Source organism: Amblyomma maculatum, chromosome 5 (assembly GCF_055883805.1).
Source record: "Amblyomma maculatum isolate TAMU_Amacu chromosome 5, ASM5588380v1, whole genome shotgun sequence".
In the NCBI taxonomy this organism is placed as follows: Eukaryota; Metazoa; Arthropoda; class Arachnida; order Ixodida; family Ixodidae; genus Amblyomma; species Amblyomma maculatum.
The window spans coordinates 36,897,238-36,968,371 of NC_139348.1; the positions used below are offsets into that span (position 1 = coordinate 36,897,238).

The following is a 71,134-nucleotide window of genomic DNA, read 5'->3' on the forward strand; positions in this document are numbered from 1 at the left end:
AGGATTTATTCAATATCAAAATGCGCATTATGAACGAGCAATACATGGTACATTGCCTGTCATGAAATGCTCTTGACACCGAGAGATTTTAGCAGCATTTACTGTCCACAGTAGTTCGGCTCACTTGAGGGAAGGAGCATGAGTGACATGGCTAGTCAGGTTTGCTCGCTGACCAATAAATAGCTCTAGCCGCTTGGTGGGTTCACTGAGAGGTAAATATATGCGCATCAACATGACGATACAAGCTTAATGGCAGAGCACTGCGTGTCGATCGTCGTGCGCACAATTTCATCTTCTTCATGGTTAGTTGTGGGCAGGCAGGTGTAGGCAGAAACACCGAATGTTATAACTAAAATTTTGACGTTTCAGAAGCAGAGCTGGAACATTGTTTACAGGAGAACCTAGCTCACAATGAGCCCTTGTTGACCAATTTGACTTCAGAGCAGTCAGTGTTTCCGACAACTCTCGACTCCAATAGGACCCAGCCTAACGGGAAGCCAACTTTTCCTTCTAGAGGGGCACATATAACAGACAATCTTCAGGACAAATGTCATCAGCGTCGTGTGTCGCAATTAAAATTAATTAGACACTTATCGGCTTGTCCACAGCGACAAGGTTATCCAGGTTAGCCTTAGTTAAATTCTTGTTGATCAAGAAACGGGGTAAGCGCTCATGAAAGGAGAACCTCCCGCCATGCCAGAGTCCCCTCATTTTGGCCTGCGTCATGTGAACAACGATTGCAGGGGCTACAAGTGATACCGGAATTATGTCAATAGAAGCTATGCAATAAACTGTGCTTTGCAGCGGGCGCCCTCTTTCGAAAGCGCGACACAAGTGTGAGGATTGGTTCCTTGCACTGTTTTTCGATTTCGTCAGCAAACTGCCAAGTGGTTCAAGGTGCTCGGGGTGTCTCTACAATGTGATGCGCACCGACCATGCAAAATGCATCCGCGGAGTTCCAGAGTCAAAAACTGAATTCCTTAATAAACAACCATCAAGGTTTATTCATTCGTAATGAGAAGGAAAAGGGGAATTTAGGTGGAGAGGCGCTGCCAAAATGGTCCATCGAGAAACAGGCTGGTGTTCAATACACATAGGCCCTGGTGCGCTCCTGAACGTATCCTGGCCTGCTGTGGTACACGGAGCTCCGGGATCCGGTCACCACTGGGGCGTGGTGGTAGTCGGTCTGCTGGTACGGAAGGCTGCAGTGGAGAGCAGGTTATCATAAGCAAGGCTGTGGAAGCTATGATCTCCTCAGAATGCACTAAGCAAAAAATGTTGCTCATTAACAGCAATTGAGAGAAATTCGTTATGTAGCAGGTGCAATCTTGGCGGTCGACAGTTGTTCAGACTTACTGCGCTGCGGATGCGATAATATTAAGTGCAGCGATGGTCAAAGTCAAATGCGCTTTTCCATTACACTATTTTGCGCGCATGATGGAGAAATAAATTACGGTGAGATTAATAACGAACAGCGGGTGACTTTTTTCTCGTTCTTTAGTAGGCACCTATACAGCGCCAGACCACGCACACAGTGATTACGTATGCACTCCAGCCTCAGTGCGGTACAGAGTCTGCTTACCCGGTGAGTGGGTCGTGGTGGACGACGGAGGACTTTGGGTGGACCACCTTGCTGTTCTCGATGGTGTATCCGTATTCGTGGTGGGGCACGTGCACCAGTTCCTTGTGCTCGGCCACCACGGGCGCCCTCACCACGGTCTGGTGCACCACTGGTGCGTGCAACACCGGTGCGTGCACCAGAGCGGAGGGGACGCCGTAGGTGAATACGGCGCCGCAGTGCGCGCCGGCAACCAGAAGGCAAGTTACGACAAGGCTCTGTAAGCGAAAGAATGCCGCAGTGCCTAATTAGTTTGTAGGATAAGCATACCAGATTAATGTCAAATTGCAACCACCCCTAGGAGTAGTGTATAAAAAGCGAAATGTTCCTCGACGTTTTCTTTTCAACATTCCTGGAACCTGTGATGCAATAAAAACCTGTATTGCAAATACTGGAAGGCCCAGCCTAAAAAGTATTTGTGGCAAATTGCGAGTGGAGCCACTTTACCTGACTTCGCTCGCTGTCGCTAGATGGCTTTGATGCAAAATGGGAATGCTCTTTGAATTTGTGTTTACAGGGAGTGTTTGTGGTTGGTGCATACTTGAGGTTTCGATTTCGAAGCGAGCGTTCACTGGGTGTTTTGCTGTCGTGTTGTACTTGATGGCAAATCGCGCACGGTGCTCAGCTCAATTTCGGAGCCAGAATACTTATTTCGCGATACCTGTATGAAAAATACAGCGTATATCTTGTCGTCTTATATATTATTTTTTTTGAACTGAATCATTAAAATGTAAACTCTCGTCAAAGCGGAAGGAAGGAACAGTGAATCCAATGATAAATCCCGTTGCTGTTCCTTGCAGTCCAGCAATTGACATCGTTCTAGGCTGCGAACACAGCACGTCACACCTATCTGTCGAACAAAGTTATCTCATCGTGATTAACTTCGTACCAGAACCAGAAGACTTAAGCGAGGTGAATATATCAGTTGCATTAACGTCAGAAATTGGGTCGGCTGGTGCGTTTTCGTTGTTAACGAGCACAAGAAGGCGACGTATCAGGACGCTTGTGTTGGGCGGTCTTTTTGTGCCGTATTTGTGTGTTCATTAACAATCACTACATGAGAGCCTTAATTCTCGAATCTTCCGAAGAATGCTTGACGTCATGCAAAAAGAAATAATGTATGTTGTTGCGGAACTTACGAGGGACTTCATGGCGCACTGAAGGTGAATTTGGCTGCTTCTGGTTGCGGTGATAGCTGAAGCGGAGTGTGTCTTCGGCTGGCGTCAAGCTATACTTTTATACCCGATGAGCCTCCCTCCTGCTTATCGTTTCTCCTTTCGCCGCTCTCGGCCTCGAATACGGCACCGAGGGTTGACACCAGTGGCGTAAACAACAAGCATTTAATATCCCTCGTTAAGCCCTTAAACAACGACTCCAGGGCGTGAGAGAATGCCACTGGCGTTCACTTTCCACGAACACTGTAGATATCGACAGGGTACTGTCCTTGCAAAACTTGTTGTTTTTCCTGGTTTACAATGCTTCGTTGCCTCCTCTGAGTTTTTTTTCCCCGTCGAAATGAGTGTTATGAACTCGGCGGTGGAAAACTCGTAAAGTGCCATAAAACATCAGAAAATCTGGGTTTAACCGAACAGAGCACGCTCAGTCTAGAGCACAGCGAAACTTGGTTGTCTTGGTCATCGGCCATCCGGTTTCAAGCAGCGGAGCCTGTGCCGACGGTAACTTATCTTTCCGCGTGCGCCGGAGATGTCTTTCAGTTATGGGGCGGTGCGCTCCCGTTGGCCTTACTGGAGAGGCCGTACCCGCTTATTACTATGCTTACGTATGGCGCAAAAAAAAAGGCAATCGCCTTTCTTCTGCGGGTTAGGTGGTCAGAGCAAAGAAAAATGTGATTAACCTAAGCCGTGGCCATAAAGAACGTATTCGCAGTCTCTTACGTCCTCAAAAAAACGTGATGGCAAACTGTTTTATTTTGTAAGCACTTTTACTGCCTCGGTAGATGGGAAGCTTCAGCGAATAGTTAAAGCTGCTGAAACAGTTGCAACCTTGCTTTACAAAGTTTTCTTTACCACCACGTTTAATCGCTAACTATGCGCCACTCTATGTGACACCTCGTGAACAACACTCATCGTACTGTTTGTCTTCTAGAGAGGCAGTCATGAAGCCTGCGAGCTTTCAAATGCTTAGATAAACAGGTAGAAGATGAAGCCATACTCTTTGCAACGGGTAGGCGCTATTAGATGTCTGGCACTATTTAGAGAGATAATAACAAAAAAATAAAACAGAAAAAAGGACGATAATGGCACCTGCCAGGGTTAGTTTCCACTTTGGGGTTGGCCGTCTGTTTGCAACCAATTTCCAGCCAATTGCGAGAGGAGATTGTGTAATATAGCCTAATGTCATGCCAACTTCGCGCTCACAACGCACTCGTGTTTTGAACAGACTTTGTACTTTCTGAAAGAACCCCAAAGAGAGAAAAAAGGAGTAAAGTGCATTTACATCTAAATAACGTAGGGCTCAGTCATTACACAGGTATAAATAGGCACGTGAAACAAACAAAACCGTATTGTACTGCACATTACAGTTTGCGGTAATTCGAACAACACCAAGTTTTAGGACAATAGGGGTGGTAGCTGGCATTCAAGCAATTTCATTTTCTCTTGACAGTTGCTGCGAACATCGCGCATTACATTTCACACCGAAGATGTAATGTACCCATGTATACATCCTCGCACAGAAATGACTGCGACGTAATCGATGGTTCCTTGTTTGGTTTCAGCTTTTGGTGCTACAGTGCTCCCATTCCCTCGCGGAAATACGATATTATATCGTCCTTTGCGTCCCGTTCAGTGATGTTTAGTCCCAGGTCATCGCGCACTACCACTCCATGCACTGAAGAACGGTAGTGCGGTATTCCGGAGCGGGCGTTGGAAGGGCGCCGACGCCGCTTGTCTACTTTTTGCCCGAGGTACTATCGATAAGTCGCTACACGCCGCAACAGAAACAGACTGGTTCTTCGCGCCCATACAGTTACGTGCTCAGCCTTTGCGATATTGGATCTCGTGAGGCCGCTGCACACCAATGTCTGGAGGTTGCGTGCTTCGGTCTCATCATGGGCTGACGGTTTTTGTATACGGCGTTAAGCGTCATCAACCGGGTTACTTTGCCGGCTCACCCTTTGGTGCATTACGAAAGTGCAAAAACAAGAAATCCTCCGTCCCCACGTGGACGTTGGTATGTTCGGTCACAAAGATGAGTGGAGAGTTGAACTGCTACTGACGCAATAGGTGGCGCATTTCTGGCAAATAATATGCGACCGATCTAAGGCAATAGGTGTGCGGTGAACTTCCCCTGAAAAAGGCATCATCCCTCTGTGGGTAACTAATAAGAAAGGGCAGATCGTGTTGAATGTTTTTCTTCCTTGCATCGTACTCCTCCGTATCGATTGTTTACGCACACGATTCATTATTTGCGTTTACCGCAGGATTGCCTCTTCATTATTAATTTAAACAGCGCAATCAAGAAGACAACGGACAAGATAAAAGGAAGCCACAGTACAAGCGCTGACTCACAACTATGCCTAAGCCTTTACTTCAGCCCAGATAAAAAAGAAAAAGAAAAACATGACGAAAACGAAACAATCACGTGAAACAACCCCTGGGTTCACCTGCTGCACAAAAAGTCAGGGGTTGTTCCATGTGATTGTTTCGTTTTCGTCATGTTTTTTTTTTTTTATCTGGGCCTTGGAGTAAAGGCTTAGGAATAGTTGCGAGTCAGCGCTTGTACTGTAGCTTCCTTTTATCTTGTCAGTTGTCTTCTTGATCGCGCTGTTTAAATTAATAATGAACGTGTACCAACTCACCCAACAGAGTATCTTGGTAAGGATTGCCTCTGTTCTGTATTCTAATGTTTAGCCCTGGGACAGCTGAGACGCGGACTGAAGAGTTTTGTCGATATTGTGCTTGTGGTCGTTTGTTCCTTTTTTTTTTCAGGCAAAAAGACTGTTGCTTTGACCGCCAAGGCTTACAGGTTACTTTACCTCATGTCGTACGTCGGCCACTGAAGAAACGGCCAGATTTAGAGAACTAGGCTGAGGCTGAGAAATCACGCAGATAATTACAACTCAACTAGCGTGGTTCAGAATTTTCAAAGCCCCTGTTGGACATTTGCATCGTCATTGAACTTAAACGTTTTTCTTTATGCGTCATTATCACTGTTCTGCGCTTCCCGTGTCTACGGCCAGATGTATTTTTATAGGAATAGCTCTGAAATAGGGCGTTAAGTATGCGTATGCTGAAAATGGCTAAAAGAAGTGGTGTGTGAAGCCGACAATTACATGAGTTGAACACTGCTGCGACGTTCATGATTGTACATAACAATTTAATTACCCCGACTGGCTCTACATGTCAAGTATTTTGAAATAACGCTACACTGGCGGCAGCATGAAGAGACCACAATGTTGGGGTTCTCCAAAGCGGTATGGGTTAATGCGCCTTAATTTTTGTTGTCATGGTCGGCTAACGCTCGTTTCGAGTGTCAGCATGCCAGCTTCATTAGACAAAGCATGCAAGGCTTTTGTTCTCAAAACTGCGTCCGGATCCTTCTTATGTAAAAAATAACCTCGTACAAGTTATGTCTGACAGAAAAAAGAACCAGCTTTGATCGGAGTAATGTCATGGATCAAACAGAAGCTGATTATGCGTAAAAAACAATCTTGATGGTTTTTGCGATATTATGAATGTATAATTTCTGTGTAAGCATCTCAGACAGAAAAAAAAGAAAAAAAAAAAAAAAGAGATCTATAAGCCTTGGCTAACACCATGTGTAGTTACTAAACCTTTGGTGATGGGCATGATTCTCAAGAAGTTCCTAAGATACGCGATTCTGATGTTTTAAAGCATACAAAATCATACGGAAGAAATTTACAGAAGACAGAGCTGCTGGAGATAAATGTTACTGTAATCTCCTTTTTGCGACATCTAAGACAGATGTAATACGGAAAAAGTTAAACATGATACCAAGTGTAAGCAACGAAACCAAAGTTATAAAAAATTTCATTAAAATGAGGAATATTCAGGTGGAATATGTCTAATGCCTTTATTGACGTTTTGCAGAGTTGAAGATAATCGACTGTGATGTGAAGGCTTTCGACTAGATGAACTGCACCATAGACGAGACTTAAATATTGGTTCTTGTAGCAGAGGCTGAAATAGTGTCCGCATGCCTCGCATTAAATAAGAGTATAAGTTGTGATAAAAACGACCCTAACATTAAACGTGTCAAATATGTCCTGGACATAATAGCACCCTGTCTATCTAACCTTTGTCTAGCGAATGGTGTGCTTCCGACGTAAACGCAAACTGCAAAAGTAGAAGTTGTCTACAAATGAAATGTGAGAATAACCAGTTAGAAAATTATCACAAGTTGTTAATATTACCTGTTTTCTCTAAAGACTTAGAGAAATGTATTTATTGCGGATGAAAAACGTGTACAATAAACATGATATAGTAACATTTTCACAATTTATATTTTGGAAACATCAGTCTTAGAACTTGCTCTTTAAGAAAAAAAAGAAAACAATTATTTCCAGAGCCACTTAGTGAAAAATATAAGCAGATTTTCGGAAAGAATTTGACTACATTGACCCATCTTTCTACTAAGGATGGTTCATGGGTATGGTTTCTAAAGAAAATCTTCGTTGTTTTGGAGTAGGCACTTCGCGAGTCCATTGCAGTATACAGAAGTGGATGGTCACCGCTCAACTGTCGAAGCTATTACACCTGAGGCACTGCAAGGCAGCATCTTGGGCCCATTCTTTTTCAACGTATAGTACATGCATGGCGTAAGAGAAGCAGACAAATAAATTAAAGTGGCAATATGTGCAGAAAAGGCCCTTCTTGGTTCGTGCACACGAACATGCTCACAAAAGCAAACACAACACTTACAAAACTTGAAAAGTGGACAAGGTTTTGCACTCTAACGTTTAACACTTTTAAATCTGAGGCCATTATTTCCCGTCCAAGGAAAAGATGCGTAAAATGACAATAATACTGTTAATAATTTTAAAATATATGCAGTGATGTTCCTTAAAGTAATAAGTGTGTATTTAGTGAGAAAATAAAGCAGACGAACACATAAATTACGTACTGTAAAAACAATACTTCGTTCATTGCACAAGTTACTTCTCATTCCAAAGAAACAGCCCATATAGAACAAGCAGCACCGATATCTGGCACATGCACTCGTGCACAAACGGTCCTTGACACTACATGCTTGCACCGTCTTCCAAACTAGCTGAAACATTGTCAAAGCCACAAGAAGATCAATGGACGCACAGAAGAGATGTGCGCCTCTTTTGTATCCATTGTACGTAATCCTGGCTAGGATTCATATCTTTATGTTTACCTTTTTATTTTGTTACGGAGTGTTGAATTTGCTTTAAATCTGGTTTCTTGATCATGTACTGTTCTGGTAATAGTGCTGAAGTCCTAATATTGCCCGTAATATTGCCCCACAGCTTGTGTACCCTTTGTGGAGAGGGAGAGCTCACAAGCGACAACCTCAGCTTTTTCTTTCTGCTTCCCTCATCCTTTTGATGAAAAAAAAAAAAGCAATTATATTCAGGCTTATACTAATAAAGGCAATGTTGCTAAAATGCATGAAGGCTGAATGTTTTACTTTCACGAAAAAGAATATTGCAGCTGCAGCTTCATCAAATGCTAAGCAATAAGATAAACACGTGAGCAAGGCATTGCATCCCTGCTGCGTAATCATCACCGAACTGTTCTCGAGCAAACAGTCACTAATTACAAGGAATGCATGTTATATAAATACGGCCTTGTGAACCGCCAAAGTTCCTTGCGAGTTGGCAAAACCGCAAGACGTAATAGTCACAAGAGTCACACCAAACACTGGCATGCCATCTTCCCGAGCAACAGACCTGTATTATTTTTGATTACATTTACATAGTCAGCCGTTGAATTTGTACGTAGACTAGTGTGGCGGGAGCAGAAGGGCGCCACATGCATGTGGTGAATACACAGAATAGGTGATGTGCGCGCTAGAGATTACATTTAGAGCTTTCCTGTGAAAATGAGATTTTTGAATTCTGCCTCATAAAGAAAAGGTAAAAAAGAAACTTCTTGAATGGCCTTCGCCGGTGAGTCAAACACGCGCTTGATGGTAATTCCCCCCGAGTAGAGTAGACTTGAAGTAAGAGCAATTTCTCATTCGCTCGCACCCAAGTTGGCATAGGGCGTCTGGATGAGATAAACATCACTCCCACCTAAATTTATTAATGATTTTGGCCTTGCCTTGTCATCGGCGAGACTTCCATGCTAACTTCTCATCTGAGTAGTGATTAATTTACCTGCAGACCCCTCTCCCTCACCTACTTTCTCGATGACTGTGTAGGTCTTCACGGGGTTACTGTGGAGCACCAGTCGTAGGTGTATCAGGCTTCCAGAATTGAATTTTGCGTTCCCGGCTTGCGCCCTGGGCACGTGTCAGTCGACTTGATTTTCTTTTTCTTCACATTCCGCCGCGTGGGTGCTACAACTGGATGATACCTATGTCAAAAGCTATATTTCTTCAAGCTGTTGTCAATGTAGATGTCTTCACTCTCCACTGGCATTTATTTTGTTGGTTGGTTGGTTGGTTTGTGGAGTTTAACGTCCCAAAGCGACTAAGGCTATGAGAGACGCCGTAGTGGAGGACTCCGGAAATTTCGACCACCTGGGGTTCTTTAACGTGCACTGACATCGCACAGCACACGGACGCCACTCCGTTTCGCCTCCATCGAAACGGAGCCACCGAGGTCGGGTTCGAACCCGGGTACTCCGGCACAGTAGTCGGGCGTCTTACCACTGCACCACCCCGGCGGGGTCATTTATTTTTATTTTGTATTCGCGGCGTTATGTTACCAGCTTTATAGCCCATCAAAACCACCTGGCATTACTTTGAATATGTTAATATCTTTAAAATATCTGGGCTGCCCCCCCCCCCCAATTCCGCGGCTAACGGCAAATATGTTTAAACTACAAAGTTTCTGGACTTTTCAAGAAAGCGGCATCATGCTTGAAGGTGCCACAGCGCGGGACAGCGCAGTCTACTCTGTTTCCTGCTTGGTTTATTAGGTTTTGGTTTGATTAATAGGGTTCAATATCTCAAGGAAACTTTCGATATAAGGACGTCGTTGAGAAGGGCTCCAGAAATTTCGACTGCTTGTGATTGTTTAACGTGCATTGACATCGCGTAGTTCTCGACTACCTTGCTTTTCTCCTCCATCGAAAAACGCAGCCTGGGATTTGATTCCGTGTTAAGCAGTTGAGCGTCTTATCCGTTTAGGCATCACAACGGCCATTGTCTGATTGGTTCGCTGGTATATTCACACATTGTTTTGTTGTAGAAAATACCTTCATTTACAAGAGCTCCTTCTTACGTGTGCACATCAACGAAGTTGAAGACACCCTAAGCGTCAGAGCGTCCGTTTTCTGGTGCCAGCAGCACAGGGAAATAATGATAACAAGATGTTCCTACAATGTTGTGTAACACTTGCATCCAGCCTTGGTATATTTCAGAGATGGTAATTTGCCTGAACCTGATGGGCATACGTAAATATGCCGCACTACTCGGTGCCCACTAGTGGGTACATTCCAAGCAAGAATAGACCGCAAAAACATATAAGGTTCGTTCGGTCGAATAGGCTTCGCTGTACACTAGTTAGGCATTGAGAGGACGGGGTCAAAAACGTGTCAGAAAAAAATGTGCACGGGATTTCACGCCAAAACTGTGACGCAACTGCTTTCGTTTTGTTCAGCTGAGCAACTTTCTGCTAGTAAAGTTGGAGAATATTTTGGGATAGAGATTCGAAGAGACGACGTCTGTACCTCCAATCGTTTGTCGCTAGTTGAAACTGTAGGCGTTCATCGAGGAATGAGAGAGATTCTGCGTCTTTCACATCCCTAAAAAACAAACCAAATGAAGGTGCCTAACCCTTCTAAACTTTGTGCTAGCCTCTCACTGCCAAACCGCCAAGCAAAACAAAATCATATGGCGCGACGGACCAGGACACAGGAGACACACAGATGACAGGATAGTTTTTGTGAATCATGTTCCAACTAGCCAATACAAGAGCTCTAAATGTCAAACCGTGCCAAAGAGTTCCTTCTCACATCTTAACCGGTTTAAACTGAGTTAAACCCAGCTAGGTTTACGCGCTAGCGTAGATAACTCGGTCTCCGAAAGCGTACCCTTGCCAAGACCTGACATCGCTTCAACAGTTGGCAAACGTGTCAGAAAATCACGCATCCTACCGCATCAACACTTAGGCGCTGAGTAAGTGTCTCAGGATATATTTTATACTTGGCTGGGTTGTACTAAATATATATAAGCTCTGCCTTGAAGGATCTTGCGTGACAGTGCTGATGGTTCCCGCTTGTGGCTCTCCTTGTGGTTGTTCCTCCCCAACATACACTTTTTAACTTTAATGATTAAGAAAACAGCTCAATCATTGGCCGAATATTGGTACTGTGTCGGTACTGTACGGGCCAACATAGGACCAATGCATTGCCAAAATGGTAGCAATATTGAACCAGTAGTAATTCTCCAGTTTATGCCTCTATTTCCTCACGCATCACCTTAGCCTACAATAATGACCTACAGCATGGATATTAAAGAGCCCTCGATATAGGCACAAAGCCCCGATTTAACGTATAGCCTTACGAACATGCCTGCGTGGCCTGTAGCGCAGCTGGTCTGACTCGGGATCCAATGGTTCTATAGGGTTCCATTTCCATCTCATCCTCCCATCTCAAGGCCAAGTTGTCAGCTCTTGTCAACACGATCATTTCATGTGATGTGTTGATGCAGCACAGCCCGTCGACCAGTCAGTGCACAGTAATCTCAGTTGCCAACTAACACCTGCCAGATTCTACCCCGTTTTCGCTCAGAAAGCGGATAACGCGCCAACGCCGGCGCCGGATTTTCAAGAGAACCGGGACTCTAAATCTCGCATCATAATTGTATAGTATGTCTGCTTTATTAACTACCTCAGACGACGAGGAATGCTCAGTTGCTCTGAATGGAGTGCGCAGAAAAGGCGAACTCATTATTTTCGGTTTCTACCAAAGCGCACCGAAAAGATAGTGCCAGGCAATCTTTTATAAATTATTTCCTTTAGACTGGACTGAAAAATAGCAGCCGCTGAGCACACCTTACCCGACCTTCAGGTTTAGTCAATCACGTACTGTGCGAAAAATATTCTTCGGCGATGTAACTAATCAGGCATTTTCTCAAAAACGCGTCGCCTATCCATCGCTCCCAGGCTTTACAGGCCTGGCAACGATGTTCTTCCTTACTTCTCAATTATTCATTTCACTTCGACGAGAAAAACAAGTTAACCGGAGTATAGGTCCACTTAAACCGATTAAATAATATGTGCGAAATGACTGTTTGGGATGGTATTGCTAGGCGTTGATAATTGAGAAATTGGCACAGCCATGTCACTGCAGGTAAAAGTCTCCAGGTAGTGGAAAATATTCCGAAACCTTCCACTAATATACCTCTTGCACTTCAAATTTTTTCTCTTCCCATACGGCGCGGTTTACGTGTCCAGCAGAAAGTCTGAAATCTGAAAGATATGGCACCTTTTCTTTCCTATGCACTATGCACCAATTTGCAATTTATGTACTGTTTTCAAGGCGCCCGTGTGCTTTGTGATATCAGTGCACGATAAAGAACCCCTGGGGGGGGGGGGGGTGATTTTCCGGCGTTTTAGTACTGCGTCTCTCATAGGCTGAGTAAGTGGCTTTAAAAAACCGCAGTGTCAGCCTTACTTCACGCTGCACACTTGCATGAAGTGGATGTAGTACAAGCTTTGGAGGATTTTCTACAATTTAAACCCTCGGTTTAGTGGGTTCAGAAGAAATGCCTGCTTGGTTCGCTCGAGCTCGAAAACCACCGACCAAGAAGCGCAAGTTTATCGTGAAATAAAATAAAATCAAGCAAACTGAACTTGGCGGGTTTGTACGGACTCATGCTTAATATAAGAAGAAAACAAGGGCCCCATCAGAGATAACTTTAGCATTTTTGTGCTTCGCCGAGACCTGGTTTCCTCGTGCTTAAAAAAAAATGGCCGTGGCTTAGCTCAGCTAGGCCAGGATATACGTAGCGAAAGCATGTGCGCCTAGAGCTGGGTTGCTTACTCCTCTCCAATGCAATGTAATCCCATTCAATCCAGTATAATCCAATCCAGTCCAATCAAGTACAGTTCATTCCAGTCAACTACAATCCAATCAAATCCTGTCCAATTCAATCCAAACCAGTCCAATCCTGTCCAATTCTGAGTAGATGCTCGCCGGAAATGCGCCGCTGACTTGACTATCATCATCACCACTATCATCCTCACGATAGAGAAGGAGAATTAAGATGCGCTACTCACGATTACGGGCGGAACGTAGTAAGACGCGTTATCCATCAACCGGACTGGCTGCCATTGTTGATGTGTTGTTTTTCCCTGCCACCGTTTTAGTGAAGTTTTGCTAAGACGTATTCTAGTTGTGTGGTGTTGTGGTGTATGTTTCAATTAGACTTTTCAGCTGCAGGCTGATTACTTTGTAAATAATGCATATAGCTCTTTCCTGCATTTAAAGGCATGTAATAAATACCGTGCTGAAAAAAATATCGCAGGTGTGGACAGTTGGTAAAGCGCTGTACTAGGGATCCGAGGAATGCAGGTTCGATTCGCGGTACAGACGCTTTTTTTTTCATGTGGAGACCGGCCCAGTGGTGTCAAGTCATGCCAGATGGCGCTGCGAGCGTGAGGCGTCCGCCATCTGCTGTGGTTGCTAGGCAACGGCTCTGGTCGTATATACGCTAGATGGCGAGGAGGTGGTTGCTAGGCAGCGGCGCTAAAAGCGGTGCAACCACGGTGAAAATTGGTGCCACGGTGAAATCGCTGCATCGCGGCTAGTGAAGCATTCGCTTAAAAAAAAAAAGAAAACTATTCTATGTAGGCTGCTCGCTGGAATTCTCCGTGATGCCGCTACAGTCGACAAATTCCCTAACCTTCTCAACGCCGTGAAAATCGATAACAGCTTTGCTTTGTAGCTGTACCATAGCGCTTGATTGGATGATAAAGAGTAATTACTCCGTCATTTGTGTCGTTGCGTGGGGTTCACAGAGGCAACAATGAAACCGCTAAGCAGAAGGCTCCGGAGATTTTCAGTGCGTTAGCATTCATTATTACCGTAGTGAAGGCGAAAACGGTCCGGCATTTGCATGAAGCCTCCGACTACCAGCCACACAGGTGGCGTTTAGGAAATTTCTCTCCTTCCAATTCGCTCTCCTGCACACTTTTACGTGCAGTGACATCGCCGTGTCAATTTTGAAGCGAGAGTCGGACTAAGAGTGACTCAGCAAAGGTGAAAATGATTAAGGACTTCTGAGCAAAAGTGAATAAAAGAAGCCATTGCTAATAGAAACGAAATAATATAATCAGGAATAGAACACATTTTAAGAACTGGGAAAAAACCCTGGCGGCTGTTCGTGCTACTTTTCGCGCCAGGGTTTTTTCCCAGTTCTTAAAAGATGTTAGACAAACTAGCCCGGCAACATCCTTTATTGAAAAGGAATAGAACATTATTGTAATTGGAATAGCCCATGGCATTTCTATCGCAACTGTGAAATTGACCACCTCTGCATATTTTTTTACTACTTATTGACAGGCCTTGACTGGTTCAACATAAGTAGAGTAAGGGCGAGTCATTCGAGCTGCGACCGTTAGTTCTGCAGAGAGTGGTGACACGTCGTCCTTGGCAAATTGCTGAGGCGCTGGGAACCAAGACACCGTCTCCATTTTATCGTCTCGGAATGGAGCGGAGTGTAGCATTTGTGTAGTCATAAATGTCGAGCTATGCCGCGCGAATCTAATTAATGGACGCCGAGGCAGACCGTTCGCCCCACTTTTTATCGCCCATATCTGCACATGCCACCAAGAAACCAATATTTACTGCTCGCGTGCGCCAGACGCTGCGTGATCTCCTGCGTATCGTATCAGGGCAAGAACGCCGTTCTTTTGCACAGTGCTCGTAACCCTCGCTGACAAGGTCGATTTTTTATTCAGCGGCTTCGAAGAAGCGCGCACATCGCAGGAGGGGCCCTAATAGAAGGTCGAATTTTCCTCCTTTAAATACTTGCAAAATGCGACGATGTTTTCTACAACAGAGCATGTCCTCTGCAACTATCCGTCACGCAACACAAAGCCGAGACCGCGAAAGGATTTGTTTAGTAAATATGAATGTTTTTATATTAGGGGTCTGAACTGAATGTATTGCCTTAAGAGGCAAGATTGTGATGTCCCCTTTTGCGGAGCTCATCACATTTTAACACACAATCTTCATCAGAGACGACACAATTTCGCCACCCGTGCTGCACCCACCTCATGACGTTACAGAATCGCAAAGGGGTGTGCTTTCACACATTCACCTCAAGGCTATCAGACATTGGACTATTTCTCTAAAGCAAGAAAACATATTGTTAGGGGGGGGGGGGGGTTCAGGTGCTCTGACACGGCGACATGATAGAAATAGGGCAACGGGATTTCATGATATATGTTTTATTGGCCAACGAGTCTACAGCGCGAGAGCTTCGCGCCGCGTCACTGCCGCCTTCGTAGTCTTCGTATTCGTAGCAGTATAAAGGACGCACGAAATAGACCTCTCCTCGGGTACGTCACGCGATGCGAGTGACGTCACGGTGGTGACGTTTCCGGTTTGCGCTGCAGACGCCGATGGGCAAAACAGTCGCCTGAATGCATGCGTTCGCTTAGAGATTCGCTGCGCGAGCAACAATAATCTTCACTGCGGGCATTGGGATCTTTGCCTCGACCCTGAATCGTAATGCCTACGAGCTGCTGTGCAGTGGGATGCACCAACCGTGCCAAGAAAGGCTCTGGTATACGCTTTTTTTGTTTTCCACGGGACGAAAATCTGAAAGTGTGTGTGCACGCACTGCGCCGAGATAAATGGAAGCCCACAGACTGGATCTGCGGAACTTGCCCATGCTGATTTGTTCTAGAGTTCAGCTAGTGTATCATTCACTGGACTTATACACTATCTGGTGATTTACATAAAACTGTTTGACTGCAGTTTGTTTTGTACCCATAGAAGTAGGGGCTTTGAGAAGGCAAGCCGTACCTCATTATTTACCTTCTTCGTTAACATTTTTTCATGTTTCCTCAAAAAGGGTGCTCAACTGAACCTCTGTTGAGCTCATATATATGCAGCTCATCTCAATGGTAAGCAGCAACTAATAAGGTATGTTTTCAGAGAGTTTAAGCTAAAACTAAGGTAATAAAGATCAAGTAGTGAGAGGGAACAAAAAAATTGTTACGTACTTTCACGGAACTGGTTGTTCCACTCACAAAGCTGTGAACTAGACCGAATGAGTCCAGATGAAACGAGCATTTCCACTTTGAAGAGTAAATAAGCTACATGCGTGGCTAAACTAAAAGATAAATATTTATTACTGTTAAATGTCAAGCATTACAAGAGCGTGCACACTTTGAAACTTGTAGATTACCATTCGAGCTATTGCAGCAACTAAAGTGCCAGAACCTCTAGAAAACGTTCAGCGTGCACAGGGATGGTAGAAGGTAATAAACATTTTAATTGTTGCAAACTGGTAGCATAGTACGACTTACAAGTGTAAAGGCTTGACTTGCAAGCGTAAAGGCTAGATAGGCAGGGTCTGAAGTGCTCAGGCGGCACATGGGTTGTGAGGCACGTTGCATAACACGGATCCGGAGCATTTTGGCCACCTAAGACCTGACACTGCACGACACAAGAGCACGCTTTCAACTTTGGCACTATCGATAAGTGGCCGCCGCTGCAACCGCGGCCGGGATCGAACCAGCGACGTCGAAAACCTTATAACTCGATCAAAAAATACGAGATCCTATGCTCTGCGTATCGCAGGCTGATTTCACGCGTGAAGGATATATTCTGGCGGGACGATTTCCGTGTACTGCACTTCCAATCTGCCGCATCCATTCATATTCCTGCCTATCAAAGTAACCTGTTAAAACGCTATTGCTCGACGTCATACCGAACACAGCTTACCCGGCCATGCATGTGCAGTGAGCTGCCTGTACGATTCCGTCCTTGTGCAAGCTTCATATAACTTGCCGGTGGTCCTCTGCGACGGCGCCACTTTAGCTTTTAAAAAGCGGCACTTTAAGCCAGCGTCGGCAATGAAAACTTGGCGCACATGCCCTTCCGCTGCAAGAACGTAAGCCTTCAACGAGCGATATGACTTAAGCTATCCGTGGCGTAGCTAGGGCCGGGCGTCTGAACAAGATACACGCATATGTCACCAAAACGAACATTCGGCCACAATTTGGGGTCATTTTTCCCGTCCTTCAAAAGGAAGGGGTCGGGGTATTGGTCCCCGTCAACTAACTTTTCAACATACCGCCGGCGAGCGATTTCAGGCAATAACGTCGCGTACTCAGGCAGCTCCATCGGTTTGGAATACACAGGAACGCATTGGAGGCTAGTCGAGACAAGGAATGGGCCTTGGTCGAGACCACGGCGTAAGAAATAATCGAGACACAAGCGCGCGCCGCTGCATTCAGTACGGCCACGGCTGAGAAAAACGACAGATTTTGCCCATCGCCGCTGCATCGAAGAGCGCTGCAGTCGCCGCACGTGCGTTCCGTGACGTCACGTTGTTTACTCGAGGGAGAGGTCTATTCGCGTCCAGTAACACCACGAATTCAGGGCAATGAGTCTGTCCGTCCGAAGTCGCCTTCGTTCTTCTGTTATGGCATGCTCAGGCCATTCTACCAGAGCAGCAAATGTCAAGCCTATCGGCGAAAATCATCTCCTCAACAGCATAGTTGAAAAACGTTCCGAGAGAACTACAGAATCTGAGTGAAGGAATGCGAAAGCCTGAGCGTTGCTGCATACACAACACAACAAGCGTTCCGGTGAACGCATCAAAGTTCGCCGGCGTTCTATAATTGGTTTACAGGAAAGGAAACGCGAAGTATGTCATTCGCGGAATCTCGCTGACACATCTGGCGGACAAATCTCGCCAACGCGAGATTTTCACCATGAACCGAGAAAGGCTTTCGCCATAATAATTGGTTCACAGCATGGAGGAAGGAAAGAACTTAGGAGATGTCCTGACGTAATTATTTTGAAGCCGGCGCGGCCGCGCCGCGACCAGAGGCTGCAACGTCTCTCCTCCTTCATTACCCTCTGCATTTTCTTTCTCCGCGACTCTCACGTACCTAGGGCCCATAGCAACGCTGTTGCTAGTGGCCCGAGTTTTCATAGCAACAGCGTCGCCGTTGCTAATGGCCCGATTTGGCTAACCCTAAATTTTAACGTCACTTCCGCCACACTTTATCCAATGCATTGGGAATGGCAAGGGCCTCTTCTAAGTTGTTTTCTTCCTCCATGGTTCACAGGAAGGTAAAAGCGCAGTATCTGTCGTAATTGTTTTTGTAGACAAAAGTCATTTTTTGCTACCCCCGAGTCATCGCGCTTGCGACCGGAGTTTAGCGTAATGAGGCTAAAGCTTTCGTTTAAATGATCGCCTTGCTCAAAAACAGCCGTTTCACCTATGTGTACTCTCTTTCATTTCATCTCTGAAAGCCATCTGACCTCAAGGCAAAAGCTATTGAACGTCTTACTGATAACCTAATTTATTACGGCAGTATTTTCTCTCCGGAGATCAACCCCTCATTTGTATGTTGGTTTAGGCAGCATTTGGAGCGGAATTAGACATTTCGGAGGCTGTGTCGGACACACTGTTGGCAGATTATCAGTCTTTGATACTTTGTGCGTGGACTTGGAGGCGAGGTCGAGGCGGAGTTATGTTTCTTAAATTCTTATATGTGCGTTAACCTGGTACAAAAACAACTATCAGTTCACAGCTGATAGACTTCACGGCAACGCATAAAAATCTGATGAGTGGTGCCAGAATAGTTGTCCGATTCGTGGTGAACAGCAGGAGAGGGAATGTGGCCATTAGAGGTAAATAAAATGCTTGGGAAGTATGCAATTAGACGGCTCGACAGCGCAAAATAGTTTATTGCGTTGTAACCTGCGGTTTTATTATGAATGTGAAAAACAAGACGGGCGCCTCGCTAGACGCTGACGAAGAAGACGCTGTCTGTCGCATTGCTATCGCGTAGAGCCTCTGTGGTCTGGATCGCCCCGGCGCCCTCGCCGAACCTCGACGTCGTAAATTCTTCATTGTATTTTTCCTTTCCTTGTATTAAAGGAAAAATAAAGTATTGTTACTATTATTATTATTATTATTATTATTATTATTATTATTATTATTATTATTATTATTATTATTATTATAACTCCTATGGCCGAATACTGACACCCACCGGCCTGCCCGATGACCCCGCCGGACCTCTTCTCCGTTATCCTGCGCCAGCTAGACCCCGTGCTATTCAGTGGGCTTGAAGGCATTGACTGTGACTACTGGCTTGCTTCATACGAGCGAGTATACAACAAGCGGGGCAACGCCACGAAGTTAATGAACGTCGTCTTTTATTTGACCGGAGTTGAGACCTTGTGGTATCGTAATCACGAAGCCCATATCATGAGTCGGGGCTCGTTCAAGGCGAATATTACAACCGTGTTTGGTCGTCCTGCTGTACGCAAGCTCCGCGTCAAACAACGCCTTCGCGACCGATGACAGCGACTCGCGAGACATGCACAAACTATATTGAAGATGTGGTCCATCTATGCAGTCGTGTCAAAGCCCAGATGTTCGAGGTAGACAAGATCAAACACATCATGAAGGGCATTGAAAATAACGCCTTTCAGATCTTACTGTCACGGGATCTGACAACTGTTGCCCACGTTGTCAGCTTTTGAAAGAGCTACTAGAGCTACCTTGAGTTGCGCAAGCAGCGCCTCCTAATTCAACAGCTTCCCGCGCCTCTGGAATCACTTTCTGGCCTCTCCGCTACATCTGATAGCTCATCGCTGCTGCAGCAGCTTTAGGGAGGAAGTTGCTCGCCAGGTATCGCTACTGCCCACAAACAGCCAGCTGACCCGAATTTTGGCGTCCCTTCTACAGGTCATCGCCAACCGCATGGCGCAGGCCCTTCCCTCAATACCTCCGCCAGCGCCCTTGCTTCCGCCCGCACTAGCCGTTGAGCCCCTCGCATACGCCGACGTCCCTGTCGCTCCACCAATGACATGCGCCCGCGCTCCTGTCGCACCCCTGACGTACGCTGCCTGAACGAGGCTACCTAGCCACACCTTGGTGTATGCTGCGGCTCCAGGGTGTGCACAGGAATTCCTTCAGGCACAGCAGACTTTTGTTCTACCTAGTTCGCAGCTCCGCGACTCTTGGCTAACACGCGATAACCGTCCCACCTGCTATTCATGTTGATTTTTTTGGCCATATTGCCCAGTACTGCCGAAACCATGCTCCCGACGATTCTATGCATCTCGAACGTCACAATTGATTTTCCCTCTGGATCTTATAGAGGGAAATATGTTGAAGATGATGGGTTGTAGGATGCTTGACGTCTTTCGGGTTCGATGTTGCTCAATCACATTACTCGAGGACACTTCCGGAAAGGTTAACTATTTATTAACATTTAATAAATCAAAGAGAAAGATACAAGCAAGGAGAAACATATTTGCAATTGACTGAATCGTAGTTTTACCTGACGAAACCAGCCTTTGGTTCCACCAAAACATCTTCTTTTAAGCCTTATGTCCCCACCCTCGGTGGGAACAACAACCAATTGGGAAAATTCACACAGTCACCCAATAAATCATTAGGTAAAGGGCAACATTAGAAATCACGAATTGGGGAAAGTAGAACACTGCCAATGAAGGATAAGGGAAAGAAGGCAAGACATTTCAAATAACACTGTACAAGCGTATACACTTTCCACTATCGAAATAGAGGATTCTGCCCTTCTCCCAGAAACTTGGCAATCACTCGCTTCCCCACGGGTGCATCTTTTCCCAGCCTCAGAGTTAATCCATAAACACCGTTTCGCGGAAAGGCAACATAATGGGCCCATCTACTGAGACGTCGTCGCTCGCAAACAGACAGGTACATCTGTACACGGACGAACATGAGGGGTCATTCTTCACGCCCGCTGCCACCCTCTCATTGAGAGCGCTTTCTGAAGCTAGGCTGCAGATACTGGAAAATAGGGTTAAAATGCCCCGTCGCCGCTCTAGCGGATCAGCTTATCCGGGAAGAAAGGGGTTCTGCGCGTCGTCTACGCTACGAGAGGTTGACCCCTTGATCCCTCCCGTATTCTCGGTATCCCGCCCGTTCTCAAACTGCGCGGATGCTTCTCAGTAGAGACTGTGACTCTGGCCCCCTTCTCCGCTACTTATTCAGAGGGCAAGAAAACACTGAATAGTTCTTTTTCTTTTTCCGGGAGCACAGGCGCGGCAAACAAGCCCAACGTCGAAACTTCACTGTCACCTTTCTGTCAGCCCCGGAATCTGTACGCAGCCGCCAATCCATTTTCAAGTTCTGTCGCGAATGACCGTGCCACCTTTTCTCCTCACCGCTCAACTTCGCCGCGTCGCCGCTCCCTACCTCCTCTGCGACGGTATCCCAATTTTTCTTAAGAGGAAAACTGATTGCTGCAGTTCCTGAGGTGAGAACTGCGAAACGAGCAAACTGTAAAAGGCCTCACTTATCTCCGACAAACCTTCTTGAAGTTTCTGCTGAGGGCGTTGTAATACTGACTCTGGTCGACGCCGGAGCTTCTGTTTCTGCCATGGCGGCAAGTTTTTGCCGTTCATTGCGCAAAGATCGACACTTATCTCAGGATTGTCGCTACGCACGGCAAGCGCCATGGGTCCTATCGTGTCGCCGAGCGCACTTCACCAGTGAATTGCATTGTTGAGCCGCTTAAGCCATATTCCGAATTCCGGCGCCACAGCCGTGAGACTGTACATGCATGTACAGCGCCTTAAAGCCGTTCTACGATCCAATTGTATTTTCGTCTTCTTATGTCGCCAGAATGGCTCCTTTTTTCTGGGAGTGGGGGGGGGGGGGGCGGTGATTGTGAAGAAGCAGACTGACCCTTTGCTAGATGCTGACGCAAAACACACAGTTTGTCGCATTTCTATCGCTCAGAGCTTCCCTGCTCTGGATCGCCCCGCTGATCCCGTCGACCTCGACGTCATAAATTAAACATTCATCTTTATGCATGTAGTTAACCCTATTTCTAAACACGGGGTGCAGTACGTGTCAATAAATAAAACAGATAACTAAATGCGGCAGGTCCCTCGCACCGACTTTGAAGCTGTTCTGAGCGGCCGCACACTTGATCGACTCGAAACAATATGGAGTCGAAAAATACCGCAAGTATGAAATCGACACACCATTACTGGATGACATCGTTTCAGTCAAAGAAACAGAGGGTGAACAGTATCGCATCAGATTTTCTTAAGCTTTGTCGGTTTAAGCGAATGCTTACTTTGATCGTTCTTCCTTAATATAAAAAAACTCTGCTACTTAACAAATTATATAATTTTGCTCTTAGAATTCGGGATGCAGGGACAGCAGCAGTAGCAGCTTTATCACAGGAGCACTGAGGTGGCACCGCTATAAATATACAGCGTCATCAAGGCTGTTGCGTTGGAATTCGGAGAAGATGCGTAAACGGAGTAAGCACAACTTCAATTTGTGTTACATATATCATCTCGGAATCCGCCGTCGGTTATGGTTACTGGTGCGACTTGGTAGAGGTATATGAGGTAAAACATTGGTTTCTTGCCAGTTTTTCAGAGAACCTTGGGCAGTCGAGCCTAATTATGGCGACATTGTATGACAAAGCGTAGCTTCTGAATGCTGAAGAAGTTATGTTATCTCCATTGCTTTTAACGCGACAGGGGTAAAGGAACCGTTCTCGAAAAAATCCGGCCTCAGCTTTGTAAACGTTGACTTCGGTATTGTGAAAGGAAAACCACTGGCATGCCTTTGGCAGGTGGCATGACGGGGCATTAATTGGCCGTTGTCGAGTTGTGTGACGTCTTTAGGCAAAATGGCATGGCCGAGTTGGCAGGTGCTGCCAAATCAAACTTATTTGAGGAGATGGGAGGGCAAGGTGGGAATGTACCTTACTGATACGGTTGTATTCGGAGTCAGACACGATGCCTCTATAGGGAACAAAGGCCGCTTCGTACGACCTGTTTTAAGAGCGTATTTATATATCTGAAAGGTGATGTTAAAACAGTAGGATAGCTTTCGACTGTATGCTAATGAGTATGCATGTGCGAGATAATAAGGACACTAACTCAGGAATCAATAGTTCAGCAAGCAGAAGAGTTTATATAATCGAAGAGGGTCCTCATGAAGAGCCTGAAAACGAGAATAATTAGACGAATTGAACAATTAGTGCTGTGACACGATACCCTTAAAAGAGGATTAAACGTCCCCCAAGTTCTCGACATTTCACTGCATCTTGTTCAAAGAATGAACTTTATTACAGGGTTCTCATGCATATAGTGAAGTTCTCAGAAATACTGCCCTACGTAACGTCTTGGCAGATGTAGATGATCATTTATTGAACACTAAGTCGAAGAATCGATAGAAACAAGTGAGCGAAAGTGCGAGGTGAGATTATAGACAATGTCCTGCAGAGGTGACAGGCCGCGGTCAGATGAGGAAGGTCCTGGTGCGCTGCACGAGCGTCGCAGGCCGGCTCTGGTGCACTGAACTCCTGGAACGGCTCACCACCGGGGCGTGGTGATAGTCGGTGTGACGATACGGAAGCCTGCGGAGCACACACCCCGAATATCACGTGGCCATTCTTAGAGAGTATCGTACAGCTGTCAATTAAGTTTCTAAATGCTGATATACTTTTGCCGCCTTCGTTAATTCAGAGGTCTCATATTTCCGTGCTGGCTGTTGTGCAGAAAAAAGAGTGACATGATGTAAATCCAATGTTTCTAAAACATTTCTCACGGAGGTGTGAGATAGTCGTTTGGAAAATCAAGATCAGGAAGCTAGCAGTTACAGGGTCAAGAATGCGAGCATTCGTCCAGCAGTGGAATTAGTGCATCGTGAGGTAACTATATTCATGGCTTGTGAGACTTGACTACAATATTTATGGGTAGCTGCTGGAACTGAATGAAAGCCTCAACCACTAGGTTCGTGATCTGTACAGAATGTGTGTTGAGAAGGATCAGATAATATTGTCAATGCAAGGCTCTAATAGGAGGTAGTACTGGATGGCGTCGGGATGAGAGCTAAGAGCGCTGAAAATGGGCCAAAGCCAACCTTCAGCCTCTTCTACCCGGCATAAGAGCCGCCCAGCGGTTGCTGTGGCAGACATGGCAATATTTGCAGACACCTCTCTGAACAGCATAGCAGCAGCTGAATAGCTGCTCATTAGATCCAATAGTCAGCTGGAACATTGCGCAGCTCTGTTATTAAAAGAAAGTCCGAAAAAGTGTTCCCCTATTTTAAACCCAAACTGTGTTTCGTCACAACAAGGTGCATTGCAGACGACGTCTTGTAACAAGCTTTCCTCTGGCTGCTTAATACATATGTAGGTCACTGCACTGTTTACAGCCACAATATGTGGAGTTCTACACACCTACTTCTTACAGTCGCACATATACACGGAGGCTGGAAAACAGGCACCGGTAGAACTAACGGCTGTTGCTGCGTAGGAATCCTTCATTTCCGTGAACCGGCGCGAGTGTTCGGATTAGAATTCTCCAGTGGAGAAGAAAGTGAGCAAAGTGTAGCAGAGAACAGTATGACACTGCTGACTGCTTGAGAAAAACGAGATGGTCAGTCTGTGTGTATGCGGTCAGGACTGCACGAAACTGATGATGTAAATCAACGCTAAAAGCCACTTGTCGAACCTATAGGAGAAACGCTTGGGTACCAGATAGTAAGATAGGCTTGGCCTTGTGGCCTTATTTGAAACTTCGTTTACGAATTTGAACTTTTGTAGGTGCTTCTCTGCATGGTGCCAGAGATCTGCAAGGTGAGCGAACGGTGCCGCAGACACGCATCTCTAATTAATATTTAAGCGTTTTATGGTGAAAAAATACCTGTAGCTTATAACACCTGTCAACGCCTGTAACCTGAAACAGTCGATGTTTACCTGAAAAGTGAAGCTGTCAGAGGACTTGAGAAGCTGTGAGGTGCCCGACTTTAGTCACCGCGACTACTAATGAATGGTATTGTGTTTACAAATCTTGTACTTCGTCTACTACTTACCATTAACCAAGAAGTTGCATGTTTGTCGCGATGGAGTATAGTTTGCAGCCTGCCGCGACAACACAAAATTGAACACGCTGGTAAAGAATGGGGGAATTTGTGTCCATAAAACAATTACAGGAGATGCTACTTTTTCTAAGACTAATAACTCACAAAGATATTTGTAGAAAACTCTAACCATCCGACCATTTTGGTGAACACATAGCGCCTGCACCCATAGAGACTAATTGTCACAAATGGTCCTCTGTTGAGTGGGCCAATCACATGCATATCGAAATGTTTCTTACCGTTTAGCCCTGCGCAATACTATCTGCGGAAGTCAGGTAGATGGCACAATTTTCAATTAAGTCATGGCGCCCTTCTTCATTGGACGTATACCTTACCCGGTGAGTGGATGATGCTCGACAACGCTGGATTTCGGCTGGACCACCTTGGTCTGGTCGACGCTGTATCCATGCTCGTGGTGGGGCGTGTACACCAGCTCACTGTGCTCGGCCACCACCGCAGGGCGAAGCACGGCATGCACCACGGGTTCGTGGTGATGGACCACGGCGGGCACATTGTGGTGTACGACGGCGTGCATCACCGGCTCCTGGTGGTGGACCACGGCGCTCTCAACGACGCCCGGGTGGTGGTGGACTACGGTGGGTCCCGAGCTGTGCTCGACGGTGGTGCTGTGGTGCTCTCTGGAGTGCACCGCGGGCTGAATGACAGTGTGGTGCCGCGCCGGTGCTACCACGGGAACACCGTAGGAGTAGACGGGGATGCTCTGCGCGTTGGCTGCCAGAAGACAGCACGCGACGAGGACCTGGTAAGAGTTAACGAGAGGTGCATCTTATTGAGGAGAAACAATGTCAGCCAAGAAGCAGCCTGTGTTCTTTCAACCATTAGAAAGCTAATAATCATCATACTCAGTAAGGATATGTCGTGACCGTAAGGATAAAGCCTCCTTACATCGGCTTCCATAATGAATATCCTTCTAAAGGTATTTATTTGGCGTTGACCACAGTCAAGCGCATCGTGTTTTCTTGTGTGCACGTATGAAGCGGCAAGCAGGAGGAGGGGGAGTTTTGAGGTATTCAGAAAACAGTGGCCGCAAAGTCGTCATTGAACTAGTATAACTCCAATATTTCCTGTCTATAAATACTGATAGGGGTGCGTCTCATGTAGCGCAATAAAGAAAAACTTCTTTCCTACACGATGAGGCTATTGCCATTAGACAGTGAAGCGAGGAGAGTCATATATTACTGGACGCTGGTTGCTAAATGGAATCACAAGAAAATTTTGCTGATGAATTCTAAGATCGGCCTTCGTTCACCTGAGCCTGTCACTGCAAGGCACCCAGAGACGCTCTAGCTGCTTGAGCACTGCCCAGCACGTGTCGTCGGCTGAAGAAAGGTTGCGACCTTTTAAGTTATCATTGTAATCAGAAACGCACAATAGATAACTGGAGGAAGATTATCATCCGTCCGCGTAGTTATCGCCATTTTGGGCTTAGGTGTACTTTCTATAACGGACAGACTGACTTTGCATCTGTTGCCAATAATATTTTGTATGTTTTTGACGGGAAAACAACACGCAATGCACAGTATTGCGAAGGGGAGGTAAAGTTCATATATTAAAGTTTCTTTTTTCTTACCAAAAAATAAACAAACTCACCGCCACGAATAATCGCAAAATCCTCTAGCTCTGGTATCAATCCTCTTCAACTCCAAATTTTCCCCAGTTCGAAATTAACTGCCCCTTGAATTAGTGAGCAAGACATGGTGCGGACATAATGACAACGTTCTTGATTTTATCCCCTTATTATTTCTCGGTATTGTGACACTTATTCTACGGAATATAGTATTCTGTTTTCCCTTTTTACCGCATATGCTAGGACCTGGCTTATGGTTTGCAGCTTGCTGTAGATAAACGAACCAATAAAAAGGTGCAATATAATTATGGGATACTTCGGACCGTTGAGGGAAGAAAAGGTTCCTGATGTTTTTTACACTTTGAAACCTCGAAAACAGACATTATTAAAACTGTACTAAGTTGCAAAATTAAGCTTCTATTAGCTTACCGACAGGTTTATGCTGCACTACGCGCACCTGAAAACTGCGGGTTACCCCGTCAACTACTCTAAACATATCTGAACGGGGAATGTGAAGCAATATGATTTCAGAAGTACATTTTGAATTTCCACTGAGTAGTCCGACACGTGGTCAATAGACTTACTAGTGTCTTCATGATGCCTCGCTAGATCCGGACCAGAGGAAGAGGTGACACGGAGTCCTTGATGCGACGGATGTGGACACGCGCGATCTCGTGCCAACAGATCACCCGCTCGCTTTTATACCCGGGTGCCTGTGCCACTCGGGAAGAGAGTGCGTTCGCCTCGTTGCGAACGACGACAAATTCCTTTTCCCTCGTTTTTGAAAGTGTCTTCGTTTTAATTTTAATTTTTTAGTGTCCAGTACGGCGTCCGCATTTGATGCGATCGGGTGGAAGTAGTTGGCGTGATCCACTTGCTGTCTTACATGCCATCTCTTGTGAAGCAAAAGGACCGCTGCTGCATAAATAGGAAAAAAAAAGAAAAAACTTGGACGGGGTGCGCGAATTACGACATCAATTTCAACGTCAGATATAAATGTTGTCAGGCTCGGTAAGAAATTTATAAAGGTCAAGGTGATGTACAGTTGTTCGCGTTACTGGGTCGCCTATTTTGATGTTCCTAATCACACATCGGTGTCGCAAACAGTCAGCTTGAAATGCACACGCGAAAACAAGATACAAGAGTGTATTTATGGGTCTTTTACATTACGCGTACTCATGGTCGATGATGGCAGACCACAAGACCTTTCTCTAAGATGACGTTATTTCATTGAAGATCCGACGAAGAAATACCTGGCGGGACAGAGAAATGAGTTTAGGTAAATAAATTTACAAGAAAGAGAATGAAAACTGCGCGAGTTCATAATCGTTCATTTTAAAGCCGCCAAAATACGAAAACTTCTGTGTGTTGTGTCTTTTGTCTGGTTTAAAGGGAAGAACAAGGAGTGTTGGATGTGCTGCACTTATCGCTCCCGATCCTCACGGCATGGGTCAATATCTCAGCGTGGGTTCTTCGTTCAAACGTAGTTTCTTTTACGCGTCGCACTTATCTCAGGAAATGGCTCATTGCTCTAGTGAGGAGTGGAAGCATTGACATAACTATTTACTGCGCACTACGGGCTGTTTATGTAGTAACATTTGCGCAGTTGGTTATTTCCAGAGAGTGGGCAGGCCTTCACCGTTGTTTGTTCGAATCTAGGTTTTATTTACTCCAGCACTATTAGCTCTATTCGAAACTATATCGATATATTGTTTTAAGAACATGAGATACCAAACTCATAGGTTGGCCTAAATTGGAGGATTTACAAATAGAATTGATAACACAGGACGACCATCCAGGAAACTGGAAAAACTAGCAAGCATGTTGTTTCGTGATTTTATTGAGCGATAGGTCAATAAGATGTGCATCCTTAGCCTTAAAGGATTACCTTATATTTATTGCATTATTCCCAATGCGCCTCCCATCCCTACAGCTTAGACCTCAAAGTTTTAATGCGATTGCGTCAGCGTCCATAAACCCGGTGGAATCCTGCGTCGGTTGTAAGTATAGCACTATGCTATACTTAGCCCTACTGCTTACTGCTAGTGATCAGCACTAATAACGAGGTATTAACTACGAAATAATTAGAACAATGACTTAGCAGCGGGGCAGAAAAAAAGCACTGCTATCGCGTCAAGTTTTGAAGATACTTTAGTGTCCCCTAAGTATCCCGTGTGGCTCACTGGTTACGGCGCTCTAGCATCGAACCCAAGAACGCGGGATCAAATCCTGGCCTTGGCGACCGCTTTCCGATGGCGGCGAAATACAAGATGCCTGTGTAGTGGGCGATGTCATTACACGATACACGGTGGTACACGGTGGTACAAATTTCCTGAGTATTCCACTGTGGCTTCTCTCATAGCCTGAATCGCATTCGGATGTTAAACACTACTTTTATTTCAAGTATGTACACATACCTGAAATAAACATTTTTCCTTCCTTACAAATCAAATAATCTAAGTTTTTTTTTTCGCACGCTCGCAGTCGCCTACCCAACGAAAGGTGGTATAGGGCCGAACTCCGACCGCGACGGCTGGACCTGATGGACGCTTTATATGAATGCTCTCGTGAGCTGTGCGATGTCAGAGCACTGCAAATGACTCCTGTATGATCGAAATAAATCGGGAGCATTCAATTACGGAGCTATCATTGCTCACGTGTAGGTTTGGCACGAAATAACGCATTCCCTATAAAGTGTTAGTGCGAAAGGCATCGCCTTGCAAAAATCTGGCGACAGTGCTGTGCGCGAAAAATTATAGGCATGACTCTGGCGAGATTGATTTGTGTGCGCTATTTGAGCGATGTAACGTGCCAGCATAACATGAAACAAATTTGGGAGAGGCTGCCAAATCGGGTGGCTAATTTAAGGCGCGAGGGTGGCACAGGAATCAACCTTCCCTGAACGTTGGTTGCCTAGTGCGCACCTTCTCCTAGGCCATGAAGGAACGTTCTGAAGGCTTGGTTAAAGCAGAGCTTTATACCCATGTCTGGTGGTCTTTCCCACAACGTGATAGCTTACGACTGTACTTCAATAAGAATGTGTAAGATAATAGTGGCGCCATTTAAACGGTGACCGACTAAGGATGAGTACCGAAGTGCATCTGCCTGAACGTCGAGCAGCAAACGGAGCAGCGTACGGGATCTACTGACACTGTCGCGTGAGACCCTCAAATGTGGAGCTTTGATCTTTATTATAGCAAACAATCTTACATTCGCAGCAGAAATTTCCAGCTGGCCAAAAGATACGAAGATATACGTAGATCCACAGACGCTCCATTGCAGAGTGCTCAGTTTCTTAGGTTGCGCAAGAAACATTTCAGAGGACGCGACCTTGCGGAAGGTATCTCGCAAGAGCCTAGCGTGCGCTTCTCCGGAGGTGGCTCCTCAAGCCGTGACGTCACATGCGTCGCGTTTCCCAAGGATGGTCATTCACGCCTCGCAGGAAGAGACGCGAGTATTTATTTCACGTTAAAGAGTATGCCGTAACTCTTCTGCGCGCCATGCTACCCCGCTGCTCTAGCGTGAAAATGACCCAATTTGTCTCAGAGCCGCATAAAAATGCCATTACTTTCACCCTCCGTAAACATTGAGGCGGGGGAATTCCACGCCGTAATGAAAGACTTGTGAAATCGCACACCTACAGTGAACGCTCCGTACGTATAATATACAAGGCGAATGTACACACGAAACCCGTAATATAAGTACCTCTCGGTGAAGAAAAAGGCATTTGTAAGAGCCGCACAAACATTCTTTCCTTGAGAGAATCGCTGAAATCTCGTCAACTTGGACAGCAATGCCGTAAATTTGGTCAGGTCTTTGAGTGAGGAGTCACAACAACACGACTCGTAGGCAGTATCGAGTTAGGTATCGCACTGTGTTAGGTATCGCGGAAATAAATGGACGCAGTACAAAGGTTCCATGTTCCCCCGATGTGTGCTATTAATTGCAACCTTTATCCTCGTTTAGAAATGCAAAATAGACAGAGTAAGTTGAGAATGCGTATAAATACTTTTCGTCTGCCTAGGAGCCTTTCTTGGATCATCTGCCAAGAAAGCACGTTTTCCTCAATCTGTTCGAAATGGGTTCATCTTGTTTTGGATGCGCCTAATACGTCGTAATATCTGCTTGCTGAAGACTCTGTGGGGATTACCCGGGTGATTAGAGTCGTAAAACGTCGCAAATTACCCAAGCCATCATTTTCAGTAGACACCTTAAAGATTGTAACCGCAGCAACCAAATAAAAGTGAGATAACGAATGCGGCCCAAATAGCTTTTAAATAGCTTTTTGGGGCAGCAATTTGCCACACGCAAATTATTAGTCGCTGTTTCGGCAATGGCCTGTTTGATGAAGCCTGTTACCAACATCACTACATCACGTGTCACTCGTTGAAAGTGGTCAGCTACAGGTTGCATTTAGAACAGGGTGGGGTTATCGACATGGCCGCTCACTTTCCACTTATTCGATACAGCTTCGGTTAAATAAAAAAAAAAAACAAAAACACCTTTCTCAGTAATTTCTTGCTTAACTCTTCGCAATTCACAGGCACCATTCAGGCTGAGAAGCCGCAGTCGAGCAAAAATAGACAGTAAGAAGGCTTCAGTCTGTAATCAGCCAGAACTCAATAAGTATTTTCGTTTATTGCATGATCGAATCGCGTTGTTTCATTGAAGGCGAGCGCCCAGTTTTAGTTAAACGCATTACATTCCTCGATGAAAGACAAATATTCCTTAGAAAACTGCAGTTCGGTGACCTGTCTGTAAACATCCGCTGGGCAAACCATAAATCTTTTTCGCCCACCCCGAGGACGTTTTTAGGGACGTCAAAGTCACCAGCGCTGGCTGTTCCTGCAAGGCGTCAGAAACTTCTAATTTTCAATACTACAATTATTACTGGTAAGCAACGCATTTCAAAGTCATTGCATGACTCTGAAAGCTAAAATGCTTAACCATCGTCTGGTCGAATCTCAATTCCCAGTACTATTCACGTGCGCTCATCACTTCGGTCGAGCAATCTTGTGTACACACTTGCCCCGCCGCAGTGGTGAAGAGGCTGCTGTTTACAAGAATGGAGGATGGTATCGCGGCCGCGGCGGTAACTTTTCGATGGAGGCGAAAAGAAAGGCTCCGGTGTGCTCTAAATTTACCGTCAGTGCCCGGTAAAGAACCCCAGGTGGTCCAAATTTCGGAGCCCACCACTACGGCGTCTCTCATTGCCTCAATTGCTTTGTGACGTTAAAACCCGTAAACCAAACCAAACCAAACCAATAATTTTCAGCAGGCGTGTTTAGAGCGCCACATGGAGGAAATTGTAGGGTGAATTGCTGTTTTAAATACCATGCTTTCGTTCCTTGTTTTATTTCTACACAACGTTGCTTCGATCAGCTCAATCCCGGATTCTGAACGCCGTTACTTGCAGTAAAGTTTCGCTTCGTTTGGTGCGCACAGCAAGACTCAAGTGCTTCGGGACAGGCCTGTTGACGCCTGTATGATGCGGCGTGTACTTGATCGACACCATCGAGTCGGTGCGCGCCCTATCAGCTTCGACGGCGCGAGCAACATAGCCGCGGAATTCTACGAGTCCCAGGAGGGAAACAAATCAAGTGTAGTTTACTGGTCGCGTCTAGAGGGCAAATCTACTCCCTTGCCAGTAAACGGAGTCAATTTGCTCCGCAGTTTTTTTTCTTTTCCTGCACGAGGCCTCGTATTTTCTCGAATGCTCGCGTCTCTCATTTCATTATCTGTCTTCATTTCGCGAACCATGAAAAACGAATCTTTAAACTAATGAAGAGCACCGAGGCGAAAGTATACAAAGCGCATGTATAAAATAAAATAAAGTTCGGGCGCGCAAGTTGATATTGGCATTACGGCGAGGTACAATTTATTATTAGCGTTGCAGATGCATCGCGGCCATAGTTGCAAAGATTAGCCACAATTACCATTTTAATTGCTAGTTTGAAAAGGGGCAAAGCTAAAATTAGACAATTCCAAAATGGAACAGATAAGTCGTTTTCCTGAAAATAATCGAAACACACACCCGCAGGCTCTGGGACTGGCTTGTCGAACCATGGTTTTTCACAAAAAGCTGCTTTCATTTTGGGCTGCTGGCAGGGAGAAAGAAATGGAATTATACCTCCTGGTTTTTCCATATCGTCGACGTGCTGCTGCTGATGGTGCCGGTAGCAATCCCTTTGAAGCGGTAGATCGAAGGTGCGAGATCAGATCAAGCCAAGAAGATGGAACTTTAAAAAAATAAGAAAGACCGCTCCCCCTTGGAGGGTGTCCGTTTCGTGTGCATGCTCATTGTTCGAGCCACCTCTTAATTGTTTCGAATAACCTCCACTGTGATGTCTGGCCGGAAACCAAGCGCTATCGTCAGTGCTTCTAGGCTGTTGACGTCATTGACGCTATTGATTCCGTCCAGGGTTTTCAGAGTAGATACCTTGCAACCTCTATGTGTGAGGTTTTCTATAACCGAAACTAGGGGCCGGTACTCTCCTATACAATGTGTTTGATCGTTTCGTTGCCCATCCGCAACGCTGGCTCGTAGTGTTCATCCCCTTCGTGAATTTTGCCCGGAGGAGGCGAGCCTAACGGCGAGAAAGAGTTTTACCCGGATTTATTTTTGTATTGACGCTCCCAGGATAAGCAAAGGTGCTTGCTATGCGGCAGAAACATAGGATGCTGCTGAGCAGTTCTCCGTAAAAAAGATCGCGGTGTGGCCGCACCGTCCACACTTCGACCACAACGTTGAGATAGCGGGAGCTGAGAGCGCGAAGTTCAATCACATTTCACGCGAAGTGTATACAGCTCGTTCTGTCAAAAACCTTATCAATTGCCGTAACACACAATTGAGAAAAACGTTGTCGTAAAAAATGCGAATTTTTACCAAAATTGTGACACAACTGTTCTTTGGGCAGCGTTCGGGGCGGTGTCAGAACGTTACACATCCCACATAGCACCCATCTGCTGGTGAAGTTGGAGGCTAGTTTGAGATAAGGATTCGAACCGACGGTAAATGGATCTCAGATTAGTGCAGGTGTCCACTGAGAAGGCAGATACTGTGTCTTCACCCCCCCCCCCCCTCCCCCCTCAAGTCAACGTTTTGATTCGAAGAACTTCGCACCTTCCCCTCATCTATCCCTCGCTATCTCTATTTCCGTGGCCCCAGTTCAGCTGCTTCAGTAACAAAGATGGCAGATAGCGGGTATCGCAAACTGTTCGCAGAAGGAACAGGTGGTTGTAATTAAGACGCTATTGAGTCTACTGTTAAGGAGAAGCTCGAGCGTCACCTTGATTTATCGTTAGAATATTACGGCACCGACATGTAAATCCACCGACGAAGCTCTCCCGAGGCAGCTAACTAACGGCTCCCCATTCCAGCCGATATTTCTTACACCAGTTCGCGGCTCCATCGCAACATGGCGTCGATGTCGGAAAAATTAAAAATAGGACCAGCAGGCGCCAAACGGAAATTAGTGAAAGGAAAGAGGATACTGAACTGAGGTTCTCTGTGCACACATTCTACATCACAGTGGTCTTGCGCGATCTGTGCAAGGTTCTACGATTGTTGGGTGGCTGGGTGTGTGGAAATATTGGAGCACCTTTAAACATACCCTTTAGGGGAAAGTACAGTATTGTGAGCATTTTCTGTCGCGTTTGTGTGATAGTTGGCTCATTTCACTAAATTTTTTTCCATCATGCATGGTTACAACATATGTTATATAAGTTCTTGTGAATGAAGATATGTTACCTGTGCTCGCTTGCATTTTTTTGTTCCGTTATGCTACACTTTTTTTATGCTTCTTTTCTGACTTCTCTGCACATTAACCTTTCCAATTATCCCCTCGAGTGTCTTTCTTGAGGCCTGTCAGATATTTGTAAACAAATAAACAGAGAATAGCACAACAAGCAATGATCTCGCGTATATGCCACGTCAATCTCATTTATCGTCTTGGTGGTTTTTCTATGTTTAAATTTAGGTTTTTTACGCTACCATTCGTGTAACATCAGTGTACATTTCAAAAACACGTTGGTGACTCATAGGCATCGCAACGAGTTCACTAGACGCCCCTTTAGCACACTTCTTAGGAACGGCCCTTCGTTGCATAAGCGTTCGTGCTCTCCTAGCATGCAGAGGACTTGGGCTTTAGTCTCAACTGCAGAAAATTTGTTTTAACGACTTACTTTGTTTTCTGAAATACCTATTAGAGAAATCTCCTCGCCAGTTCTGCCTTCATTGGACTTTGTCTACGTATTTCAGTATTATTTGAATTTGGTCTATTTAAAATTCTCGCGTGAATCTTGACCCTGCCGACCAATCTGAATTTTTTGGTACAGGATTTCTTCCGACTGCCGTCTACGCCTGCAACGGTAGCGGCTTTTCTGTGGGAGGAGCGTGCACATTGTCGCGTAACACCGTCAGTTTTTCGCAGCACGTAGCAGGATGAGGACAGGGCACGAGGGAAGACACAGGACAAACAAGCGCTGGAGTGCAACTTTGAGTAATTCGCTAAACCCTGCATATATACCTGGCCCAAAAACGCCAACCAGGAGAACGAATAATCTAAACACGTGCCGAAAAAAGGGGCGGCACATAAAAAAGCAAGGCATTGACTGGAAGAAACGGCAATAAGTTCATATATGAGTAAGCCAAGCCCACGACGGCTTGTGGATATATGAAGTTACTGTTGTTTGCCCTGAATTGTTGGTGAACTATGCGAGTGTTTACGCAATAGTAGCAAACAAATATCTGCTGTCCTATGCTTGCACTGAAACATATTTTTGCGTTAGAAAAACTGTGCGTAGCTTTTCCTTTTCGCACGATTTCTTATTTTTGTCTCATCCTTCTCCTGCAATAGTGACACAAAAAAGAAAAAAAAAGAAATGGGAGCCTGGGGTCAGCGTCGGGCGAAGTGTGCCCCTCGTTGGCCTTGAAGGGGTGTGCGAATGGACTCCGTATCCGCTTACTCCAGACAGCGACGTGTCACACTACCAGTACCTCCTCTCGCGGGAGCGTGTGTACTTGTGTGCCCTCATGCGGGGCTTCCAAAATAAGCGCGCGCCACGAAATGTTTGTCGAAGCAGAGCCATCGTCCGCCACACGGCTCTCGTACACACTATCACCGAGATCGGTGTGCGCACGTTTGGGTGGCCGCTGTCGTCGGTGCCATTTGTGGCGAGGTTTATGGCCAATCGTGCGCTGCATCGGCGATGCGGCGCTAATTAAAACCAGTCCGTAGTCTCTGCTGGCTGCACGTACGTGTAGGTAAAGGCCATCGCAGTCAGATAGAGGAACACCTGTTGCTATTTAAGCCCACACGTGTTCTGCTGGCTCTGATCTATCTGTATGCTATCTTGTGCATACAGCGAACGTAACGACGATTGCGTGAGAATGACTTTGTCCTCAGCTTTTTTCAGAGTTGGCCTGTTTGTGTCTTTCTCGGTTGCTTCCTTCCTTCCTTTTCTTCTTTCTTTCCTTTCTTTTTCCATGACTTCATAGCTGTATAGTTGGAATTCTTCCGTTCAATTCCCAGAGGCAATTGGACATTCCCCCCCCCCCCCCCCCCCCTCATTGTATATACTATGGCAGTGCGTATTTTTGGATCGGCTAATGGATCAGCAGTCTGGATCAGGTTTCTTGGTTGATTCGCCCGCGATGCACCCTGGATTACATTTATACGTGATGACCTATGAAGCCTCTCTGGCGATGATGGGGCAGCGACGGGCTGGAACATGATGCATAAAGGAGGGGGGGGGGGGGGGGGGGGGAGGGCTGCGGACAGAACCTTGTTTTCGCGCTTCGTCGCGGCTACTTGGTCCGAGATCGATTTGAAAGCGATGACCCGAAGGCTGAAGTAGCTGTAACGATCCCTTTTTCTCATGAGGGCTGTGGGTGACGTGTGCCTCTGACGGGCATTGAGCATAACGAAATATGCGGCCGATGTAATGTGTTGTTAGATCGAGCGTCATGCGATAGAGCTAGGCCGAGTATCGGCTTCAGCTCTCTTCTTCCAAACACTGCCCCACGTGTAAAGTTGTTCCCTTGACCATTGCGGGGCTCGTAGCGCAGCATTACGCTAAGCCTTTAAGCACCCTAAGTTGAGTGTTAGTTATCAATATGCATACTAACCCATGATAAATGTACTTGAAATATCGCTGCGCAGCTCGGTTCTTCGCTATGTGTCCCACTCTTGCGTGGTCGATATAATGCCTTCCGTATCTGTGAAATAAAAAAAAGTTATTTTACCGCAATTAACTAGCTGTGCTTCCTAATAAACTAGCAAGAAAACGTCGCTATAATTGTTAGCATTTAGGACTGCTTAAGTGACTGCAGTAGCTTCCGTCTAAGTCGTCCGTTCAAACCTCCAGACACCATTAAAGAGTGGCTCCGCCGCTTTTTATCGCGTGTACATATAGTAGGTACTTGAGTCGTTGAAATGTCCACCTCTTGTTGCACACGAAACGTAGGCATGCAAGAGGCTTACGCTACAATCATAAATCACAGATACGCTACAACATCCCTCACTCATAGCGCCAACGCATGAAGAGGTTCTCTTCGAGCAACCATCGCATCCAATACGGCCACAATCGAAACAAAGTGGAGCCGGCATTGAAGGACCTGGAGTTGGGGCTTCGCATGGCCTTACACTTAGATTCACTGTGTAGCCCGATCGGACGCGTCATTGCGATCGGACGCGTTGAATAGAGCAGCCTGGTGCTTGCGTGTTGGCACTATATGAGTGGCGACCCTTTGCACAGGAGAGATAAATTAATCGTGATTTTTTTTTCTTATTCTTTAGCTCAATAATGCTAAAGAAAGCTGCACAGAAGTGAGCATGCTTGTGAAGTGATGGAATGCCTCATGAAACCACGGAGAAGACAGGGGACAAGGCAGAAGGCAACAGGATAGAGCGCGGAACTTCAACTGAAGTTCCGCGCTCTGTTCTGTTGCCTTCTTCCTTGTCTACTGTCTTTTGCGCGGTTTCATGATGCATTACAATACTAGTCACCAACTAGCCGGCTCTCATTATTATACTTGTGAGGTGAATTTAAGCACTGCGCTGCCTAAGGAACAATATCAATTCAAAGGGCGACTAATGTGTCAATGACACTGTGAACTTGGCCTTTACCCATTGTATACCTATGATACATCACTGGAGAGCAAGCATTCCTTGTACAATCAGATACCTGTTTTGAAATCCTTCAGTTTCTTCGTTTTTCATCACTCGAGCGCTGTAGCCAAGCCCGTTCACGCCTGCATGTATTTATTATATGTTCCGTGCGAGAAAAAACGGGACTTGTGTTGCATTAGAGATGCTTTTCAAGGGTAGGTATTCAATGCAAGTTTAAGGAAGACAGTTATTTTTAGCTAGGCATCGCAGGAGCGGCGTTTAGCATCGAGATACCACTTGACTTGCTGGAGGTGCGAGGTTTGACCTCTAGAGCCGCAGGGCACCGATCTGCGATACAATGCGTGCACGAGTTTCTCTGGCATGGTACTCTGGCCCGGGCCTTTGACAAAAATTTACGGGGAAAAACCAGCTCACGCCCCGGCGATCTTCCGCCTAAGCTGCCCTTGCATTATTACATTTCATCGTATTCATCTCCATATTTTTGCGTGACAGAGTTGTTTTTTGCAACGTGTAAGTCAGACGATTTTTTAATGAATTCAGACATTTTAAACGAGGTAGGGATTTGCACTGCACAACATTTATTCCAGCGCAGTCATTTCGACCGGAATTTTACCATTCATTGAGAGAGAGAGAGAGAGAGAGAGAGAGAGAGAGAGAGAGAGAGAGAGTTATATATACTACTCATGTTTAAGAGCAGCCAGCCATTAATTTTTACAGAACAGGCCTTCTGAAGCTTCTGCTGTGCCTAAAACTTGCGTTGGGGGACAACGTAAGAAACGTGAACAATGTTAACTAGTTATGACCATCAACTCTATATCATTGTTCGTATGTGCTCTTATTCTTGTGTTTCAATCTAGAGCACGGGGTGGGTCAATTGCAGACACCAGGAAATCACGCAGCCATAACGAGAAGTATGACCATGCTTGCTAACAGTTTTAGACAAGGCGGATCATCTTATTTGAGAAGACATGTTTGCGTTAGATGCGTACCGCCTTTGTGAAAGTAAACTGAGTTTTTCATTGTTAGGCTTGCTACGGGACCTTTACGACCCCAGAAACGGTCTGAAAAGCTAAGGAAGGCTGCCCTTCTTATCGTAGAAGTGAAACACGGTTCTCGAAGTGCTCTAACGCATCTCCGTAAATGGCTGTGAAGCAAGCCAGACAGACAGGAAGATAAAAGCACCGAAAAGAATGTGTGTGTGTGTGTGTAGGGCGGATGCAAGTAATATCCGCCTCTTTGAGGGTATGAAACAACAACGTCGATATGTCGTGTTTGGGGCTACCCTGGCGGATTTACCTTCGCGTATACCTACTTTGCTACATGCCTGATCAATAATCTCTTAAATTGTGCCTCTGAATAACTTACATACCAATTAGCACTGATTGGTAAGCTGTCACATTGTGATAAAGACGACCGGAAATAGGCATAAAGTTCTGCTTTTAACAAGTCACGCGAACGTGCCAGGCTGACCTATAGGAGCAGCGCGTCTGGCCAAGGATTTAAGCGCCCCGGAGGATTAGTGTCCCATCTCGAACGAGAAGACAAAGCTGACAGCATCTGCTAACTCAACCACGTCATATAGTGTCGAGGCATCGAGCAACCCCCCAACCAATCAGTACCGCTGTCATTTTGGAAATACTCAGCGCACACGGACGAGGACAAAGACCAGTTGACACACGAGCGTTGCCTCGTCTTTTTTCCTCACGCGTGTGGGTTAAATATTTCCTATTTATACAACGAACGATGCCCAACTATGCCAAAATCTAAGTTCTTCTGCAGTACCCTGTCACTTAGCTAGCTCCTGCCAGAGCTCTATCCATGAAATTTCCGCTCTCAACGCCGGTGCCTAATTTTCTACAGAGAGAAGCCTTTACTGGTATTGTGTTAAAACCTCACGGCGCGTAGTTAATGATGAAAAGAAAATTGAATGACGACGTTGGTGGTTGCCACTCGACCGACGCACTCGTAAGTGCCTGGTGTGGACTGCCTTAACTATTGCGCGAGCCAATGCTACACATGCGCGTTTGAACCGCGCCCATAGCACCCCCTGAAAATCGCGTCACGTTCCAGCTTCGGAGGTATGCGCTGCACGGATTCAAGAACACGTGGATGGGAAACCACGCGGATTCATGTTTACTCCTGGAGATTCCATTCCGCAGAGGAATAAAAGAGCACCTACTTTTACCTTCGCAAGCAGCGAAGTCGTAAAAATTATATCTGTGCATTTTTGTATATAAATAAAGCTCGAGTTGTTGGAATGCTCAAATCGATCTTTCATTATTTGGGTGATTTTCGCAATGCGTCTTTATTCTCGTTCTCTCATCTGTCTCTTTCGTTTCTGTTCGACGTAGTTCTCTGAAATCTCCAAAAAGGGGTGAAACTGAGAACTCGTTGCCAGAGTGGCGAAGCGCAGATGTATGGAAGACATAAAAGAGGGCGGATATTCGAAATCAAGGCACGGAGCAGTTACCCATTGCGTTGAGGTTGTTATCGCGGACGATACGGCCGTATAGAATTTCATCGGTTCTTCAATTAATTCCGTTCACTTTCAACGCTCTCGGAGGGAGCCGTTAACGCTATGCCAGGTGTCGATTACAAGCCGACCTAGCACGAAGACATCGTCAGCGTCGCCTTCGTACTACCGGTCAAGGTTGCACGTGGTTGTAAACACGCAGTCGCACACAAGGGCACGTGTTTCGCGTGCCATATCGGCTGAGACACGCAATTTCAATTTCAATGTCTCGCTGCAGCAGATACCACTTCTTCGTCGAGGAATTTTGGAGCGTGTCGAATGTTCTCCTTCCTTCCTCCTGGCTCGGGTCGCTTTTCGCTTTCGTAGCCGACCTTGGTACGGAGCAAGGCATTATCCTGCGGCGCTAACGACAGCAAGCCCTGCGACCACTCTCAAATTCGATGCTGCAGGTTTTGTCTCGCCTGTAGACGGATATATTGATTTATCGATGGTTCAGAGACATAACGCACCGTGCCAGATGCAAGAATGGCTGGTGACCTTTTGGATTGCGGCCAAGGATTTCATCCGAGCATTCGCCCCAAATATGTTGGCATCAGGTGTTGATTACACTCGCGTCTGTGTTTGGGGTACTTTACAAGGTGCCCACTTTAACGGTTGTGACATTATAGCGCCTGATCACTGAGTGTACCGCATTTCATGAGCGGTCACTGTTCTTTTTGGTTTTTCTTTTATGGTTTTTAGATCGCCAATGAAGTGTGTTCGCGGTTTCAAGGCATGTGCATGCGTATTGTTGCTTATTGATGGGTCACTTTTTCGTCGTTCGATTTCATTAAGTTATGTGTTGCGGCTCTGTCCTGTCCTCGTCTCAATTGTCCAGTTAAAGAAGTAACTCTTTTGGTTTAACTAATTACTATGTCTTCTATTTGCATTGGGCGTCGCTAAACGCAGAATTAAACGGTTCTCTCAGGCATTTGCCGTTTGCCATTTGCGTACCTGGTTGCACAGAGAAAGTGTGTACGGATGCGCATTGGGACAAGGTATGTGCGTAATTACGGTCACCAGGAGCCTACACGTAAAGTGAAATTTATAGAAGTATTACAAGTCCCAACGACCATATGCTTACTGTGCCTGGGAGCGTATCCTATTTTACGACTGCTTGGTTCTAAAGCAATGCGTTGCATTTTTTTTGTTGGTTATGCTGTTTTTTGGCATAGTTCCTTCGTAGTAAGATACCTGGACCGTCACGAGGACTTCTTGTGTGCTTGAATACTTTGGTTAATTATTTCTCCCATGGTGTTTCAATCTCGATTCTAGAAGCCAAAAGTTCGCTGTAACATTTCTAGTTTGTCTGATATTACGTGAAGAGTATAAATATGGTGTTTAATGGCAGTACTCTCAATTGTCACGTTATGGCTCCTGTGACAGGATTAACTATTCCCCGTTTTCTGTGTTTCTTACATGGTTGAAAACCAGCTGCTTTCCGGGACAGAAACCGACATCACATTGGGGAAGAAAATGAGTCGCAAGATATCGGGCACAGCCGAATTGCAGGGTTGGGGAGGGAGGGTATACGTTTACTAACGCAGTGCGTTTTATTTATAACAGCTTTGGCCTCAAGTAAACTAAGAACATCACTTTTAGCAAATGCTAAGCATCTCACCCTAACCGAAATGAACAGAGTTTTGCGCTTGTAATTCTGATTTCAGGTTTTCAAAGGTCAATATAGAGTAGGTGTTTTATGTACAATTTCTTTTTCTGCAGGATACGCCCTAACAATAGCTCTTTTTCGCACTCGCAATAGCTCCTTTTCGCACTAACTTATCAAAATATTGTTTCTTTCTCAGGACTATTAATGAAATAAATAAGCTGGACAATGAGATTGTTTGAGTGCCTTATCTAAACCTGCTTTGATCATTTCTCGTTCTGCGACCCTTACTACAACCTTTCGAAGGTTTCTGTTTTCAATGATCTATTTTGTTTCAGTTGCCGCTTTGTATTTTTCTGTAGCTACAGGTAAAAAGCGCGATAACACAATGCGAAAAAAAAAAATTGTACCTACAAGAATAAAACGAACAAAAAGAAAAACCCCGTGGATTACACGCACCGCCATTCATCTGAAGCGAAGATTACAGCGAATGCGTAGAAGGAAGGGAAATCGCACTCAGATATGCGAACTGGCGAGCAAACTAAAATTGGAAATTAAAACCGCGCGGAATGCGTTCTTTTCGACAACTTTATCTAATTTTATCACTCGCGACCCAGGAAAGTTCTGGCGATATTTATCGAACCCTGAACCCCGTTTATCACAAATGGAAATAGATGGTGCGGTAGTCACAGACCCCCTCGTTATCGCAAATTCTTTCAATCAATATTTTCAATCTGTCTTTGCTCACGAGCTTGCCACGAGTGCTATCACAAGCGAGCCACAATCACTGATGCCGGATATCGAGATTTCCGAGACTGGTATTGTTAACTTGCTTTTGAAGATTGACGTTAAAAAGACCCCTGGTCCAGATAACATCTCAAATACATTTCTGAAGCGATACGTGGAGCAGTTGGCTCCATTTTTGCACAAAAAGTTTTACACTCTCTCTTGAAACAGGTATTCTTCCTCCCGACTGGCTATGTGCAAAGGTTATTCCAGTTCATAAAAGCGGCAGCAGACTGTCTGTGGACATGTATAGGTCCATCTCACTAACTAGCTGCTGCTGCAAGCTAATGGAGCGTATTATCAATAAATCCATCACAAAGTATTTGGAAGAAAATAACCTAATTTACACTAGACAACACGGTTTTAGAAAAGGGCCGTCAACGGTTACCCAGCTGCTGGAAATAACTCATGATTCTGCACCAGTGATTGATTCTCAGCTTCAAGCAGATGCCATACTGATTGACTTTAGGAAAGCATTTGATCGTGTCTTACATTCCAAATTAATAGAGAAGCTTCGTGCCATTGGCATTAACCCAAAAGTAGTAACCTGGATAGCCTCTTACCTCACAGGTCGTATACAGTACGTGGAAGTAAAAAGCGCTCAATCAGAACGAATAAGTGTCTCTTCCGGGGTCCCACAAGGATCCGTCTTGGGACCGATCCTATTATTGATATATATTATTGATATTCATGCTTGCGCCGAACCTGGGGTGACAATAAGGCTCTTCGCTGACGACTGCGTTCTCTACACTGCGGTACGTACACGGGATGACCAATTAAATTTAAATTCTTCTGTAAATAGTATTGCCAAATGGTGTAAATCATGGGGAATGGAAATTAATATCGACAAAACTTCTTCCTTCACAATTACACGTAAAAAAGCGCCTCTTGTATATTTTTACAGTTTATCAGGATGTAACATAAGAGGGTTGATACGGTGAAATATTTAGGCATCACATTTACCCATAAACTAAGCTGGGACACTCATATAAATAGCACGTGTGCAAAAGCATTCAAACAACTTGGATTTCTTCGTAGAAAACTGTCAGCAGCTCCTTCTCATATAAAGCTAACAGCCTATAGTACCCTCATAAAGCCCATTCTTGAGTACGGTAGCATTATTTGGAGCCCTCATCAATCATACCTCAGCCAAAAATTAGAAAAAATTCAAAATAAGGCCCTTCGTTTTATTTTCTCCAGCTACTCACGCCACGATAGTGTATCATCCATGCGAACTAAAGCGGGTATTACTACCCTTTCTTGTCAGCGACGAGTAGCTTCAATGAAATTTCTATACCTTCTTTATAACGGTGGAATCAAAACTGATACAGATCAGTACATCAAGGCATCATATCATCGTTCGAAGAGGCTAAATCATGGGAAGTACATCAGACCCATCCCAGCTCGATGCGACGCATACAAATTTTCATTTTTTCCTTCAGCTATTGAAGAATGGAATAGGCTGCCACATGAATTTATGGGCGATATCTGCCTTGATATTTTTCTTAAAAACGTTGAGTCAGATTTTGAGAAGCAAATGGTGTAAACAAAAAAAAATCGCTCCTAAAATGTGTTTGGTTATTCACTGCGAGTGTTCAGTTTAGGATTTTATCTTATTAGTACCTATTGTCTAACGTGTTCTATTATTGTGTCGCTTCGCGGTTCTTTACAGTGCTTCATATGCGACAAATTGAATGCCCGTTAGAGTGTTGCAGTGAGTATGTTTTCCATTTTTTGTGTTTCTGATGTTTTTAATTTTGTATAACGGTCCCATCAACTCACCCACTCCTGTAAGAGCCTACCAAGGCTTACAGTATGCTTAAACAAATATAATAAATAAATAAACATTCTATGCTTGTAATATTGTCTTCTTGTTGCCTATCAATAACATGTATCGTTATATCCCACCGTGCTAAAATCCCGTATGCAATTGCGGTATATGTAAACAAACAAACAAACAAACAAACAAACAAACAAACAAACAAACAAACAAACAAACAAACAAACAAACAAACAAACAAACAAACAAACAAACAAACAAACAAATAAATAAATAAATAAATAAATAAATAAATAAATAAATTAATAAATAAATAAATAAATAAACACACACCATGTGCATCATTTAGAAGGAGGAACATAAAGAAAAGAGGTCCACGTGGAGGGATAGTTGGTTGGTTGGTTGGTTCATAGGAAGGGAAAGGCGCAGTATCTGTCACACTTGCTCTGTGGACACCTGAACCGCGCCGTAAGGAAAGGGAGGAAGGTGGGAGTGAAAGTGGATAGAGAGAAAGGGGGGCCGTAGTGGAGGGCTACGGAGTAATTTCGACCACCTGGGGATCTTTAACGTGCGCTGACATCGCACAGCACACGGACGCCTCTTCGTTTCGCCTCCATCGAAACGCAGCCGTCGAGGCCGGGATTCGATCCCGGGAACTCCGGCACAGTAGTCGGGCGTCTTACCACTGCACCACCCCGGCGGGGCAACAAAGGCTCGGAATCTAGGACGGGAGCGCGGGCGGCAAGCTTTGCTCTCTCTCTACTCCTGCTATTTGGCGCAGCAAACACGTAGAGCAGTCCGAAAAAACCTTTGCGCCGGCGGCGCGGCATGACTGCCCAAGCGGATAGGGTTACGCGCGCCCGATGAAAACGGAATTACTCGCTGTCCACAGGTTCTCTCCGTTGCAAACAATATCGTCTACAATTCTACAACTGCACGTAAAATATTAAAGCGGTACAATTCTACAACTGCACGTAAAGTATTAAAGCGGGTAATAGTTCCGCCCGATGTCATTTACTGCCATTGATATTGTACGTACAATAAAGAGGTAATAGAAAAACGTAGCCATTGGCTATGAGTTCTGCAGTTCTTTTGTATTTTCAAAGATGTCTTGTGAATGAATTAGTGAAGGAATATCTGAAGTTTCTGGAACAAAAGGAGGTCGGACAGGCCCTTCTTCAGGTATGTTAATACATAGAGCGTCATTGTCTGCAAGGAAGCTATGGCATTCATGCAGGAACATCATATGCTAGCTCACGACTCCCACCCGGAGGTCAAATAAAAATGAAAAAAATTACAAGGGTTCAACGCTGCTGAATCAAATATTGAGCGAAAGCATTAGCTGCAGGTGACCGAGCGTTCTTCTTCTTCTCTTTTACTTCTTCCTCAGCCCACATATAAAGCCCCGCTTTAACCAAGCCATATGAACGTGCCTTAGTGGCCTGTCCTTAGTGCCTTAGTGAGAGTAGGGAACTCTCAGTGTTTGCTAGGGCACAGGTCTGTAACATATTTTTGTTTGCAAAGCTTGCGTATATCCTCCAAGTCCTGCATTGTGCGAGGAGCAAAGTACAAGTTATACACAGAATATTTGCAACATTTGTGTGGCGCTCTCAATGGGAGCCCATGCGGCGTGACAACTTGTTTCTTCCCTTAGAGTCTGGTGGAGTGGGCCTTGTTCACTTGTTTGTGCATCAACTTGTCTCCCGTTTTTTCTTTTTCAAATCGGCAAACCATCCGTTTCTTGTAACTGTGCTCATTAGGCGTCTTAGTCCACATTTGCCTTACTTATTCGCACCAACTGGGCAGGCTCGTGAGGGGCGTTTATGGGGATTCCTTAAGGAGGTTGCTGACACTTTCAATTTTCTCACTGTGCGTTTCTCTGTAGATTACCTGTATAGTCTCTCGAGAAAGCAGATGACCCAGGCTCTCACTGAGTCTTTGTTCCCTACACCGTTGTATCGGCAGCCTTATCTGGGGTTTTTGGACACCACTGTTCTAAAGCGTGTTAGGCAAATGTGCATTCAGGCAGCTGCAAAAACGTTCTTTTTCAAATTACATACAGCGACGTTGCCTGTCAAGACATTTCTTCACAATAAGGAGATGTTTGTGCCCTGGTCGGTAAATTGTCGTCTCTGTAACGTGCCTGAGACAATTGATCATTGCTTTATTCTGTGCCGTGATGCTATGTTCTTTTGGGACATACTACAAAGAACTCTTAAAAAGGACATTGAAATTACGCCTTATACAATTAGATTTTTGCCTCCTGACAAAAACTCTGTCGTGCCTTACGATCTATTTGTGTTGATGGGATTGTTCAGCCTTTGGAAAAGCCGCATGACCGACAGGCATGCAGAGCCACCAAGATCGTCGAAATCCGTGTTTCGGGAGCAGTGTGCTTTGGTGAGAAGTGTATATGCTGCACGTGAAGAACCTCAAAACTGGATGCCGTATCTAGACGCATGTGTATGTCTCCCAGACTTTTGATGTTCTGATGATTGTGCATTGTCGGGCTGAGGATATGACGGGCTCGCATTAAGCAGCCCGGTAACTTTAGATATGGACATGTTTAAGTAAGTGGAGTTGTTCCTTTTTACGGAAGTTTTTCCATGCAATAAAGAAAAAAAAAGTGCCTTAGTGGCCTCTAGGGGTAACGGGAATTCCTGGGTCCTAGCAGGCTGATTCTGACATAACCGTCTTATGCGAAACGAGAGACCCAAGTTGGTAGCTCCTGCCAGCCCACCTATAAAGCCCCGCTTTAACCAAGCCGTATGAACGTGCCTGACGTCACGTATCACATGAGCACCAGCTGCGCCTCCAGTGCGCCACGCCGACCGCTTATGTGTCACATGGGATGTGACGTCACGTGCTGCGCCGTGGCTGCGACCGCGCTACGCCGACCGCTTGAGTTGATAGCCCAGCTCTCATCCTAGTGTCACGTGGTTTGTGACGTCAGAGTGTCATGCGGGTGCGACTGCGCTACGCCGACCGCTTGAGTTGGTAGGCCAGCTCTCACCCTATGGCTCTCACCCGATTATTTTATTGCGAAAGCAATACTCTAGGTTTCGAGCCATCAGCGTGACGTCACAGCATCACGTGGTCCGGCCGCGCCACGCTGAAGGCTGGAAACCTAGAGTATTGCTTTCGCAATAAAATAATGAAAAAAAAAGGGTAACATTCAGCGAGCCATGGAAGCCCTAGGTATTTTTTATTTCCTGCTGTTCTGCTAGTACTGTAGTCGTTTTCTGGGTGAAGGATAATTAGACTCAAAGTACAGAAAAGCAAGCTACTGTTCGGAAAGGAGCCCACGAACTCCGAATTTCGGGAAAAGAAACGTAGATCAATTCTACAGCAGGCTTGTCAATCCTCGCCTCCCTTTGACTAGGACGTAGCTGAAGAAACAAGAAAGAACAGGTTATTAATATCTTATTGCGGATTATTATTAACGTCTGATGTTACACTGAGCACTGCCACGTTAAGCGGTTATGGGGCTTGATTGCTGATTCCGAGGCCTTATGTTTAACCCGAGCCGCGAAGGACGGTTTACGGTGGGAGAGAATAACAACGCGACCGTGGAGTGTGCGACGTAGTGCACGTTAAATAACCTCAGTTTGTCGGAATTTTCGGAGCCCTCTGCTACGATGTCTTTGATAGGATGAGACGCTTTTGGTGTTAAGCCTTATAAACAAAATAAAGTAAACCTGACCTAACACAGACCTTCTGGCCAGGCTTTTCTGGGGAGAAGCAAAAAGTAAGCAAACGAAGGTTTATTTATTGAGAAAAAAAGAAACCATATGTTCAAGCGATGCGTCGACCAGTTTATATGCGGCAAGGTATGAATTTCTATGCAATCACGACAGTGCGATGCGATTAGTGTCAACAACTAATAATGCGCAGAAAGTGCGAATGTGGGCACCGCTGCATACTCTAAATACATGCGCTTTGTTTGCGAAATAAACAGTTGTAAGATAGCGCCTGTTCGTCGTGTCCTGGTTTCTCTTGTGCGTGTGAATGTAGCGGTCAAGTCTTTTTCAATATAAACACTATAGCAGTGGTTCTGCCCAGTGTACATCACCGTTTTGAAATTAATCAAATAATTGAAAAGAAAAATAATATGGCGTCAAAATGTTTCTTGAGGAAGATTTGAAAAAGGAAAACAAAATTTGTTATAAGATGATTTCAGGTGCTTGAGAGGGGCGTACTGATTTCGACTAGTAAAACGCCCTGAGAAAAGAATAGAAAGGGGAATTAATAAAACCATACCACTACTGTGGACTGATGCCTTTGCTTTTACTTTCCGCCGAATCTTTACAGGCGCAGCGGAAGTTTTTTTTTTTTTTTTTTTTTTTTTTTTTTTAAAGGTGAAAGGTCCCTGAGGTGGGTCATGGGCGACCCTATAGTTTAGAAAGACTGGTGGAGGCTTCTTGCTTGGGTAGTATGCTTCATCTTGATTTCAGAAATAAGGGTAGGAGGTGTCCGTAGCTTTGCTTCCGCGTAGAAGGTTGAAGTCGGCATCTGTTTAAACAAAATTCATGCAATCGCACACGGGGTGGCCACGGAAGGAACCCATAGAGCCCAACCTATTTAAACCATGCTGGAGTGCTAAGGAAAGATAGTTTTTATAACCAATATTTGTTACATCCGGTTTGCGTAAAAAAACAAAAACAAAAAACGTCAGACAGCAGAAAGTTCACAGATAGGAAGGTAAGCTACGATGCGTTTCTTTTTAGAAAAAACATCAGCATCAAAGAGCTTCGACTGGTTCATGCTCTATTTCGTTAACTACTCTGTGCAGCTTTTCCGGGTGCCCAAGTACATGCTGCTCATACCCTCATACCCCCGCTGAGGGGACCATTAGTAAAAATGAAGTCACATAGGGACTCTTATCATTTGTAAGGCCTCTTTATTGCTGTAAACCCTTCATAAATAACACTGCAGCAGAAGCTGAGCAGCCACCGCGAAAGCTAAGTTGCTAGAGTACCACAACTTAATAGTGAGTGTGTGGGTCCGAACCCCACTGGTAGCGCGTAGTTGGTTTTTTCGAAAGCATTACTTCTCCCAACACCCTAACAGCTAATGCCCTAGTGTTTCTGGGAAAATTCGTCACTAGCAGATGCAGAGCAAGAAAAATCGGTGATTTTATGAACCGGTCGTACACACCAAGCCGAGCATCCAGGTAGTAGCACTTCGATTCACCCAGAACCATCCGTCATCGAGGCCACCATCATTGCAGGCAATCCTATGTATTTTGGTCGTCAATATACATTCGAAACTAACCGGCCTCCAACATGGCACCAGTTTTCTCGACGTTTGTGGCATAATTTTGACGTTAGATTTTGTCGTACTACATTCTGGACGATGTCGTATAAGCAACTTCACGTCGCATATTTCATATATATGTGCTATAGTGAAGTTGGAGGCTAGTTTGGGATAGGAACTAGAACGAACATAACTTAAAGTGCATGGTTTTAAACCGAGGTGCTGGCGAAAACTGCTCCCAGACCGTACGGCAAGCACTGAATTTACGTGGAATACGCAAACACGCTGAATAGAATACCAGCTGAAAGAGCTTAAAACATGCAGAATACCTCACGCTAAAACATTCCACTAGCGGGATACAATGCTTTCGCAATCATACGTGTCATCATCACCATCATCATCATCCGGACTATACCAACTACAGGGCAGGTGACTGTCCCATGTCTCTCCTGTTAACCTGGTCCTCTGCTAGATGCATTCCTGACCCGCCAAAATCTCCCAGTCTCACCTGCACACCTAACGTTCTGACGCCCCCTCCTACGCTTGCCTTCCCCAGGAATTCACGTTAACCAATGTGTTACTTTTAGCAGTCTTAATGGTGAAATTTATATGCCGAAAATTTTCGCCTGCTTTTGGGATCGGTTGTCATCGAACCATAAAGTAATTACCCTGCCCATTTACCACTGAAAAATACTTTTCCAGAGTGCTTTCTCTGGTTGCTTTGAATGTTAGCTTTAGCAGTATATGTATATCTCCCAACGTACACCCTGTTTTCTTACCATTGTCTGTTCAAAGCGCAAACATATGCGCGCGAAAATTGCCAGTTCACAACCTCCACAGATATAGTGGCATTCAGCATTGCAAAGGCTGCTCAGAGTTCTAGCAAAATAACTGGAGGTTAAACTTCATTTCTACCCTTACACCTTTACTCAGCCCCACAACCCATCCTGAAATCAGCCTCAAGTTGCCGGAAGCCACCTAGGTTTTCCTCTCGCCACGTAGGTGCCTCCCCACTGGGTATAAGCCGTTTGTACATCGTACCCTAACCTTCTCAAAATTTGCAACTTAACGTTTTAGTAGCTTTTATTCGTGATTAAATTTATTTTTGGTTAAGATACTAGCGCTAAATATTCCACTGAGGAGCCAATTCCACATACGCCTAATCGCATGTTTGTGTTTCTGTAAATCAAATTGTTTCATTGCAGCATGCCAAGAAACGAGCACTATTGGTATGGTCGAATTATGGAAGTCTTGAGGAACACGAAGCAAGATGAACAGGGGTCGAGGGAAGGCCTCAGTCCGCTATAGCAAGCGCATTGAAAATACGAGTTTTTCTTCCTCACGGCAATAAGTGCACTTATTCACACGATTTCCGATTCCATGCCTGGACATAAGTGTCATTTTGCACATAACCTTCCCACCTTTTCAAAGAGCATGATCGCTATTGCCGGCAGGCACTTTCTAAAACAGCAAGCTTATTTTTTTGCTCATCTCAAAAAAATATTTTCGCAGATATATATCTAAGGAGCAGAAGGTTTGCACCGTGGCTAGAGCTTTGTATAGGGACAAAAGAGTTACCGCGCGAGTCAACGATTTTTCATGCCAGCTCTTCGCGTATGTTTATTCAGCGGGGATTAAGATCGCAATCCTCGGCTCAAAAGAATAAGTAAACAAAAAGGAAATCCACGGCGCCCATAAATCCCCCGCCGCGGTCCGATTGCGGTCCCTTTCATTTTACGATGTTGGTCGTAAATTGCCAGAAAACATGTTTCTAAGGTGCCAGCGAATGGCAATGGTGGCAGCGTCGTCCACGTCCTACCGCTTGCCTACAGCCAACTATATCGGCAACGACCTTGTCACGCGGAGCGTTAGCGACGATTCCATCTGCGACTCACGCGCAGGCCTTTATCGTGTACTGGTCCGCCTTGGCCAGCGTTGGAAGGAAGCCGTAAAATGCTCATGTTAGCTCGTATTTCACCGGCAGCCCGGACTCACACGGCGGCGAGCTCTCATAATGTGATGCGGTGGAAGACTGAAACGATGCCATTCTTGTCAATCCCTAGGTGTGTAACGGATGCTAGGTTAGAAGCGTGCAGTGGTGCTCAAGGTGCACTATGGTTTCAGGCATGTCAAGGGCGGGGTGACGCTACTAGTGGCCCGGAATCTTTAATAATTTTATCACTCTGAAAACACTCTTCTAATGCTCTTGAAACCTCGGACAGTTTATTCGCTTTTGTACTTTTCGAGTACTGTTTTTCCATCGCCAAGGCGCATTATTACTACCTGAATTGAAGGCGTCTATAGTGTATTGGTGCTCAAGGCGCTCCTTTGGCTCATCTCAACATAAACTTGCCACTAATGTATGTATGTATAACTTTATTAAAGAACCGGCAAACGACGGGTTAAAGCGTCGTGACGCTGGCCAAGCGTCGACCCGGGATTATGCCCTACTCTGCACTACCGTACCTCATTTGGCCCATTTGTGGTGGGTTGTGAGGCTTGTGCTTTTCGAGCGCACCGCGCGCTTGCTGGACGGCTCATAGTTGAATTTCCTTGTCTGTATTTTGCACAGCACCTCTTGCAAAGAGTAGACGCAGGTGGCCTTGAAATCATCCGTAAAATCTCTGGCTTCGAGACAGTGTAAGTATGTCTAGCCTGGCGTTATGCTTTGTGCTGCCCGCAATCAGGTATTAATATTGGGGTAGTTTTAACGATGCTGCAGTCTTATATTGTTTGGGGGAAAGGCGTGTGCCATAGCGTCATTGAGAGCGGTCATTGGAATGACGATGCAAAATAAAATGTGAAACTAAAGTTACGACTTCTGAGAAATCGATGCTAAAATTAGTGCCATGGCAACCTGCTTTGTAATGAGTGCATTGTTCGAGTAAAAAGTAACTAGATTTAGGCAGAGCGACTTGTTTCGTTAGTCGAGTGTATAGGGTTTTGACGCTAGGGCTCCAGAAATTTCAGTCACCTGGGGTTCTTTAGCGTCGCATGGGCGCCTTGAGTTTCGCCTCCATCGAAAAGCGGCCGCCATGGCCGGGATTCATTTCTGCAAACAGGGACAAGGTAGTCGAGCGCCCTAGCCCCTGATCCACCACGGGGGGGGGGGGGGGGATTAGTTCGTCGACAGCTATGTGACGGTAGCATGACTGCCGCGCATCAGACTTTAATCGGCGAAGAGTGTATGGCATGCCATCGTCGTCTCGGCGAAGAAGAAGACGACAGACTCAGCACGCCTGCCAAACACACGCAGTTCGTGCTACGTGACTACAAGACTGAATGCCGGCGGTTCGCTGTCCCGTTGCCGCATGGCACAATGGGTCCTGTTAAAAATATATTTGTGGAGACCTGATGAGTGTCTGTGGTTCATCTCCAAAAATGTGGTGACTCCGGACTTCGCGTCCTCGCTCTCTGCTCCTGCCCTGCGCTTGCATCAGCTGCTTCGCTCGATCCGGAGCTCGAGATCCCGCATACCTTCGATCGCGTAAGCCATGGCCACGGATTCCCCCACTCATGTACCGTCTCCGTCGCCTCACACGGCGCCATGTCATGAGTCCGTGGTCTTCGCTTTCAAGCTCCCTGGTTCCTCACCATCGAGGCCTTGTTCCGGCGGCACCGCCTCAATTCGCAGGGGACCATGTTCAACCACGTCATTGGCGCGCTCACGCCTACTACTACGGCGATTGTTCGCGACGTCCTGCGCTCTCCGCCTACCGATCGCCCTTACGATCATCTCCGGACGACGCTTATCCAGCGAACTTCTGAAACGGAGCCGCGTCGTCTGCAGCAGCTGCTTACCTTAGAAGAGCTCGGAGATCGCAAGCCTACCGAGCTGTTGCGTCGCATGACCGCCCTGGCTGGAGAATCCGTTGCTTCACACGGCAGCGCACTCCTGCGGGAACTCTTCCTGCAGCGTCTACCACCACAGGTGCGCATGATCCTGAGTGTGTCTTCATCTCAGACATTAGAATCCCTCGCTACGCCAGTAGATAAGATCACGGACGCCGGTTCTCCCTCCGCGGCAACAATTCATCGTCATCTTGCCCCTCAGTTGCCCAGCGCAGCTGCTGACGACCACTATGCCCGCCTGACCGATGCTAATGAGGAGCTCACTCGGCAAATAGCGCGGCTTACAGCTGAAGTTGCAGCCCTTAGTAAGCGGCGGCCGCGTTCCCCATCTCCACCTCGCCGTACCAGCCCCAGTGATCCTGGAAACCGTTCTCCGCCCTTCAAGACCTTTTGCTGGTACCACCGCCACTATGGCTCTCGCGCACGCCAATGCCGCCAGCCCTGCTCCTCCGCTGGAAACGGTCCGACCAAACACTGAAGGCGACCGGTGTTCTCGGCCCACGATCCAGTCGCCTCTTCTATGTTACTAACCGTATAACGAAAGTGCGCTACCTAATCGACACCGGTGCCGAGATCTTTGTTCTTCTGCCTACGCTGGCTGAATTACGCCGTCCTTCACACTTTCAACCTCTGATCGCAGTCAACGGATCGACCATCCGGACATACGGCCAGAAGTCGGTGACTCTCGACATCGGACTCCGCCGTACCTTTCGCTGGGTATTTGTCATCGCGGACGTGCGCTCGCCAGTCATCGGTGCCGGCTTTCTATGGCACTACAGGCTCCAGGCTACATGCTGAAAAGCCGGATACTGGATTCCGAAACGAGCCTAGTCGTCCAAGGCATCTCTTGCCGCGATCCACCACTACGGATCCTCCAGGCGCACAGCGCAGTTCCCGACCCTTGGCCCAGCGTCCTTGCCGAGTTTCCGGACGCCCCCCCCCCCCCCCCCGTCCCTTCAAGCACCGGTTGTGCACAGCGTGACTCACCATATTGTGACGACTGGGTCTCCCGTGTCTGCTCGCGCTCGTCGCCTGGCACCGGATCGCCTTGCTGTTGCCAAAAAGGAATTCGAGCACAAGCTGGAGCTTGGCTTCATCCGTCCCTCCTCAGTCCTTGGGCATCGCCCCTCCACATGGTACCTAAACAGAACGGCGACTGGCGATCGTGCGGAGATTACCGGGCACTCAACAAGGCCACTGTCCCCGACCGCTAGCCGATTCCATATATCCAGGATTTTATATCCGTCCTTCATGGCTGCACAATCTTTAGCAAGATTGATCTCATGAAGGCATATCAATAGATTCCTGTACAGCCCTAGGATATCCCGAAGGCCGCTATTTTTAGCGCCTTTTGGCATGTTTGAATATCTGAGGATGCCTTTCGGTCTTCGCAATGCGGCCCAGACATTTCAGCGCTTTGTTGACCAATTCCTACGTGGTTTGATGTGCTGCTTTACCTATCTTGATGACATTCTTGTCTTCAGCCCTACGGCAGAGGCCCACAAGGTCAATCTGCGCCCAGTCCTCGCCAGGCTCAGCTGCTTTGTTCTTGTGGACAATGGACCGAAAAGCGAGTTTGGCGTTGCAGAGTTGGACTTTCTCGGCCATCGCGTGAACGCCCATGGCATCCGGCCGTTACTGGCCCGCGTCACCGCCATCTCTGAATTTCCCTGGCCCACTACCACCCGCCAGCTACGCGAATTTCATGGCATCGCCAACTATTATCGGCGTTTCATTTTCATTCCTTGTTGTGCTGCAATACTACAGCCTCTTCACGACCTTCTCTCGGGCCACAGCAAGCCGAGAGCTCTTGTCGCTTGGAGCGATACCGCTGACCGCGCATTCAGCGGCATCAAAGCTGCCATCGCCGGCGCCACGCTGCTCGTCCATCCCAAATGTGATGCGCTCACATCCCTCATGGTTGACGCATCGGACACTGCTCTCGGCGCGGTCTTGCAACAGTTAATGGGTGGCGATTGGCAGTCAATCCCCTTCTTTTCCAAGAAGCGTGCGCCCCCTGAACGCTGCTACAGCACCTTCGGCTGAGAGCTGCTTGCAATATATTCAGCCTTGAAGCACTTCCGTCATTTTCTCGAAGGACGCACTTTCATATCTTGACTGACCACAAACCTCTGACGTCTGCGCTGGCATCCAGCAGTTCCTCCTACGCTCCTCGGGAAATCAGGCAGCTCGCCTATATTTCCGAGTTTACCTGCGACATCCGTCACGTCAGAGGCAAGTCGAACATAGTTGCCGATGCTCTTTCTCGCGCTGAAGTCAATGCGACGGGCAGTGGACGGCCAATCATCGATTTCACGGCTATGGCTGCTGCTCAACGAGCCGATGCCGAGCTGCATGGGCTTCGAACGCGCGGCACCTCTCTGGTATTGGAGGACGCCTTGCTCCCAGACTGCGCCGTTCCTCTCGTCTGTGATACGCCGACCGGTCGCCCTCGCCCCTACGTGCCTCCATTATACCGCCGAACCGTTTTTGATGCAATCCATTCTTTGACCCATACTGGCATTCGCGCAACTCAGCACCTCGTCATGGCTCGTTATGTCTGGCCTCGCATCAACGTTGACGTTCGCCGCTGGTCGCTCACGTACCTCAGCTGCCAGCAGAGTAGGGTGCACCGACACACTGCGACTCCTCTTGGATCCTTCCCGTCCCCGGACGCCAGCATTAGCCATCTGCACGTCGACATTGTCGGTCCTCTTCCTCCCTGCGGGAATCACCGCTTTCTGGTAACCTGCATTGATAGGTTCACGAGGTGGCCTGATGCGATGCCCCTTCTGGACATAACAGCGGAGTCGATCGCAAGAGCGCTCATAACACTCTAGATAAGCCGCTACGGCGTTGCTTTCACCATTACGACTGATCGTGATCGTCAGTTTGACTCAGCATTATTTGCTAGCCTATCTCTCTTCCTTGGCGTCAATCACATTAAGACGACCTCATACCACCTTATTTCGAATGGTATGAGAGAACTTTTTCACCGCCAGTCGAAAGCTTCACTTATGGCGTCCGCTTTCCCTGCACCATGGATTGAGCGCTTACCTTTCGTCCTGCTTGATCTCCGCACCGCACTTCGCAGTGACTCTTCCGCCTCTGCAGTAGAGTTAACGTTTGGCACCACTCTCCGTATCCCTGGCAAATTCTTCGAGCCCTCGCCACCCACGCCTCCTGACGTCACAGATTACGCCTGCCGACTACGTAGCGCTATGGGCAGCATTCCCCTCGTATCCAAGTTCCCCCCGACCTGCAGCGGTGCACACACGTTTTCGTTGACGCTGTACGTCCACCCTTACGGCTGCTATACGATGGTCCGTACCAGGTGCCCCGGCGTGCTCCTAAATACTTTTTACTGCGTATCAACGGCAGGGAGGACACGATCTCCGTTGATCGCCTTAAACCCGCCCACCTTGACTCAGATGTCATCGAAAACTGTGCCACTGCAACCCCTCTCGATCATGCCACTTCTCGCCGCGTACGGTTTACACTCCCAGTGGATGCTTTTCGCCATTCCTGGATTCATCGCTAGAGAGGACGACCTGTGGCATACCATCGTCGTCTCGATGAAGAAGACGACAGGCTCACCACGCCTGCCAAGCACGCGCTGTTCGTGCTATGTGGCTACAGGACTGAATGCCGGCGGTTCGCTGTCCAGTTGTCCCCTGGCACACCGGGTCGTGCCAAAAATATATTTCTGGAGACCCGATGACGAGTGTCTGTGGTTCATCTCCACAAGTGCGACTAGAAGCAACCCGGGAACGTCTGTTTTTGCCAGCATCAGCCCTGCTACTAGAACAGCCTATGATCCTCACCCCGATACCGCCATTTTGATTTTCAATACAGGCTGAGAAAATAGACTGAAAATTCGAAGTTGTATTTTTGTTTCTAAAGGTAACATGAAACAGTGCGCAGTGTTAAATTCTTTATTCCTATTTACAACAAAACGCTGCGAGAAACCTCCGTTGTGACGCTCGTCTATTTTCCTCCTTTGTACTTCTCATCCATGCTTTTAGTCGGGGGGTACACTCGTTCAATAAGGAATAAATAAATATGCGCAATAGTTTCAAAGTGATAGCCCAATTAAACAAGCTGCTGATGGGAATGTGAAAATCATTTCGCACAACGGCTATAAACTTCTCTCGAATGAGATTTTACAACTGCTGGCGTAAACATGTACCAATCTAGACTGCTCCCGACCCCCTCCTATTGTGCATGGACCGGCTCGATATAGATTTGTATTCTCGTCTGGCACGCGGGTTCAATAGTACGATGGCGATGAATTATAGGCATTTTTAGCTTCTTTCATCGCGTCTCCCGCGTACACGAAAAGCGCGATTCTCGGAAGTCGCCTTTGTGGGCACGCGTCTCTTTTTTTTTTATTACTTTCAAAAGAGAGGACGGGTCATGGGTGGTAGGTACTTGATTTTGTGCAGAGAAAAGTAAATAAATAAACAAAGAGGACAAAACTTTCATTTCCTCAGAAAGCCTCACTACATGATAGCAAAAACTAAATGACAATCTCCGTTTATGGTTGATATTGGGGATTTGCCAGAGAAACCGAAGTGAACTGCACATTTCGTAACAGCAGTTTTGCGGCGCTGTCGTTTATTAATGTGCTTGAATAGCGATGGAACAGTATGTACTGAATTTTTTCAAATAATCGGTGAATTAGTCAGTGCTTGAGCGCCGACAATACAGTTCGCTTCAAGAAAACGTGTCTTTTTTTTTTGGCGAACTGCCTATAGCTCGAGGCACAGGCATGTTCGAATAAAACCTTGTTTACTTTGCTCTCAGCATTCATATTACACAGATTGCAGTCCGCGAATTAAAAAGCGCAACGTTATGTTCAACAGCTCCGCGTTTGCACAGTCGTTACTGCGCTAGACTGCTGAACCCAAGGATTCGGGATCGAATCCCGACCGTGGCGGCCAATTCTTAAAGAGGCGAAAAGCAAGGCGTCCGGGTACTGTGCGATATCAGTGCACGTTAAAGAACCCCAGGTGGCCGGCATCTCCGTACATCTCTGGTCTGTTGATTTTCCACAAACCGAATATACAGAGCCGCAGAGAGAGGATCGCCAGACATTCGCGCTGGTTTAAATGAGTTGAGGTACGTGTGGTCGCAAAGCTGCACAGCTGCAAGGAGAAACGAGCGGTTTTGAGGTTTCGCTTGCGCAATGCAGCTTGCGTGAGCTCACGAGTCTTGCTCCCTTTCACTGGATCGCGTAGAAGGCGAGTGAAATCGTGTGTGCGCATCATCCTCTAAGAGCAGCCAACTTGCGCTGGCATGGAAGCACAGATACCCCTTCGAGCGCGCTTCGAATAGACTGCACGTCTTCGCATTCGCGTGGACATTTTATACGGCCTTGGCTCAATCACCGCTCTAGCTTAGCTGCTCTAGTACAGCGGGAGCTAGCGACGTAGTGGAGGAAGGCGGGACGCGAGGAAAGGGCGCTTGTATAACAGCATCCGCTTATAGCCTGAAGTTCGCCCAGATCACGGGGTCCCTATTTGCTTGAGATGACGTCATAAAATGGCAAGGGCTCAATGACTCACTTTCATACTGAAGGGAAACCAGAACAACTGGTTAGGTGTTGTTACAAAGAGATAATTTAATTAGGGCCTTTGAGTGTTCCGTTGCTGCTCGGTCGGCTGAGAAAGACTCACAGTTGCTCCCGAGATAGACGAATTTTAACTTTACCATTTCTCCTGCCATTTATTTAAACAATTATCGTCATACCAATAACGACTGCGAGATCAATATTTGGAAGTGACGAACAGTGATGTAGACTAACAAATCGGCAAATAAAAAAGAACATGAAAATAAATGAGTGCAGTCACTGCAGTTTAGCCCTGCGACAAAACTGCGACGAAACTGCGACGAATCCATCGTTTCGTTATCTTGGCCTTCGTACTTTCTAAAAGCTTAGCTATAGAGGCAGTAGATCTTTCCCATTTTAGCGATGCTGTACATTGGCGCAGGTAAGCTTATCTTTGTCGGTTATGTACGTTTAGGGTTTTTAGCAGGGTCGGTAGGTCCTCTAGTAATGACCACTGTGTCATTCTTCGCATGATTATAAGGTTAGCATGGTCCCATTAACAGCTAACGTGAGCGACACTAAAATAACGCCCACTCTATTTACGCACGTAAACGTAAAACATTGCTTATTCGATTGTTTTATTTGTTTATCGTTACCCTACACGTTCGCTGCTCTCTTCCACTACATGTGTCCGAGAACCGCAGTTAACTTAATTTCAGTTTTTGTCTTGAAATAGAAAGCCAACGCGAAACGAAAATAAAAAGCCTTGCCAAGTCCTCTCCTTAACGTCGATGTGAACGCTGCGATACGAGTTCAGCTGCCAAATGCAATTTGTCTCTCCTTCCTTGGAGCGCGATTTGAGATCGGCGCTAAAAGCACCCGGTCCCTTCCTTGACGATATTTATGACTTACCACCGAAACGACGACTTGGCTGCAGCAACCGTGTGTGCCTCGGGATCTTGGATATCTTTGTTGCTAGTTTCAACTTGCGCATTCCATCTTGTAGCCAACCCTTTCATGGGCGCCCGTGGTGTTTGTATTGATAATGAGGAATCGAGAATGGGGAAATATACAAAAGAAGTAGCAGAAGCAAGTAAATTTATGCGGTCTGTAGATTATGTGGAATTGTTTGAAATGAACATGGGAGGTTGATTGTGTTTATTCGCTTTCAATCTTGGCCGCCTGCCCATTTATCCCTCTTCCAGTCACCTTCTGTTTTTAGTAGCAAGTATCAGTTTAAGTATCTAAAAGTGTGTCGTATACTAGAGTTCTGTATAATTTTAGCGGCGGTATATTTAGCTGTATTCTTTGTTTTCATATATGAGTTTATTTTTTCTTGCCATACAAAAAGTATAGCTTTGAAAACGAGTATGGGACTTGACCAGTGATTAATCTACATAATATAACCATTCAGAGATTGTTCCAAAGAGGAAACATTTTTCTTATCAAGGATTATGCGATACATATCCTTGTAAAACATGAGGAATGATGGGGTATATTTTCTCTTACTGTCAAATCAGTTGTTCCAGTCATATTATTGTTCGTGGAATTGCAGTTTTTACGTTGGCCTAGTCTAGCTTGACTTTAAATTAAGCGCGGAAATATTTATTTTATACTTCATGTTTTTCTGAACCCGGTGGCGTCAAGACAGCATCTTGTGGGCTAATTACTGCGCAAAGAAATTTTGCGATGGTTTTGAAGAGGGAATATCGAGGTACACAACGCATATATCGAAGTTATGAACACTGACTCTCGTAGGAAATACATTTTTGCGCATTAGTGAATAGATTGACGATCACTTCACACATAGAAATAAAAATATCCATGGAATTGTGTAATCATGTCATTTGGAACCGCTGGGAAAATACTTTGAGTTCCGCCGGGAGAGAGAGAAACTAATATGCCACGAATAGATTCATTCGTGACGCGCCGTAGAAATTAGGTTGAGTCGTTTTGCTCGCGCTGGTAATATATAAGTGCTCTGGCAATGCTCTTCGACATTTTCGAACTAAAGCCAACGAAGAAGGTTCAGCACTTGCCTACTGCGTTCAGTGGACTGTCACATAACGAACAAGAACGCAGAAATACGCGTCAAGAGTAAAGGGGTGTGTAATTACAAATAACAACTTGCTGCTCGCACCGATTACTTACAGACACGGTTCACACCTTTAAGAGCTTTAGTTCAGCGTTTAAAGGTAAATGTAATTAAATGCAGACAACGGCAGCACACGCACTATGTAAATGGCACTCGAATTAGGCGGGAACATCTTGTTTTGACTGAGTTGAACAAAGAGAGGAACTAGAGCAGTGCTCTCCAGCCTTAGCTATTATTCGGCCGTCACCGAGTCTATGGTTGGCGGGTGACGATGTACTCGCGCTGACTTTACAGAGCGTGTTGTTTATGTTCTGGACGTATATCCACATGTACGTGTTTTTTATGTGCTGGACTCTGGATCCACATAGAGGTGGATGTCCGCGTCAGCTGGGCTGGCTGAACACAATGTTCGTGGACGTTGCCGTAGACGCATCGTGCTCAAAACGGTGCCGATGCATGTTTGTGATACAGAATGATGCTGAAAAATGTGGTGGTAAGCAATGTCTCTCTAGTTTATTCTCATCGTTAATTACAAGTTGTTGGTCCGTTTCCAAAGGTGAGTGCTTCAGTGACGGCTGCGCTGTCTACACGACGACGGTTTTGGTGCGGTGAAGGAGGTATCCCGGGCGGGCCTGGTGCACCGAGCTGCGGGATCCGGTGACCACGGCAGGGTGGAGCACGTCGGTCTGATGATAAGGCAGTCTGTGTGGTTGAAAGAGGCGAAACAATGGATTTTAGGTGAGAGCACTCATTTATGGCTGACACAAAACACGAAATGTAGAGCGTCTGTGGAGTCAACCAGACGCAGCCAACAAACCACGTGGGTTATGGCTGATGCTAGGAGGGTTTACTGATATCATGCTATTCGTATGACCGTTCTGTCTCATTTATGTATGAGGATTTCATAAAAATTGTGAAAGCCGCCTTCTCATGCATTTCTGAATCAGACATCTTAAAACACAGTGACTTCAGTCTCAGCTGTCTAAAGCTCAACACAGCGAACGTCTTTCTATGCAAAAAGTCACTGATTGCACTTCTGAAAGTTACACTGGAGCAATATGAGGCACCCTGTAGAGGGTAAGGGTGAGAAAAACACGATTAAGTAAAGCCTTTTTGTAAAGAATGGTGCTTTTACGCAGGTAGTAGAGCCCTATCGCCGAGGAAACGCGCTACTCACCCGGTGAGTGGGTGGTGGTGGACGACGCTGGTCTTTGGCTGGACGACCTTGCTGTGCTCGACAGAGTAGCCAAACTCGTGGTGGGGAACGTGCACGAGCTCGTGGTGCTGCGTTATGGAGGGCTTACGCACTACTGTCTGGTGCACCACTGGAGCATGGACCACGGCGGGGACGCCGTAGGTGAACACAGCGGCGCAGTGGGCTCCGGCAACCAGCAGGGAGCAGGCGACAGCGAGGGTCTGCAAGACGCCACAAAATGACCGAATGTTTCAACTAACTCAGTAGATAGGCGAATACATATTATTGCTCATGCGCCAGGACAAAGGTCTGATGTAATCATTGACCTAAACGACATAAGAGCATCTAAGCTGTAGCTTGTTATAAGAAACAAATCGTTAAAAGAAATCTACTGTGTAAAACGGAACACTACAATATGTACAGAAAGGACCAAGAAAGAAGAAAAATGGTTATGCACTGGACGCCATCCGGCTTAAGTAAAACCAGAACAACACGTTAAAATACGTACAGGTAATTTAGTAAACGCTCAAGCTACTATTCTTAGAGCGCTGGCAATTTCGTGCCGTTGTAGGTGGCGCTTCGAAGCTCATTGAAACCTTGAGGCACGCCGGTTTTCGCACCCCGTCGACCTTTAGCGTAGAAATATCCCTAGCGTCCTAGGTATTAATTCTGTGCTAAGAGAGAGATGTGATCACGCATAACGTGTTAGGTCTACGCCTCTTCAGAAAAAGCTGCAGCTGTGCTTGAAAAACGCAGTAATTAAAAGTTCCCACCAATTTAGTCTCACGAGCGAGTGATCGTTGCCGAGTTACGAAGGCACCTTCTATTGGGATTACAAGTTGCAGTTATAAACGTCTGACAATTTCAAACTTGGGAGAAACTTTTTCAATTTAATTTGTAGTATTCAGCCTGCCAAGTGGTGCATTCGGTTACAGCACATTAGCAAAGGCTCAGATAATTCCTCGAAGAACCATCTTCAAATCGGAACAATGTGCGCAAAGATAACAATTACTGTGAAGGAAAAGAGCACTTCCTTACTCACTCTAGAACAAAACAACTATTAAAACCCCAGCAAGATTTTCCGAGTTCAAGTAATACTGGTTTTCAAATATCAGACAGCGAGAGCCTATAGGCTAGACACTGCAAGTGTGTCGAAAATACGTAAATCGAAAACTCACAAAAGCGTGCATGGTGATAGTGGGCTTCGAAGGCGGTGGCGCTGAGCGAAGACGGAGAAGGTTTGCTGCTGCAATGGTCCGACGAGAAGACGAGTGTGCTTTCGGACTGCGGACTTGCCGCTTTTATACTCGGACCAAGCTCGAAACAGGCCCCACACGAACTCTACTGTCACATAATCAGAGATGGTGGCGGAAAGGGGTGGGGCAGGCGGGGGGTGGAGTGGAGGTGTTAAGAGGGGGCATTGAAAGATACGTGTGTGGTTCGACGTTTTCTGACCTTGGATCTTTACTCTGGTCAGGCCGAAGACCGAGGCACACAAGCTTATCTAATTAGAGTCAGAGGGGAGCGTCGACCCTTGTAAGCTACATTGCGACTCTCTTTAACATTATTACCGGTTGCACTTGCCTTTTTTCATTTTCGGAAGAGCTGAGGGGTAGGGGCTTGGGGAGGCGAGACTGCGGTGTGGAGTGAGATACAACTGGCAATGAGAGGAGAACCACACTTGGGTCCTACATAAAAAAAACAAAACTGCTTTTTAGGTGAAAGCCGAACCTTAAAGAAATAAAAGCGCGGATATATCGCGTTAGCATCTTCGCTGCTTCTCGCGAAAACGCGAACAGATGCAAGAGAGTCGAACCCTCGCCTGCTTCATAAACCCCTCATTAAGCCCGAAGGCTCGTTACTCTAGCGGCTGCGTCATACAGTCCTGCGGGTCCCATCAGTGAGCGCTCTGTTCGACGACCTTGAGTCGAACCCCAGACCAAGCCGAAAACCGCTGTCCTACCGTAGCGGTCAGTGGTCCGGCGCTCCGTTCGGCTGGTTTGGCCTCTGAACTGAGATAGGCACCTGGGCGAAGCCAAGCGCAAAGCCAAGCACACGTGCGCTGCTGGTGGGACCGAGATTATGATCTCCGGAGTGATCCGTCAGAGACGCCGACTTCTTGCGTTGATCGAGCCGCAAAGGGGTCAGTCCCAGAGGGACGCCGCTCCCGGCGCTATCGCAGATCTCGTGGCTGCCGTCTTCTGTCGTCGACGCAGTCACTCTTTCGCTCCCAGCATGCAGGTGATCGCGGATAAATGGCTCGCATTTTTCTTGGCGATTGCTCGCTTTTGAGCCTGTGCTCGTAGGTTAGCTCACGTTCGCTCCGAAGGGGCTGCTGTTTTCCATAGTTCCCTGGGTAACAAATATATATATATATATATGCGCGCCCTGCCGTCTTCACTGTGTTGTTGGGGTATGTGGATAAAGTTTTCACTGCATTTTATTATATTTAGTGTTCCTCGCATTCCACTGGGTTTTTCGGGCTATCTCGTCCCTTACCCTCTTTAAGCAGTCTTTTTTTGTACTGATTCGTGGAATCCTGAGTTGGAGTGCGGATTCCTACATTGCAGATGTGGCACCCCTGGAGTTGGGTTATGTTTGTCGAGTGTTGGTATTATTTCGCCGGCTTTGGATTCTTCGAGCAGTTGCGCATACTTGCCCATTCTTTTTTTTACCTTCCAGAGAGACATACACTGACAGATGGAAACAGAGTCTGAATTTTTCAGGGCTCTCATCTTTTCAGATTTGCATGTGGTTTGCTGTTGCTTTGGATCGCTATATTTGTACCGCTGTCCCATAAAGTTTTTCTCAGAGGCCTGCAAAGCACCTAAGTGAGGCGTGCTCATCTTGTGGATATATACCATAGCGTACAAACAAAAGCAAAACGGGGCGATACAGAGGAGAACGCAAAGGCGCCATTTTTGTTCTTTACTGCCCATTAAATAATGGTGTGGTTGGTTACCGCTTAGGACCGAGAAGAAGGACAAGAATAACGAAACGTTTTAGATGTAGTCTTCATGCGGTGCGGTGGAGCACATGGCGCGTTTTGTTTTTGTTTTGTAGCGTGCCGGTGCTTGAAATCGATATCTATGCGAGCGTAATTATGCGCATTTTTTCGGTTGCCTTCTACGATTAGCTAAGCAGTAACACGAGAATGTTCGTTGTTTATAATAATAATAGTTTACAGCGCACAGAAATTATTGTTCATTGGATTGTTTGTGAAGAAAACAGGCGATTTAGTAATGAAGAGCTAAGGTGGCACCAGCGAACGCTAAATACCTCAGAAGAAGATGACGAGAGCTCTGGTATGTTACTACATGGTACTATATGGCTTATACAAATTTGGAGAGTGGAATTAGGTTAGCAATGAAGAAGAAAGAAGTGTCGGCATTGATCACTTTGGATATCACCAAAGCATATGACACTGTAGAACACTCTATACTGTTGAATAAGATAAACGAAATTAGGCCACCTTTTTACATTTTTGCATGGCTGAAAGAATTCTTAAGGAATAGGAAATTTTTCTGCACTAGAGGTTATATAACTTCTGAAACGTATTGCCAAACTAGAGGCGTGCCTCAGGGTCGATGCTATTGCCATTGCTATTTAATATATTAATGAGGGATATTCCTGTTCATCCAAATATAAAAGTATACGTGTATGCGGATGATATTGCCTTTTTCTCTTCTGCACGAGATGTTCATTCTTTATATCAGTTATTGCAAGCCTACTTGAATGCCCTTGAAGTTTCGCTGGGTAAATAAAAATTAATTCTTAACGTGAAAAAAATTCTTAGTACTTGTTTTCCCACCGGCACACCCTCTTTATATCTCTCTTGCGTATTGCGGTTTACAAATCCCACAGGTTGAATCCCTTGAGTGTATTATACCACTCCCAATTAGGCTGGCGGCCTCATATCAAAAGTAATTGCTAAAAGGTAAGCGAGCCCTTGGTCGCCTGATTCGAATTAGCCATAAGAAATTAGGTATGCGTAGAGATACTCTTTTGTTTCTCTATAAATCTTATTTGAGACCAATTCTGGAGTTCGGCTGTGTTCTATTCGTGGGCGGTCCTAAATACAAACTACGACCTTTGTTGCTACTGGAGAGGCGCGCTTTAAGACTATGTTTGGGTTTGCCAAAATCAGTTTCAAATGCAGTCCTCTATTTAGAGGCCCGTGTACGTGACTTGAACTCTCGATTTAAGCTCCTCACTTTGCGAACCTTTTTACGAGCGCTGGAATCTGTCTGTAGTGGCTTCTCCCATTTTTATTACACACCAAGCTCAGTTTCTAGATTATCATTGGCCGCAATATAAGCAACCTCAGTTTGTATTTACTCAGCCCTTGCTGTCCGAAATTGCAGTTTCGCTTATGTCACTAAGACGTGTTGGCAATGTTCAAGCTACTTCCGCACTGTGCTTTGACTAGTCGTTGCCATCTAATGCAAAACACTTGACTACCACTGTAATAAATGGGCACCTTGAAGATTATCTATTACAGTATCCACGACACGTAACTATCTTCCCAGATGCCTCACAACGGAATGAAAAAGCAGCAATAGGGTTTTATTCCCAAGCACTCGATTGGAGTTTTTCTGCAAGGATCCATGATTACACACCAATATTTACAGCTGAATTGCTTGCAATTGGTTTGGCCCTTCAAAACGTTCTCGGTAATGTTACTCACGTAATCATACTATCTGACTGCTTATCAGTCTTAGCAGCATTAGAAAACCCGAAAATGCATGTTTTGAAACAAACCTTGATGTTTTTCCTTCCGATACACTTACAGAAAGTACGTTTTCAGTGGGTTCCTGGACACTGCGGCATCGCTTCTAATACAATGGCGGATTATTTAGCAAATTCAGCTATCAATGGGCCTGTTGCCGATGTTGTACCCAATATTATTTTGCTATATTCAGTTTTGAACGGTTTCAAACGTTAACCTCCTTGAGCCATGAGCCACCGCTTGCGACTACGGATTTTAATCATTTAAATTTCCATTGGAATGTCCGATGTTGTACCTCGAGGCAATGTGAGGTCTCCATGACGCTCATGCGTTGTAGAATTCCTTCCCTCAATCTTTATTTATGGCGCTCGGAATTCATGCCATCGAATCTTTGTGCGTCATGTGATGGCGGGGAAACAATTGAACATTACATCCGCTCGTGCCGCAGGTATGCTACTCAGAGAAGACATTATTTAGAAATACCCCTTGCTCGCCTAGGATTGTAATTTAAAGTTCCTGCCCTCTTCTCCTTTGGTGCAACCGTCAAAGGGTATGCCCTCAAAAACAGGTGGTTGAGTTACTTTACAATTATAATATTGCTACTTGAAAATTTGTGTGTTAACGCTGATCTTTCTGAACTGTACTCTTTTTTTCTTTTTGTTATTATTTTTATTATTTCAAAATTTCAATCCTTTTGCATTGTTTTCTATTACTATCGCCTCAAAATTTAAAAATATCAGCAACACTAACTCCTGAATATAAGGTTATCTATCATGCAGTCAAATCGACATTATCAATTATATTATGTCACCTGCAATGAATTCTGGCCAATCTCACACTGTGGGTATGTGCCATTATAACGAGGGAGAAGAAGAAGAAGATATGGTATGGTATGATATATGGTATACGAATGTAACGTAACAAAGGCTATGAGAAACTTTGTAATGGAGGGCTCCGGTAATTTCGGCCATCTGGGGTTCTAAGGTGTGCACGTCATCGCACTCAGTGCAGCGCGAATAGTAAAAAACCTAAATATACTACCGGTGCACGCTCTGATTTTTCATCTTTCCATGTGTAACGACAACCAGATGGATAGGGTTAAGAACTAAGGACAGCCTTTCTAGTAATCGCTACCTCGTTCAACGTCGCTGTATCAACACTGAGGGAGAGCTTGCTGCTTATGAAAATATGACCCCTTTCCAGCTGAATTCATTGATAGTATTTACGAAGGAAAAAGAAAACATTCTAGGGCGCTGCAGCATCTGCGGCGGTGAATATGAAAGCCTGAGCATTGCTGTTGCATACGGTACGTCGTGCGCCCGTTGTCGAACACAACCAGCACTCCGTTGAACGCATCAAAGTTCTCCGGCGCTCTGTAAGTGGTTTGCAGGAAAGGAAAGGCACAGTATCTGTCAGTCACGGAATCTCGCTGACACATCTCGCTGACACATCTCGCGAACAAATCTCACCAACGCGAGATTTTCATTATGAGCTCAGAAATGCTTTCGCCTTAATATTATCGCGACCCAAAGAGCCTCAGACGAGCGGACGCAGAGCGACGTGCAGGCAGAGCCATGAAACTTTCTCCAAGCGTTCACGAAGCGTTCTTCCAACAGACAGAAAGAAAAACTTTGTTAGACGTTTGAATTCAGGGCGCGCTGGCTTCTGGGTCCACGCACGACCCACTCCATCAAGGTCCGGCTCGAGCGCTCTCCACACGCCAACAACCACTTCGCCGTCGTTGCGACCCAGCGTTGAGGCCGTGTTGTTGTTGTTGTGACTGTAGGAAGAAAGAAAAGAAAAAAAATGCACGAGCCTGCTACTGGCTCTGTAGCTGAGCTACCTCCGCTGTCTCGTGTGGATAGAAGAGAAAATAGACAAGGCCGTGCGGGGCTAGGGCTGTGACATTATTGTCCCCCTAAAAAAAAAGTACGGATCGTCTCGATGCGAAAAGTGTTATGCACAAAACAAACACAGAAAAAAGAACCACACAGTAACTGCACAAGGAAGCATTACACAGCCTGGGCAAGATGGTACACAGAGAGTTGGTAAACACAGCGTCGATGAAGCTCAGTCCCGCGAAATGTAAGGCTTAAGCCTCACCACGTGCACGACTTCGAGCCGCTGACGGCGATGAGCCACTGTCGTAGTTGCGTCAGGCTCAACTTCGTAGTTCACGTTCCTTAGGCGGCGGATGACTTTGTATGGGCCAAAATATCGATGCAGGAGCTTTTCACATAAGCCCTTGCGACGCACAGGTGTCCACTACCATACCTGGTCACCTGGTTCGTAGTGCACGTCCCTGTGGCGAAGGTCGTAATGTCAGGAATCGGCAGCTTGTTGTCCCTCGATGTGCAAGCGGGCTAGCTGGCGTGCTTGTTCTCCTTTTTTTTCATGAATTGGCCAGCGTCGGAGGTGATGTCTTCGTCACCGCATGCTAGCATGGCGTCTAACATCATGCGCCCCTCACTACCATACGCGAGACGGAACGGGGTAACACGTGTTGTTCCCTGCCTCGCAGTATTGCAAGCGAAGGTGATGTAAAGCAGTATTTTGTGTCACATCTTGTGTTCAACATCGACACACATTGAAATCATGTCTGCCATGGACTTATTGAGCCGCTCTGTTAGGCCATTTGTTTGCGCGTGGTAGGGGGTAGTTCTTCGATGTTCAGTATGCCTCAGTGTCAGGATACACCGTAAGAGCTGAGCGATGAATGCCTTTCTCTGGTAAGGGTGATGGTCGACGGGACGCCATGTCAAAGAAAGATGTCGTGCATAAAGAACTCGGCCACTTCGGCCGCAGTACCGCGCTTAAGGGACGTCTTGGCGAAGCGGGTCAAGTACTACGTGGCAATAACTATCCACTTGTGGCTGGTCGATGACAGAGAAAATGGCTCAAGGAGGTATATGCCCACTTTGTCGAATGGTATTTGTGGGGGCTCGGTGGACTGAACCATGCCGGGTGATGGGAGCGCAGGTTTCTTACGCCACTGGCCTTTCCGGCACCTTCGTACATAATGCTTGACGTTGGACGCAAGCTGTGGCCAGTAATAATTTTGGCGGACTCTAGAGTGAGTGCGCGTGTAACCAAGACGGCTGGACGCCGGTTCGTCATGACGTGCCAGAAGGCCTTCATCTCGTAGATCGGATGATATTTCGGGAAGGTACGTTTTTGCACTGGACGCAGAATTCGTTTTGTAAAGGACACCAAAAGGACGAAAGTCCACGAGCTAGGTGCGGGGCATAACCGGGCGTCCCCTTCAAGATGATCATTAGGTAGTAGCAGCTTGAGGGCTGGACTTGACGTTGGACGTGCTAACTGCTCCGATGAAACTGTCGTTGTTCGTGGTGTCTTGCGGAGGGGGTTCGAAGTGTGCGCGTGACAGGCTATCAGCGTCTTGATTCTGACCGGACCTGTAAGTGATGGCGAAATCGAATTCTTGCAATCATAATGCCCAACGAGCTAAGCGGCCGCAAGAGTCTTTTAAATTCTTCAACCAACACAGGGATCGGTGACGACACGAAATGGTCTTCTATACATGTACGGTCAAAACTTAGGGGCGGCCCACACTACCGCCAAACATTCTTTTTTTGTGATAGAGTAGTTCGACTCAGCGCAGGAAAGGGCGCGGCTAGCGTAGGCGATTACCCTGTCGACGCCGTCTTTCCGTTGAACGAGGACAGCGCCAAGTCCGACGTTGCTATAGCATCTGTGTGCACTTCTGTATCAGCATCATCGTCGAAATGTGCGAGCATTGGGGAGCTTGGAGACGCCGCTGTAGCTCGTCGACAGCTGTTTGCTGTGCACCGCCCCAGAAAATTGCTGCATCATCTCGAGTTAACAGCGTGATAGGGCTATCAGAGCGAAGGTTTTGATGAAGCGACGGTAGTAGGAACAGAAACCCAGAAATTGCCGGACTGCTTTCTTGTCTATGGAAACTAGTAATGCCGCAACAGCTGCGAGTTTCTCAGGGTCAGCCCGGATACTGCCAGCACATACGACGTGCCCGCGAAACTTCAATTCAGTGAAACCTAAGTGACAGTTTTAATGTTTGAGAGACGGGCTGGCGGACCGAACGTCGTCGAGGACAGGTCTGAGACGGTGCAGATGTTCTTTGAAAGTTGCCGAAAAGATGATCACATCGTCCAAGTGAACTAGACATGTCTGCCACT

General features: G+C 46.2%; 4 protein-coding genes across 4 annotated transcripts; 1 reads left to right on the forward strand and 3 right to left on the reverse strand.

Moving 5' to 3' along the window:
• Window positions 1-1,008: 1,008 nt before the first annotated feature.
• LOC146188050 (uncharacterized) lies at window positions 1,009-21,339 on the reverse strand. The gene is made up of 3 exons (XM_084603071.1): window positions 21,065-21,339; window positions 1,583-1,836; window positions 1,009-1,202 (listed from the first exon to the last, which is right to left on the reverse strand). The coding sequence occupies exons 1-3, from the start codon at window positions 21,104-21,106 to the stop codon at window positions 1,085-1,087; spliced, it is 414 nt and encodes a 137-aa protein (XP_084459197.1). The 5' UTR covers window positions 21,107-21,339; the 3' UTR covers window positions 1,009-1,084.
• A 1,912-nt stretch (window positions 21,340-23,251) lies between these two features.
• Window positions 23,252-29,450, reverse strand: LOC146188051 (uncharacterized). Its single transcript, XM_084604985.1, has 3 exons — window positions 29,390-29,450; window positions 25,213-25,663; window positions 23,252-23,369 (listed from the first exon to the last, which is right to left on the reverse strand). The coding sequence occupies exons 1-3, from the start codon at window positions 29,448-29,450 to the stop codon at window positions 23,252-23,254; spliced, it is 630 nt and encodes a 209-aa protein (XP_084461111.1).
• A 21,879-nt stretch (window positions 29,451-51,329) lies between these two features.
• Window positions 51,330-54,187, forward strand: LOC146188052 (uncharacterized). The gene is made up of 3 exons (XM_084604986.1): window positions 51,330-51,498; window positions 53,116-53,694; window positions 53,775-54,187. Exons 1-3 carry the CDS (start codon window positions 51,330-51,332, stop codon window positions 54,185-54,187), a joined length of 1,161 nt encoding a protein of 386 aa, XP_084461112.1.
• A 7,432-nt stretch (window positions 54,188-61,619) lies between these two features.
• Window positions 61,620-63,420, reverse strand: LOC146188053 (uncharacterized). Its single transcript, XM_084603072.1, has 3 exons — window positions 63,409-63,420; window positions 62,213-62,451; window positions 61,620-61,737 (listed from the first exon to the last, which is right to left on the reverse strand). Exons 1-3 carry the CDS (start codon window positions 63,418-63,420, stop codon window positions 61,620-61,622), a joined length of 369 nt encoding a protein of 122 aa, XP_084459198.1.
• Between the last annotated feature and the right edge of the window lie 7,714 nt (window positions 63,421-71,134).

Excerpts from the sequence above, each read along its gene's own strand:
- LOC146188052 (XM_084604986.1), top strand. The coding sequence starts at position 51,330 with ATGGTGGCAGCGTCGTCCACGTCCTACCGCTTGCCTACAGCCAACTAT. Across the intron at positions 51,499-53,115 it reads GGAAGCCGTAAAATGCTCAT|CTCCCTGGTTCCTCACCATC; the intron begins GTTAGCTCGTAT and ends TTCGCTTTCAAG. Across the intron at positions 53,695-53,774 it reads AGCTGAAGTTGCAGCCCTTA|ACCTTTTGCTGGTACCACCG; the intron begins GTAAGCGGCGGC and ends CCGCCCTTCAAG.
- LOC146188050 (XM_084603071.1), bottom strand. The coding sequence starts at position 21,106 with ATGGATTGGCGGCTGCGTACAGATTCCGGGGCTGACAGAAAG. Across the intron at positions 1,837-21,064 it reads ATTCCGGGGCTGACAGAAAG|AGCCTTGTCGTAACTTGCCT; the intron begins GTGACAGTGAAG and ends TTTCGCTTACAG. Across the intron at positions 1,203-1,582 it reads CACCACGACCCACTCACCGG|CCTTCCGTACCAGCAGACCG; the intron begins GTAAGCAGACTC and ends TCTCCACTGCAG.
- LOC146188053 (XM_084603072.1), bottom strand. Across the intron at positions 61,738-62,212 it reads CACCACCACCCACTCACCGG|ACTGCCTTATCATCAGACCG; the intron begins GTGAGTAGCGCG and ends TCAACCACACAG.
- LOC146188051 (XM_084604985.1), bottom strand. The coding sequence starts at position 29,450 with ATGGGTATAAAGCTCTGCTTTAACCAAGCCTTCAGAACGTTCCTTCAT. Across the intron at positions 25,664-29,389 it reads CCTTCATGGCCTAGGAGAAG|ATGCACCTCTCGTTAACTCT; the intron begins GTGCGCACTAGG and ends CTCCTCAATAAG. Across the intron at positions 23,370-25,212 it reads GAGCATCATCCACTCACCGG|GCTTCCGTATCGTCACACCG; the intron begins GTAAGGTATACG and ends TGTGCTCCGCAG.